We start from the raw sequence: 60,948 nt of genomic DNA on the forward strand, positions 1-60,948 counted from the left end.
GATACACTGGGCCTTGGAGGTGCACTGGCGGTCTCGAGCGCAGAGCTGGCCCCACCCATTCTGGCTGCCAGCTTCCACCCGGCAAATGCGGGACGCTGGCACCGAGCACTGGCCTGTGAATACTCGGCTGAGACACAGTGCGCATCACCCCATAGCACGGGGCCTGACCAATCCCATGCTCGCCACGGTAAGCACGGGGAGTGGGCTCAGTTCTCCAACCTGACTCTGCCCGTGTGCCCCCCAATTTTTGGGGGGCTGCCTCTCGGGCTTCCTTGCCAGCCGTGTTCCCTCAAATTGCTGGTTCCCTTTTCCTGCTGCCTCCGCTCTTCTGGCTGCTTCCACCTGTTCCCATGGGAGGCGATCCCTTCCAGCCAGGATCTCCTCCCATGTCCATTCCTCCTTTTTACCACGCTGCTTGGTCTGTTGGTTTGTGGGTAGTTCTGTAACAGCTGTTGGTGGAAGAAGGTGAGGACCAAGGTGCAGTGTGGTACGTGTCTATGATTTTTATTATAACCGAACACTAGAACAAAAATGATCAAAGCGGCACAAACGAAACAGTTCTATCTGGTGTAGACACACAAAACAGAAAACAACTACCCACAAAACCCATGTGGGAAAAAGCTACCTAAGTATGGTTGTCAATCAGAGACAACGATAGACAGCTGCCTCTGATTGAGAACCACACCCGGCCAAACAACAAAGAAATACAAAACATAGGAACTGAACATAGAATGTCCACCCTAGTCACACCCTGGCCTAACCAAAATAGAGAATAAAAGCATTGACATGAAACAGAGTCAATAACACCTGAGGAAAGAACCAAGGGGAGTGACAGATATAGGGAAGATAATCAAGGAGGTGATGGAGTCCAGGTGAGTGTCATGAGGCGCTTGACGATGGTGACAGGTGTGCGGGATAATCATCAGCCTGGTGGCCTAGAGGCCAGAGAGGGAGTATAGGTGACAGTACCCCTCCCAAACCCGGGGATCAGGAGCGGACTGCTCACCCCTGCTGAAGCGCGGGAACCTGTCACGCCAGCTGAGGCGTGGTAACTTGTCCAGCCGGTTGGGGCGCGGGAACCTGTCGAGCCCGGCTGAGGCATGAGAGTCTGCAGCTGCTCCTGGACCCAACGTCATGTATACTGACACACACACAACAAAGAAACACTCCCAGATGCTTCACTTAGGTAAGATGTTTTTCAATAACAATGTGCGCTGAGAGTCGGGAACCAAGTACAGGGAGTGAGTCTTTTAATAAATAAACAAAACCATAAACATGAAACACAAACAACACACTGACATGAAACAGTCAACACCCGAGGAAAGAACCAAGGGGAGTGACAGATATCGGGAAGATAATCAAGGAGGTGATGGAGTCCAGGTGAGTGTCATGAGGAGCTGATGCGCTTGTGGGGAAGTATCATAGATTTGAAGTACAGTTCTGCTTCCTCTGTAGTCAAACAATTTCGTATATATCGGGAATTAGCTAGGTTGAATTTGGTTATTTGAGTTACTTTTATCACCTTCTTTTTAAAAGAGAGGTTGGAATCAAGTATGATGAAATCGGATAAAAATCGGATACCAGCTGGAGCTTCTCCCCTGACACATACACATCTGGCTCAGTGGCATCAGTTGCCCTCTTTGTGAGGAGCATGTAGACTGGTTTATTAACATTGAGACACAAACATGAGTCACTGAGCCACTTTGTAACCTGGACCGTTACAGTAGTGAGTTCTTGTGCAGCTTGTTGTTTGCTCTTTGCATGCACATACACTACCGTTCAAAAGTTTGGGGTCAATTAGAAACACCAGGAAGCCCCTCCTGCCAGAACCTTGCTAGTTCCAGCCCAGAGGTTCTTGCAACCTCCAGGGGACAAGCCAGAAGTCACCCCTGATATCCCCCTGACCTAGTTGTCCAGTTCCCTTCCCTCCAGGTGGGGTCAGAGTTCCCTTCCTTCCAGGCGGGGTCAGAGTTCCCTTCCCTCCAGGCGGGGTCAGAGTTCCCTTCCCTCCAGGCGGGGTCAGAGTTCCCTTCCCTCCAGGCGGGGTCAGAGTTCCCTTCCCTCCAGGCGGGGTCAGAGTTCCCTTCCCTCCAGGCGGGGTCAGAGTTCCCTTCCCTCCAGGCAGGATTTAGAATTCCCTTCCTTCCAGGTGGGGTCAGAGTTAGCTGCCTTCCTGGTAGGTCCAGTCTACCCTGCTCCCTTGGTAGGTCCAGTCTACCCTGTCCCCTAGGTAGGTCCAGTCTACCCTGCCCCCTCGGTAGGTCCAGTCTACCCTGCCCCCTCGGTAGGTCAAGAGTATCCCGGCCCTTCAGCTGGTCAGATGGTTCCTGCTCCCCCAGTAGGCTCTTAGTTTCCATCTGTGCCTGCTCTTCAGTCTCTGGCCGTGGACTTAGGTTCCAGACTCTGGACTTAGTTTCCCGGACTTCTGCCATACTGCTAGGTCCCCAGGCCTCTGTCATTTATAGGTCCACAGTTCCTTGCATTAGTATCCCATAAATTTGCAGCTCTGCCAGACGCTAAGTATCATCCCCAGCTAGGACCCACATTTGCTTTGTCATCAGGTCTGCAGTATCCTGCCCTGCATGAACCGCAGACCCCCACACCTTATTGGGTATGCAGCATCCTAGCCTGCCAGGTTTAGAGTCCCCTGCCATGTTAGGCATTAAGTTAGCTGGTACGTTTGCAGGTCTGGAGTCTCCAGTCTTACTAGGCCCCAAGTTCCCTGTACTAGGCTTGCTGTCTCCAGACATAGTCAGCTTGCAGCACCCTCACCCGTCAGGCTTAGAGCCTCCTGCCCCGCTAGGTTTTCAGCCCTCTTTGGCCCTCCATTCCTAGCATTAGGTCCTCAGTCTCCAGCTGTACTAGATCTGATGTCTCCAGCTCTAGTCGTCCCTCATTCCCTAACCTAGGTGGGTCATCAGGCCCCTGCCTGGCTAGGCTCAGATTTACCTGTTTTTCTAGTAGACCTAGAGCTCTACCGCTCTCCTTGCTCTCAGTCAGTTTTCCTGTCTGGTCCAGAGTTGTTCTCGCTCTCAGGTTCAGAGTCGTTCAAGTTTCACTGTATCCAGCACTAGTCGGCCCTCAGCCCACTGTTACGTCAGGCTTTTGGTTCTCTGTCCCCACTAGGTCTGCAGAATCTGTCCTCAGTTGGTCTGCAGCCTCCAGCATAAGTTGGCAAGCAGTCAGCTCCCTCAGTGCTACAAGCCAAACCATCTTTCCTAGTTCTAGGCCATAGGTTTCCTGTCCTGTTATGCTCAGAGTTGTCTGCTTCTCTAGGTCTGCAGGACCTGTCCCTAGCCAGTTCGCAGCACCCAGCCACAGCCGGCAACAATTCACTTATACTCGCGCTAGGCTACAAGTTCCCTGCTCAGCTAGGTTCGCAGCCTCCCTCCATACCTGTGGGTCTAACATGTATTTACAATTTTGATACCTTCTGGAAACAAAGCTCGTATTATAAGGAGGATGGGATCCACCTAAATCATTTGGGTTCCTGGATCCTTTCACAGAATTTTAAGGCTGCGTTGAGACAGTGACTTATCAATGACCCAAGCCCAGCTCCGAGTTGTCATAATGCTATAGCAAATGTACATTATCCCTGGGGCATTGGAAGACACAATGTAAGAAACCTAATTCATGTCCCACTTTACTGCCCAGCATTAGTATGCAGTAAACATTTGCCAATGAACCAGAGTTATACTATTAGTGCCCAAGCAGGATGTCCACTGTGTGCAGCTCACCCTAATCTAACATAAATAACCTGTGCATGTCTACCTCTGCTAAACATCCAAGTAAAGCAAGAAAAACATTCAAGCATCCCAGAAAAGTGTTAAAAATAGCCCACGTTAACATATGTAGCATGAAACAAGGTTGAAACAAGGTTAATGAAATCAATAATTTGCTAGTAACAAATTACATTCATTTTCTGATCTCTGAAACTCACTTAGATAATATATTTGATACAGTGGTAGCAATACATGGCTATAAGATCTACAGAAAACACAGAAATTCCAAAGATGGAGGTGTGGCTGTTTATTTTCAGAACCACATTCCTGTAAAGATTAGAGAGGATCTCATGTGTTACGTTTTGCGGTTTCTGTGTTGTTGTGGGTTAGTATGTGTGTCTATTTCAGGAAATGGCTTCCTGGATTCCTAAAGCAGCTGATTGGTCGGCCCCATCGCTGATTGGAGCTCTGACCCCGCCTTCTCGTCAGGGGATACAGCTGTTTCTTCAACTACCAACTCCTTCTTCAGCTAGATAAAAGCCAGTGTTCCTTCATCAGAGAGGATAGCTTCTTTTTATGTCCTGTGTTGGTTAGTGAAAGTCGTTTAGATATTATTTTGTAGCCGCTCTTTTAAGGGGGAAGGGGAACGCACCTTGGGAGTGTTTAGGCAAGAGGCTTGTGGGCATACATAACCTGTAGTATTTAATCTGTCTATGCACACTAGGTAAGACCTGGGCGGACCACCCCCTGTATTTTGGTTAGTGCGCCAGGTGGTGCTAAAGGTTAGGTTAAAAGTGGGAAGGCACGTAAGGTAGGAGAGGGGATTCCTTAAATTTTACTTTCTTTGCTTTTTGGTTCCGTCCAGCTCCTTTCCCCCACATTACCGTGCGTTAGGAATAATAAATTCCATGTAAACTGTATTTTTCTCTGCTTCTGTCGTCCTTCCCCGCACCTACAATCACATACTTTTTTCACTCCACGGGGAGTTGAGATGTAGCAGGGTGTTGCGTTCCTTCCTCCAAGAGGCGTACGTAGCACATGTTAAATAGTGTTGAAGTAATATGGCTACAGGTTCATCTGCCTCACCTAAAGCCCATTCTGGTGGAAAGCTGCTATAGACCACCAAGTGCTAACAGTCAGTATCTGGATAACATGTGTGAAATGATTGATAATGTATGTGATATATGTATATATATATTCTGGGTGATTTAAGTATTGTCTAGCTTTCATCAGGCCGCCCACTCAAGAGAAAGCTTCAAATTGTTACTAGTGCCTGCAAGCTGGTTCAGGTTAACAATCAATCAGCCTACCAGGGTAGTTACAAACAGCACAGGAATGAAATCAACATGTATTGATCACATCTTTACTCATGCTGCAGAAATTAGTTTGAAAGCAGTATCCAAATCCATCGGATGTAGTGATCACAGTATAGTAGCCATATCTAGGCCTAATATAGTGTATACAAGGTCATACAATACATTTTGTAGCAATTCCGATGTTATTGATGTAAATAATATTTGTTGGTCCATGGTGTCTAATGAGGAGCAACCAGACGCTGCACTTTACACATTTATGAAATTACTCTTCCAAGTTACTAATAAGCACGCACCCATTAAGAAAATGACTGTAAAAACAGTTAAATCCATGTAGATTGATGAGGAATTGAAAAATTGTATGGTTGATAAGGATGATACAAAATAAATGGCAAATAGTACTGATTGGCAAATGTACTTCAAATTGAGAAATCATGTGACTAAACTGAATAAAAAGAAGAAACTACACTATGAAACAAAGATAAATGACAAAGAATGACAATTAACTTCTTGAAGATCAGTGGGATGCTAGCATCCCATTTCGACAACTTCCGGTGAAATTGCAGAGCGCCAAATTCAAATTAAATTACTATAAATATGAAACTTTCATGAAATCACAAGTGCAATACATCAAAATAAAGCTTAACTTGTTGTTTTACTCCAGCCGCCGTGTCAGATTTCATAAAGGCTTTACGCCGAAAGCAAACCATGCATTTATCTGAGGACAGTGCCCAACACACAAATGCATAAGAAATCATTTTTAACCAGGGAGTTGCGACACGAAAGTCAGAAATAGCGATATAATATATGCCTTACCTTTTGAAGATCTTCTTCTGTTGGCACTCCAAAACGTCCCAGTTACATTACAAATGGTCCCTTTGTTCGATAAAGTCCTTCTTTATATCCATAAAAACTCAGTTTAGCTGGCGCACTTCAGTCAATAATCCACTCGGTTTCCCTTCTTCAAAATGCATACAAAATGAATCGCAAACGTTACCAATAAACTTATCCAAACAAGTCAATCAACGTTTATAATCAAACCTTAGGTACCCTAATACGCAAATAAACTATCAAATTTAAGACGGATAATCGTTATTGTCTTTACCGGAGAAAAATACCAAAGAACGGATTCTCACTCACTCGCTTGGAAACACTACAGCCAAAATGGGAGCCACCCAGAAAAACTACAATTTCTGGTTCGTTTTTCCAAAAAACAGCCTGAAACTCTTTCTAAAGACTGTTGACATCTAGTGGACGCCCTTGGAACTGCAATCGGGCACGTTTTCGCCCTATTATAAAAGTGCCAGCCATTGAAATCAGTGGTAGGATGACATTTTTTGGGGGGGGATTGTCCTCGGGGTTTCGCCTGTCATTTCAGTTCTGTTATACTCACAGACATTATTCTAACAGTTTTAGAAACTTTAGAGTGTTCTATCCAGATCTACCAATTATATGCATATCCTAACTTCTGGGCTTGAGTAGTAGGCAGTTTACTTTGGGCACGCTTTTCATCTGGATGTGAAAATACCGCCCCCTATCCCAAAGAACTTAAAAGCTTTGGAGCACCTTAAATGAAATGTTTAATCAGATGGCTCATTCATCACAAAACCCACTGATATTGCCAACTACTATAATGATGTTTTTAAATGGCAAGATTAGCAAACTTAGGCATGACATGCCAGCAACAAACACTGACACTACACATCCAAGTATATGAAAGACAAGCATTGTCATTTTTAATTCCTTAAAGTAAGTGTAGAAGAGGTGAAACAATTATTGTTGTCTATCAACAATGACAAGCCACCGGGGTCTGACAACTTGGATGGAAAATGATTGAGGACAATAGTGGACGATATTGCCACTCCTATTTTCCATATCTTAAATTTAAGCCTACTAGAAAGTGTGTGCCCTCAGGCCTGGAGGGAAGCAAAATATATTCCCCTACCTAAGGATAGTAAAAAACCCTTTACTGGCTCAAATAGACGATCAATCAGCCTGTTACCAACCCTTTGGAAACTTTTGGAAAAAATTGTGTTTGACCAGATACAATGCTATTTTACAGTAAACAAATTGACAACAGACTTTCAAGAAGCTTATAGGGAAGGACATTCAACATGAACAGCACTTACACAAATTGATGATAAAGAGATCGTGAGGGACTGTTTTGTTAGACTTCAGTGCGGCTTTTGACATTATCTATCATAGTCTGCTGCTGGAAAATGTTATGTTGTGTTATGGCTTTACACCCCCTGCTATATTGTGGATACAGAATTACCTGTCTAACAGAACACAGAGTGTAGTTATAAGGACACCTCTCCAAGAAAATTCAGGTAGAATCAGGAATTCCCCTGGGCAGCTATCTAGGCCCCTTACTTTTTTCAATCTTCACTAATGACATGCCACTGAATTTGAATAAAACCAGTGTGTCTACGTATTTTTTTTAATTTCACCTTTATTTAACCTTTATTTAACCAGGTAGGCCAGTTGAGAACAAGTTCTCATTTGCAACTGCGACCTGGCCAAGATAAAGCATAGCAGTGTGAGCAGACAACTGTTAGAAATTAGATATGTAGACGGGCGAGTCGGTCAAGGATCGATTCAGACAAGGTGGTAAATTGTATGACAAGCGACAGTTTATTCAGAGTGAAGATATCTAGAACAGCGTAAATACGGCTCCTCCGCTGGTTCGTACGGAACTGCAGGCAAAGAGACCGTTACAATCAATACACCACTTATATATAGAACAGAAAGTAGGTTGATTCTGGAAGATCGGATCTTTGGATTGGTTCAGCTGGGGTGTAGTCTGTAGTCTTCCGCCATTGGCTCAGTTGTCTGTCCGTCATCGTAGAATCCTCTTCGGGCACACAATGTTCAGCTACAAAGGAGATTATGTGTGTGTGCGCTGGTTTTGGCAATTAGTGTAATGCGGGAGCTATCCTGTAGGGGACCCCATAAGCTTTACTTTGAGTTGTAGCCCTGTATTAACAATAGTTTGGTCACCTGTATAAGAAATAGCATTTCTCTACAAAACCCTCTCTTCACGTCTCACCAGAGACGTGACACAACCTAACTAGATTCAGACACAAAGAGAAACTTCTCCCAAGGGGACTATGAAATAAGGCATGTGACTTAAACTAGGCAAGTCAGGCGGAATGATCCACTTGCATAACACATACATACATCCCCATCAGGCAACAGCAGATATATGTAAACCTAATAGGCACTCTCCTCCTCATCCTCGAATTCAAGTGGGTCTTTATCCAGCAGAGGAAACATCTGGGAAGGGGAGGAAGGGTCAATGGCTCTAGAGATAACCCTAGTGGTAAGGGAACGGATGCATGGAATGCAACAGCATCCACAGAGAACTAAAATGGCAGCGAAAACCGAAATGGATACCAAAATGGAGGACACCAGGGTTTTATATTTACCAAACGCACTCATCCAGGAGTCCCACATCGAGGTATCTATCCCAGAATGAGATTTCATTTTACCATTAAGCGTCCGCAGACCTTTCAGAGCGACCGTCAAACTACCATCCGAGGCTGTGTTATTAGGGATGAAAGTACAACACTGGTCACCAAACATAGAGCAAACTCCGCCCTTCTCAGAGAGTAACATATCAATGGCAATACGATTTTGGAAAGCCATCAGGCTGGTTGCAGCCAGTTGACCATGTACTGCTTCAAAACCCTGCTGAGTCCAGTTGCCTAGTCTTTGGACGTTGTAATGTATATAATTAATACGATCAACATTCTTGTTAATTGTGCACCACCAACAGATGGATGATTCAAACCCTGCAGCTACCTGATCTATTAACTTATACTCATCAGGCACTCCCCTAGGGACTCCGATAGCGTCTATGTATGAGGGGTCTCCACTGGATGGGGTGGTGTCTCTCCTGGAACGTCCCCTATATCCGGGATTTACTCCCTGAATCCGCAGAACAAGGTCCTCGGCTCCTATAGGGTAGATAGAAACAGGCAACAAGAGAGTAACAAGTGCACAGCGTCCAGTACTGTTGGAGGGTAACTTATCAAACAGGACCGTGCTACCACACCACCACCACACATCTGCTCTGGATATTGACCTGAGGCTCCCCTTAATATTAACTGTATCCAGACACCAATCCGCAGGGATCCATCCCACCTCGGTTCCTCCTCCCGTCATATTGACACAAGTAAAATTTGCCCTTGCTACCTGGTTGGAAAACACTGGGTTCCTAGTGGTGAATTTAGTAACCGGATAGACCACATCCCAGGCAGTACAATTATCCCTGGGGTTATCTGTAGTCATAAGAGGAATTAGACATGCTAGAGTCACTACTGCTGGGACAATGCGGAGCAATGGACGAGCTCCCATGCATACCACACAACTCTGCCTGGTGGTATTTGCAGCTTCCTCGGTCAATAATAGCCAATTATTGGAAAAACCTGAGACTCCTGTGGCTGTTAAAATTACATCATCCGGACTTTTAAGCCTGGATATTGCCTCCACCGGGCCAAACAGTGGGGATGACGGGGACCCCTTTACGGGTGTGGTCATGTCATTCCTTACTGTAACCGAAGTTGGTTTAGGATTATTAGTCACGCAAATTCGCCACAACCAATATCTGACCCCGGAATTCCCTGGGGCCAGTATGAAATCATAACACCCTAAGGGCTGGCCCCCTGGCCTAACAGTAAGTTTCAGTCCCGTATTTGTCTTAGTTAAAGTCAGTCGCTTCCTCCATTTCACTGCCCCCTCGTCTGTTGTCCAGTCTTCCCACCCATTACCTGTCTCCCCCACCAAATTCCTCCAAGACCAATCGCCTACCTTTCCTAATGTCATATACCAGACGTGTCCGGCAAACCAGAGTGCACTGGTCCCCGCCTGTTCCCTCCCCTTTAGCCTAGAGTACCCTAAAGTCCCCCAAGGGATGTTAATGATATTAGTTGCGTTTGCGGGGACGCAAACGGTCGTGCTCCGTATGTCGTTGGCCTTACAATCAGTGTCAGGGGTGTTGGAATGCCTCTTGCACAAATGATTGGTCATTTCTATATGTGCCATGGATGTGGTCAGGTTGGATGACCCATTAGAGGGTCCTATATCTGCTTGTGAGGTAGGTGTATGATGCTCTAATACACACAGGAGAATCCCCATGGAAACTCCTGTGACTACAATAAAAATAACAAACACGGGGCCTGATATCCCCAATCTCGTCCAGGGATAGCCCCTATCTCTGGACGACACGTTAGTTGGTGTGCTGGGGAACTGCTCCCACATCCTCACCAACTAAGGGTTCTGTGGTTGTAATTAAATTTAGGTCGCTCAAATCGTCCCTGACTTCAGTCAGAGTTCTAGAAGGAGTCGGTGCTGGTGTACAATGAGTCAAGTGGTGCCAAGGTGCGCCCAATTTACCTTTGACCTGGACTGAGTGTGAAGTAACCTCCTTCACTTCGTACGGTCCAGTCCACCTGGGATCCGCCCACTTTCTTTTGTGGACCTTGATCCTTACCCAATCGCCGACCTTTACCCTCAGTTGTTCCGGATCTCCCGTCAGCTCCCCCTCATGGACTTTGTGTATCTGTTTGGAAAGAGCTGCAGACAGTTCCGTCAATTTTCTTACATAGTCAGTCATGCCTATCTGGTGTACATCAAGAGGGGGCATATGACCTCCCTCTCTTGGTGGACCTGGCATTACTCTTCCTGTCATTATTTTGTGGGGTGAGAGATGAGTCCCTGCCCCAGGTGATGACCTCATGGCCATCAACGCCAGTGGCAGGGCCTCCACCCATGTCAGTTTTGTACCAGCACACACTTTGGCTATCTTACACTTAAGAGATTGGTTGCAGCGCTCCACAAGGCCTTGGGCCTGCGGCTTATACACGGAACCAAACTTGTGTATAATGCCGAACCTCTCCTCCACCTGTCTCAGGTGTTTGTTTGCGAAGTGGGACCCATTGTCGCTTCGGATATGTCTAGGGACCCCATATCTAGGTATGAGTTCTGTCTGTAGCCACTTAATGACCGTTTCCCCATCCTCCTTAGCTGTTGGAATTGCTTCTACCCATCTAGAAAATCTATCTACCATTACTAGCAAATATCTCTTCCCGTTCTTTACATTGTCTTCTCCCATGTCTGTATAGTCTATACTGATGTCTTGGAAACATGCGTTTGGCACCGGGTAGGCCCCCATCGGGGTTTGGTAGGGCTTCTTTGGATTGTGGCTTCCACATATGTTGCATTCGTCACAGAATAAATCTGTCATGTCCTTCATGTGGGGGTGCCACCATATGTATGAAACCTTCTGTAAAGTTCTGAGTTTCCCTTCATGAGTGGGTCCATGGGCTTCCCTTATCAGTTCTGGACAGAGATTAGCCGGAGCCACCAGTCGGCCATCATGGCATCTCCATATTCCATCTGGTCCCTTAGAGCCTCCCTTCTGTGTCCAAACCGAATGTTCGTAAGGGCCTGCCTCTTCCTGTAGTTCTAGTATGTGTTGGCTTGTCAATTCAGTCCTTGTCGGTTCTATCCCGAGCACCATCTGTCGGGGGCTGTATCCCCCCTGCGGCCTTGGCTGCCAGATCTGCGGCATCATTTCCTTGATTGATTCTGCTGGTCAGTCTTTGGTGGCCTCGGCATTTCATTATGGCCACTGTCTTTGGTAAGGACACGGCATGCATCAAACGTTCCATTTGGGCTCGGTGCTTGATGGGTAGGTTACCTGTGGTGGTAAAGTTGCGCCTAACCCATTGTGGTCCATCTATGTGCACTGCTCCGTGTGCGTATGCCGAGTCCGTGTAAATGTTTACAGTTTTTCCTTCGGCTTTCTCTAGAGCTTGAGTCAAAGCCACAATTTCCGCAAGTTGTGCCGATGCTGGCTGGGGGATAATTCCTGATTCCAACGTGACATGTGTTTTGTCATGCAGCTGCTGTACGACCGCATAGGCAGCTACGTTTCCTGTGTCTCCCTTGTAGCAACATCCGTCTGTGTACAGCCATAGGTCTGGAGATGTCAGTGGTTCATTTTCCAGGTCTGGTCTCAGTTTGAGCTCTTGTGCTGCCCTCTCTTGGCAGGAGTGTGCTAGGCCATCTTCTGCGGTGAGTGCATCTGCCATGTTCTTGTCGGTGTTCACAAAAGTGATGTGTGACTGGGTGCATTTGTTCTGGATTTTGTTTTTTCTGTCTGCACTGAAGGTAAATTCTTTGCTGATGAGGTATGCTGCCACCCCGTGGTGGGTGTGTATTTGCATCTTGTGGCACATTACCAGATGGGCTGTCTTCTCAATCGCCTTGGCTACCGCCGCAACGTATCTGGAACAGGCGGTTTGGCCGGTTTCAATGTGGTCAAGTTTTGAAGAGTGGTACATGAGTACTCTTCTCTCCCCCTCATGTTTCTGAAAAAGGACGGCGGATGCAAAGCCTTCCTTTTCAGAAACATCCAGGTGAAATGTTTTACCGTAGTCTGGTGCCGTGAGAGCAGCAGCCACAGACAGGTCAGTCTTCAGGAGCCCAAACGCCATTGAAGCTTCAGGAGTCCATGTAAGTGGGGCCTGTAGGTTTCTTGGGCCAGCTTCTCGAACAATTTCTCTCAGAGGTTCAGTTCTTTCAGTATAGTCTGGGATGTGAGTACGGCTGTATCCCGTCAACCCCAGGAAAGAGAGCATTCCTGAAACAGTAATGGGCCTGGGATGATGTAGGATTGAGTCTCGGTGTGATTTTGAGAGTCCGGCCCCCTCGCTTGAGATTTCCCTTCCCAGGAACAGAACGTTTCGTCTGCATGATTGGACTTTTGACATCTTGACTTTGTAGCCTTTTACTGCCAGAAAGTCTAACAGGGTTTTAGTCATTTCTAGACAGAGGTCTGAGGTGGGAGCCCCCAGCAACAGGTCGTCTACTTATTGTATGAGTATCACTCCTTCTGGGATTTTCAGTTCTGCCAGGTGAGTCTTCAGAATATAATTGAAGATTCCCGGGAGGAAGTGTAACCTTGGGGAAGTACGGAATAGGTAAATTGCTGACTCTCGTAGGTAAAGGCAAAAAGTGGCTGGGAAGCCTCATCCAATGGGATGCTGAAAAGGCATTGGCCAAGTCCACTACGGTGAAATACCGATGTTTGGGTGACAGGTTGCTCAGTATGATGTGTGGGTCTGGAACCGGGAGGTCGATGGGTGTGGTAACTTCATTTACAGCCCGGAAATCCTGTACCATCCGGTATGTTTCTCCTCCTGCCTTCAGAACAGGAAGTATGGGGGTGTTCCAGAGTGATATAGTCCTGTATATGCATCCAGCTTCCAGTAGGCCTTCGATAGTGGGTCTTATCCCCTCTGTCTGTTCTTTCTTCAGTCGATATTGGGTTTGAAATATTGGTACTTGTGCGGATTGGTTAGGGTAATGCACACTGGTTGGACCTGTAACTTTCCCACGTCAAATGGTGTGGTTGTCCATATTGCCTTGTCTATGGAGTCCAAGACAGCAGGGGAGGAAGGGTGATCAGAATATGGTTTCCCGTGATGCCTGGGGAGAGTGAGGCTCTCAGGCTGGCACTGTTCTTCAGTGTCCACCATAGTCAGACGCCACATCTCTTCGGTGGTTGCCTTCAACAGGCCTGGTGCACTAGTCTCTACCCAAGTGAGTTTCGAGGCCCTTTTTATCATTGGACCCAAACTTCGGGCCTCATGTCCATTCCCTACTGCGAGGGTCACGTGTGGAGCAGAGTCGGGTCCCAGTTGATACCAAGGTTTAATATGGTGTGGGAGTATGACTGGGGCTGCCACCCCCTCAGGGCCGCACACGATGGTAAGGCAGCGTATGTTTGGAGTAAGATGCATCATGTTTTCATCCCAATCTTGTGTGTACGGCGTGTCTTCGTCGTCAGTGACGTTGAGAGTGCAGTGCAACTCAGCCTGTGGTGTCTTATAGGGATGGAAGGTATATATCAGCTTCCTCCATTGGTTGAATTGAAATTGGATGGCAGGAGTTCCAGGTCCAGATGGTAGGCATTTGAGCCAGTAAATCTCCTGTGTGGTGGATAGAGCAGGTGCGGGCAGAATTGGGAGCATCAGGATTCGGGCCCTTGGCGGTGGATCGAGCGCGACCTCCACACCTGACTCAGTGAGGTATATTGCGCATCCTAACTTGCAGAGTAGGTCTCGACCTAGTAGGTTGATTGGGCAATTTGGACAATATAGGAATTGGTGTTTCAAACTGGAAGGGCCCCACTGGAACAATAGTGGAGTAGTTTTGTATTGATCTTCAGGATTTCCTGAAACCCCCACCACCTTTACCTTGTCTGAAGAGAGGGGTTGATGAGAATTGATGGCGGAATATGTACATCCAGTGTCCACAAGGAACCTGTGGGTGACCCCTTGTACTACACATGTAATAGTGGGTTCCGTGTGGACAGAGAATTGTTGGCCATCTACCCCAACTGGTGGTGGTGGGCAGCCTCATTCCCATGGGGGTATCCTCTGACATCCCCTGGAAGGTGGGACCGGTAGGGGCGCTGGGTTGTACGCTGGTTGATATCCCTGGGTAGGGGCTGGTGGATATCCCTGGGCAGGGGCTGGTGGATATCCCTGGGCAGGGGCTGGGTACCTTGGGGCCCCTCTTCCCCGCTGTCCCCCTCTCCTCCCTCTGTAGGCCAAGTAGTACTGGCGGTGTTGTGAGAGGGGAGCGGGGCAGATCCTTGCATAATGCCCTTCTTGGTAGCAATTGTAGCAATGTCTTCTAGCTTGCGGCGGCCCCCCCCATGTCGGTCCAGATGGGTTAGAAAATCCAGGCTGGATGTAACCCTCATATCCGTAGTTGGCTCCTGGATTTGGAGGGGCGGCGTATACGACCGGTGCCTGTGGGGGGGTCGGTGGTGCTGGAGCGGCCACCAACATCTGGTTCATGGTCTGAATCTTGGCTATGTCAGTGGGTTCCTCCGCCATCATTTGCTTTTTTTGCTTTGCGGTCTTTTGGGCCTCATTCAATTGTAATTTGAGCAGTTGGAGTTGCAACGACTGAACTTGTGAATCAGCCGTGCCTTTGTCTTTGTTGTACTGAGAGATGTGGTGATGGACATGGGAGTTGAATTGGGCAGTGGGCAAGGCCATCAGCCCCACTGTTGCCCTAAGCTTGGTTTTCACTTCTATGGGTGTCCCATTCACCACCATCTCCTTCCACATGCTGAGAGTGGTTCCGCTCTGGTCATGGGGTTCAATGTGGACTGACCTCCAGGTGGTCTTGGCCCTATCTAGGTATTGAGCTGCCTGCTCCCCGTCTTCCATGGCAAAAGAGGTAAGGGTTGCATAATTTTTCTCGGTGGGATATGCTCTTCTGAGCTCATTCCACAGTGATACTCTGTATTTCTCAGGTTCTGTTGCTGACCCCAATTTTCCCAGTCCTGCTGTGTTTATTAGGGCATTCATGGTCGTGTAGTCGGTTGACCTAGCCAATAAGGCCTTCATGTCCCCCAAGGCAAGCCGGACCCCGGAAGTTAGGGACTGAAGCTGAAGCAGCCAGGCTGAGGCACCCCCATGTAAGCTCGGGAGCTGTTCCATCAGGGCCGTTAAATCTTGCATCTTCCAGGCAACGTATTCCTCTCTGTGCGTTGTGTCATCCATCCTGAGTGGCATTTGATACGGCCCATGTTGTCTTTGGGCTTCTTCTTCTTCTTCTCTCCTTTGTCTGGTTATGATGCGCCTCGACCGTCTTACTGCCGTTTCAACGGGGGTCGATTTTCCCTTAAAAACTCCTTGTATCAGGACTAATTCACCCGTTTCAGCTGCGCCTTCTTCCATGAGTTTCAGTTGGCTTTCTGCCTCCCATACACCTGCAGCCGTGAGGGGAACGTCTTCCTCGGTCTCCTCTTGTGGTTCCATATCATCTCCTTCCTGTTCTTCCGGTTCGTTGAAAGACATTAAATTTTCTTCTTGTCGGCGGACACTTGTGAAATACTCCTTACTAATATCGCTCCTTGGTTCCCCTCTATGTTCTCTGTACACACTGGATGTGCAGGAGGTGGGGGTTCCCCTTCCCTCTGACTTCAAGCTGCTCCCGTTGCCCCCTGTCTCATCTATGAATGGATTCTTCGTGTGGCCACTGGGGCGGAGCTGTTCTCGTATAGATCGAGGGGCATGCATGTCAGATGGCCCTGGTGTGCACCTTTGTGCACCGCCTGGTGTGGAGTAACCCTGTGAGCCAGGCTTTAATTCTTCACACTCCAGGTGGCCCCCTTTGATCAACGTATCCCCTTTAAGTACTCCTTCTTTCACAAGGAACACAGGGGCCTGTGTTGACGCCGGCCCGGCCCTTTTCCCCCTATCAGAATAAGGTGGAGGCAAATTTGATAGGACTGGGTAAAGGGGTCGGGTCGTTGAGGGCACATGTGTTGGCGGGGCAGAGGGAAATGTATTTGGCGCCATCTCCTGGTGGTGGTCCGTCTGCTCATCTTCCCCTTGTGAGGGAGTGGCCACCCCCATCATTTCCGTTTTTTTATTCAGTTGTGTTCTTAGCGTCTCTTCGATGGCCCAAGTTCCTATCTTCAGTTCCACTTCTGCCCTTTCTCTCCGTTTAGTCCCTTTTTTCTTAAATATGTGATTTTTGTTCTTTTCTACTTCCTTGTCTCTGGCCTCCTGCAACGTCCCTCTCAACTCACATTCCATCGTTGTCAGCTGGGCCCCTGTCGGCGGCCCCCTGCTAGATAACCTGCTTGTGTCCATCTTAACTTCAATCCCTCCCAAACTTTCTTTATATTCTTCCATTGTACTTCTCCCCCTGATCTATATTCTATTTTTTGTTCTAGGAACTCATTAAACCTCAGCTTTGGAGTATTGGGGGTCGCCATTGTGAATTTGCTTTAAACGTAATTTAATTTAATTCAATCGGAATTTAATCGTAGTTTTAATCGAAATTCTCTCCTTCCATCTGAATATAGTTAGCATATACTTCGCCCGACGTTGATTAATACCCACGATGTATTCGAAGACACTATTGCTCGTACTCTGCCTTATCTCAGAGCTTCTCCTTCGAATATTCAGGTTGAGAAAAAACGCATGGGTTGGTATTGCATTTGTGGAGCGCACAACCAAGGGATCTATTCGACTATTTAGTCTCAATATTTAAATATTATATTCAGATATTATTTCAATTATACATCAGTCATTTCGTTCCTGATTATACATTTATACATGTACCTATTAACATAGGTACATACAATATAGAAGTTTCGGATTTATCCAATACCCCTTATTATAATTCTCTCTCTCCCTCTATCTAACCACCAACAATCTTAATGGAAACAATTACAAGCACATTGCATTTTAACATAAACAGTTACAAATAGACAAAACAAGACAAAACAACACGTTATATCTCTGACCCCTGAAAGCCGATCCTTATCAGTGAACCTCTATCAGACTGGCCGTACCGGGTCACGGGTCCCAAAATTACAATTTGTCCCCTCGGCGCCAGATTTGATGAATAGTAATTAGCTATCCCCTACTGATCTCTATTCCTGATCCCTATCGAGCTGACCCCTATCAGAATTATCACACATGTCCGACCCCTATCGGTGAATCTCTATCAGACTGGCCGTACCGGGTCACGGGTCCCAAAATTACAATTTGTCCCCTCGGCGCCAGATTTGATGAATAGTAATTAGCTATCCCCTACTGATCTCTATTCCCGACCCCTATCGGAACTATCCAGGCCTTAAAAGTGATCACTCATCATTGAAAGCTAGCAGACTGTGCTGACCGGGTCACGGGTCCCAAAATTACAATTTGTCCCCTCGGCGCCAGATTTAATGAATAGTAATTAGCTATCCCCTTACTGATATCTCATCAATGATTTAAATCACACCGGCCGTCGCCGGTTCGTTACTACATATGTTCACATACACTGTTCTTTCGACTCGTCAGCAAATTATAAATTTACACAAGAATTCATACTTACTCGGAAAAAAAACTGATCAAAATTTGGACAGACTATACGACAATATGCAAAGTTTGATTTAACAGGCTTTGCCTACCTTTTTTATGGTGCACCTTGAGATCAGTTTTCCGAGTTGAGCAGAATTGTTGTCCTCCCCCGAAAGTCTTCACCCGTCCTCCGTGAACCGTCCTTTCACCAACTCGCCTTCTCACACCCAAATCAACTCACTTCGACTGGATCGTTAGTAAACCATCCTCTGCCTACCAAGTTCTGTTAGAAATTAGATATGTAGACGGGCGAGTCGGTCAAGGATCGATTCAGACAAGGTGGTAAATTGTATGACAAGCGACAGTTTATTCAGAGTGAAGATATCTAGAACAGCGTAAATACGGCTCCTCCGCTGGTTCGTACGGAACTGCAGGCAAAGAGACCGTTACAATCAATACACCACTTATATATAGAACAGAAAGTAGGTTGATTCTGGAAGATCGGATCTTTGGATTGGTTCAGCTGGGGTGTAGTCTGTAGTCTTCCGCCATTGGCTCAGTTGTCTGTCCGTCATCGTAGAATCCTCTTCGGGCACACAATGTTCAGCTACAAAGGAGATTATGTGTGTGTGCGCTGGTTTTGGCAATTAGTGTAATGCGGGAGCTATCCTGTAGGGGACCCCATAAGCTTTACTTTGAGTTGTAGCCCTGTATTAACAATAGTTTGGTCACCTGTATAAGAAATAGCATTTCTCTACGGTGGGCTATTTACCAATAGACTATGTACAGCAGCAGCGATCGGTTAGCTGCTCAGATAGCTGATGTTTGAAGTTGGTGAGGGAGATAAAAGTCTCCAACTTCAGCGATTTTTGCAATTCGTTCCAGTCACAGGCAGCAGAGTACTGGAACGAAAGGCGGCCAAATGAGGTGTTGGCTTTAGGGATGATCAGTGAGATACACCTGCTGGAGCGCGTGCTACGGATGGGTGTTGCCATCGTGACCAGTGAACTGAGATAAGGCGGAGCTTTACCTAGCATGGACTTGTAGATGACCTGGAGCCAGTGGGTCTGGCGTCGAATATGTAACGAGGGCCAGCCGACCAGAGCATACAGGTCGCAGTGGTGGGTGGTATAAGGTGCTTTAGTGACAAAACGGATGGCACTGTGATAGACTGCATCCAGTTTGCTGAGTAGAGTGTTGGAAGCCATTTTGTAGATGACATCGCCGAAGTCGAGGATCGGAAGGATAGTCAGTTTTACTAGGGTAAGCTTGGCGGCGTGAGTGAAGGAGGCTTTGTTGCGGAATAGAAAGCCGACTCTTGATTTGATTTTCGATTGGAGATGTTTGATATGAGTCTGGAAGGAGAGTTTGCAGTCTAGCCAGACACCTAGGTACTTATAGATGTCCACATATTCAAGGTCGGAACCATCCAGGGTGGTGATGCTAGTCGGGCATGCGGGTGCAGGCAGCGATCGGTTGAAAAGCATGCATTTGGTTTTACTAGCGTTTAAGAGCAGTTGGAGGCCACGGAAGGAGTGTTGTATGGCATTGAAGCTTGTTTGGAGGTTAGATAGCACAGATATCGTTTAGTACCTTGAGTGTTGCTGAGGTGCACCCGTGACCGGCTCGGAAACCAGATTGCACAGCGGAGAAGGTACGGTGGGATTCGAGATGGTCAGTGACCTGTTTGTTGACTTGGCTTTCGAAGACCTTAGATAGGCAGGGCAGGATGGATATAGGTCTGTAACAGTTTGGGTCCAGGGTGTCTCCACCTTTGAAGAGGGGGATGACTGCGGCAGCTTTCCAATCCTTGGGGATCTCAGACGATATGAAAGAGAGGTTGAACAGGCTGGTAATAGGGGTTGCGACAATGGCGGCGGAAAGTTTCAGAAATAGGGGGTCCAGATTGTCAAGCCCAGCTGATTTGTACGGGTCCAGGTTTTGCAGCTCTTTCAGAACATCTGCTATCTGGATTTGGGTAAAGGAGAACCTGGAGAGGCTTGAGCGAGGAGCTGCCGGGGGGCAGAGCTGTTGGCCGAGGTTGGAGTAGCCAGGCGGAAGGCATGGCCAGCCGTTGAGAAATGCTTATTGAAGTTTTCGATAATCATGGATTTATCGGTGGTGACCGTGTTACCTAGCCTCAGTGCAGTGGGCAGCTGGGAGGAGGTGCTCTTGTTCTCCATGGACTTCACAGTGTCCCAGAACTTTTTGGAGTTGGAGCTACAGGATGCAAACTTCTGCCTGAAGAAGCTGGCCTTAGCTTTCCTGACTGACTGCGTGTATTGGTTCCGGACTTCCTGAACAGTTGCATATCCCGGGGACTATTCGATGCTATTGCAGTCCGCCACAGGATGTTTTTGTGCTGGTCGAGGGCAGTCAGGTCTGGGGTGAACCAAGGACTGTATCTGTTCTTAGTTCTGCATTTTTTGAACGGAGCATGCTTATCTAAAATGGTAAGGAAGTTACTTTTAAAGAATGACCAGGCATCCTCAACTGACGGGATGAGGTCAATGTCCTTCCAGGATACCCGGGCCAGGTCGATTAGAAAGGCCTGCTCACAGAAGTGTTTTAGGGAGCGTTTGACAGTGATGAGGGGTGGTCGTTTGACTGCGGCTCCGTAGCGGATACAGGCAATGAGGCAGTGATCGCTGAGATCCTGGTTGAAGACAGCGGAGGTGTATTTGGAGGGCCAGTTAGTCAGGATGACGTCTATGAGGGTGCCCTTGTTTACAGAGTTAGGGTTGTACCTGGTGGGTTCCTTGATGATTTGTGTGAGATTGAGGGCATCTAGCTTAGATTGTAGGACTGGCGGGGTGTTAAGCATATCCCAGTTTAGGTCACCTAACAGAACAAACTCTGAGGCTAGATGGGGGGCGATCAATTCACAAATGGTGTCCAGGGCACAGCTGGGAGCTGAGGGGGGTCGGTAGCAGGCGGCAACAGTGAGAGACTTATTTCTGGAGAGAGTAATTTTCAAAATTAGTAGTTTGAACTGTTTGGGTATGGACCTGGAAAGTATGACATTACTTTGCAGGCTATCTCTGCAGTAGACTGCAACTCCTCCCCCTTTAGCAGTTCTATCTTGACGGAAGATGTTATAGTTGGGTATGGAAATCTCTGAATTTTTGGTGGCCTTCCTGAGCCAGGATTCAGACACAGCAAGGACATCAGGGTTAGCAGAGTGTGCTAGAGCAGTGAGTAAAACAAACTTAGGGAGGAGGCTTCTGATGTTGACATGCATGAAACCAAGGCTTTTTCGATCACAGAAGTCAACAAATGAGGGTGCCTGGGGACATGCAGGGCCTGGGTTTACCTCCACATCACCCGCGGAACAGAGAAGGAGTAGTATGAGGGTGCGGCTAAAGGCTATCAAAACTGGTCGCCTAGAGCGTTGGGGACAGAGAATAAGAGGAGCAGGTTTCTGGGCATGGTAGAATATATTCAGGGCATAGTGCGCAGACAGGGGTATGGTGGGGTGCGGGTACAGCGGGGGTAAGCCCAGGCACTGGGTGATGATGAGAGAGGTTGTGTCTCTGGATATGCTGGTTGTAATGGGTGAGGTCACTGCATGTGTGGGAGGTGGGACAAAGGAGTTATCAGGGGTATGAAGAGTAGAACTAGGGGCTCCATTGTGAACTAGAACAATGATAACTAACCTGAGCAACAGTATACAAGGCATATTGACATTTGAGAGAGACATACAGCGAGGCATACAGTAATCACAGGTGTTGAATTGGGAAAGCTAGCTTAAACAGTAGGTGAGACAACAGCTAATCAGCTAGCACAACAACAGCAGGTAAAATGGCGTTGACTAGGCAACGGGGCCGACAGATAAAACATAAACAAGCAGAATGGAGTACCGTGATTAATGGACAGTCCAGAGTGCATCAGCTATGTAGCCAAGAGATTAGTGTCCAGGGGGCAGCGGTGGATGGGGCAGGGAAGCTGGACTGGCGAGTGTTATCCAGGTTGAAAAAAAGTTAACAATGACTAAATAGCTTGTAGCTAGTTAGCTTCTGGAGGTTCTTGAGTGTGTTCTAAAAATTAAAAATAATAGCGATTCCGTATCACATTGGGTGAGGCAGGTTTCCGGAAAGGTATAAACAGATTAAAAATCAAGAAGAGATAGAAAGTAAATATGGGTCCGGTGAGTGTTTGGGACGCGGCGATTCAGACGGTTAGCAGGCCTGTGCTAACAAGCTAACAGTTCGTAGGCCCGGGCTAGACAAGCTAGCAGTTAGCAGGCCTGTTATACAATGTGGCAGTTAGCAGGCCGAGTTTAGCCCTCAGGGAGATAGCGAGGGCAGAGATGGAAGTGGATCAACCGACTCAAAACTGAAACTGTTTACCCTAACCCTAACCCGAACCCTAACCGGTCTAACCCTAACCCTAACCCTAACCCTAACCTAACCCCTAACCCTAACCCTAACCCTAACCTAACCCCTAACCCTAACCCTGGAAACCTAACCAACCCTAACCCTATCCAGGCATTCTAATATTAAATCCCACTAGTGGAAGATCCAGCTGGGGAAAATTCACAAGAGGTCGCCAAAAGGTACATCTATGGAGGATTCTAAAATTGTTGTGAAAATTGACTAAGTCCAAACTTTTCAAAAATAACACTATGTTTCATGTGCAACTGGTGATTGAAAATAGGCACCTGGTAACCCAAAAATATAATTACGGTTCTAAATACATTTACCTGGACTCCTAATATTACAGCCCACCTATGGAGCCCCACTACTGGGGAAAATTCACAAGAGGTCGCCAAAGGTACATCTATGGAGGATTCTAAAATTGTTGTGAAAGTCCAAACTTTTCAAAAATAACACTATGTTTCATGTGCAACTGGTGATTGAAAATAGGCACCTGGTAACCCAAAATGAAACACATTTTTAATCATTTTAATGCATAATGACACAAATACAAGGGTGAATTTCAAACAAATATGCTTTATTTAATCAGTTAATCATGGATTGATTTGTCCACATGAGAGTACACATACAGGCCTAAAGGCCCTCACTCCCTATCCGGGAACAGGCATCTCTCTCTGGGCATGAGAGTACACATAAATCCCTAAAGGCCCTAACTCCCTATCCAGGAACAGGCCTCTCTCTCCTGGCATGAGAGTACACATACAGGCCTCTCTCTCCTGGCATGAGAGTACACATACAGGCCTAAAGGCCCTCACTTCCAGTTCTCTTCTGCCAATGACTGGAACGAATTGCAAAAATCGCTGAAGCTGGAGACATATTTCCCTCACTAACTTTCGTTGTTGCCAACTTAGCGACTTAGTCGCCGTATTTAGCAAGTATTCAGACCCCTCAGCCCAGTCCTCGCGCAGCAGTCCCTCCCAGCTGCAGTCAGAGCAGAAGATGTTCCACCCCTGCCCGTCCAGACTGCAAATTAATCGCACATGCGAGAAGCCGCCGCTGGCTGATCCCGCCCTGGTTTACATAAAAATAAAAATAAATTAACTGAATTAGAGTCAGACTAGTTACCGTAATTTTCTCACATTGTCATTGACAGTTTTTTCTATTGTCTCTTTTTAGTCCATTTAGATTGTTAATGTAGATTGTATACCATTTCTTTTTTTTTAAATGTTAAGGTTAAAAATGTTTAATGTTTTACTGTGACTTGTAAGCTCCTAAGTTGATCATAAAGTGAAAAATCAAACCAAATTAAGAAAACTAAACTGAAAAATACAAAACCAAGAATAAAATAAAAAATGTAATGAAAAACTAAGTAGCTCCGCCAGGTATCTCTTTTGGGTCACTTTTTCTGGTCCCAAGCCCGCCGGATAAAGGAGGTGGGTTGGAATTGTGACATAAAAAAACAAGAATCGACAGAAGAAAGTTCATTTGTAGTTCTAAACATATTTAGGGTGTTTTTACTCACTTTTTGTCTCTTCCACGATGTTATTCCTCACTCCTACAGTGTCCATCACAATTACATGCACATGGATAATTATGCAAATTAGGTGATGGCATCATTTAGCAACTTCTAGCGACTTTTAGGACAGCCAATAGCTACTTTCCTTACTGAGGTGTTGGCAACACTGCTAACTTTAAACATCGGCTATCTGAGAAGCTAACTGATCGCTGCAGCTGTACAAAGCCCATCTGTAAATAGCCCACCCAATCTACCTACCTCATCCCCATATTGTTTTAATTCACTTTCTGCTCTTTGCACACCAGTATTTGTACTTGCACATCATTATCTGCTCATCTATCACTCCAGTGTTAATGTGCTAAATTGTAATTACTTCGCTACTATGGCCTATTTATTGCCTTACCTCCATTTGCACGCACTGTATAGACTTTCTTTTTTTTCTTCTATTGTGTTATTGACTGTACGCTTGTTTATTCCATCTGTAACTCTGTGTTGTTGTTTGTGTTGCGCTGCTTCGCTTTATCTTGGCCAGGTCGCAGTTGTAAATGAAAACTTGTTCTCAACTAGCTTACCTGGTTAAATAAAGGTGAAATTTAAAAAATAAGAAACATATTTTCCATTCCCAGAAAGGGTATGTAGCTCAGTGGTAGAGCGCATGCTTTGCATGTATGAGTTCCTGGGTTCAATCCCCAGCTTCTCCATTAAAACTTTTGCAATGACCCATCTCCAACTTTCCAGAATGTTGAAATTCTCAGCAGGAAACAGAGATGTGCTGAATCTTTTGCTCTTGTAATCTGAAGAACGTGTTCAATCCCTGTTCGTACATTTATAGAACAGAAGTGGCATGGTTGCCAACTTCAATTGCATCATTTTCATGATGGGTTTGATGACTGTCCATACTTGTATTAAAAATTGCTGCTATCATTTCATTGTAGTTTGAATGGAGTGGTGTATATAAAAAGTACATTGTATTAATATAGCATTTTATCTGCAAATAAAATGGAATCGAAGCTCAAAGGGGGAGTGCATGCTATTTATGTATGAGGTCCATGGTTCAATCCCAGACCAGCTAGATCTACTGTCTCTATTATATTATGACAGACCAGCTCGATCGACTGTTTCTATTATATTATGACAGACCAGCTAGATCTACTGTCTCTATTATTTTATGACAGACCAGCTAGATTTACTGTCTGTGTAAGGGATTTCTTCCATTGACGGAGAGGCTGACCAAAGCGCAGCGTGGTTATTTTGATTCATGTTTTAATAAATCACTTCACATGAACAAACCAAACTAAGTATGATTCTCAATCAGAGACAACTAATGACACCTGCCTCTGATTGAGAACCATACTAGACTGCCCACCCCAACTCACACCCTGACCATACTAAATAATGACAAAACAAAGGAAATAAAGGTCAGAACGTGACAGTCTCTATTATACACTGCTCAAAAAATAAAGGGAACACTAAAATAACACATCCTAGAACTGAATGAATGAAATATTCTTATTAAATACTTTTTTCTTTACACAGTTGAATGTGCGGAAAACAAAATCACACAAAAATGATCAATGGAAATGTTATTTATCAACCCATGGAGGTCTGGATTTGGAGTCACACTCAAAATTAAAGTGGAAAACCACACTACAGGCTGATCCAACTTTAATGTAATGTCCTTAAAACAAGTCAAAATGAGGCTCAGTAGTGTGTGTGGCCTCCACGTGCCTGTATGACCTCCCTACAACGCCTGGGCATGCTCCTGATGAGGTGGGGATGGTCTCCTGAGGGATCTCCTCCCAGACCTGGACTAAAGCATCCGCCAACTCCTGGACAGTCTGTGGTGCAACGTGGCGTTGGTGGATGGAGCGAGACATGATGTCCCAGATGTGCTCAATTGGATTCAGGTCTGGGGAAGGGGCGGGCCAGTCCATAGCATCAATGCCTTCCTCTTGCAGGAACTGCTGACACACTCCAGCCACATGAGGTCTAGCATTGTCTTGCATTAGGAGGAACCCAGGACCAACCGCACCAGCATATGGTCTCACAAGGGGTCTGAGGATCTCATCTCAGTACCTAATGGCAGTCAGGCTACCTCTGGCGAGCACATGGAGGGCTGTGTGGCCCCCCAAAGAAATGCCACCCCACACCATGACTGACCCACCGCCAAACCGGTCATGCTGGAGGATGTTGCAGGCAGCAGAACGTTCTCCACGGCGTCTCTAGACTCTGTCACGTCTGTCACATGTGCTCAGTGTGAACCTGCCTTCATCTGTGAAGAGCACAGGGCGCCAGTGGCGAATTTGCCAATCTTGGTGTTCTCTGGCAAATGCCAAACGTCCTGCACGGTGTTGGGCTGTAAGCACAACCCCCACCTGTGGACGTCAGGCCCTCATACCACCCTCAAGGAGTCTGTTTCTGACCGTTTGAGCAGACACATGCACATTTGTGGCCTGCTGGTGGTCATTTTGCAGGGCTCTGGCAGTGCTCCTCCTGCTCCTCCTTGCACAAAGGCGGAGGTAGCGGTCCTGCTGCTGGGTTGTTGCCCTCCTACTGCCTCCTCCACATCTCCTGATGGACTGGCCTGTCTCCTGGTAGTGCCTCCATGCTCTGGACACTACGCTGACAGACACAGCAAACCTTCTTGCCACAGCTCGCATTGATGTACCGTCCTGGATGAGCTGCACTACCTGAGCCACTTGTGTGGGTTGTAGACTCCGTCTCATGCTACCACTAGAGTGAAAGCACCGCCAGCATTCAAAAGTGACCAAAACATCAGCCAGGAAGCATAGGAACTGAGAAGTGGTCTGTGGTCACCACCTGCAGAACCACTCCTTTATTGGGGGTGTCTTGCTAATTGCCTATAATTTCCACCTGTTGTCTATTCCATTTGCACAACAGCATGTGAAATTGATTGTCAATCAGTGTTGCTTCCTAAGTGGACAGTTTGATTTCACAGAAGTGTGATTGACTTGGAGTTACATTGTGTTGATAAATGTTCACTTTATTTTTTTGAGCAGTGTATATAAAAATGGTATGGTGTAGAATGTATAGAATGCAAACCCATACATCTCAACACAGCCAGCATGCTTCCTCCAATCAGTCTACATTAGAGGGAGCATGGTCTACCAGCTGCTGCTCTACCCCACCCCCACATGAAATAGCCTATTTGAGGCAGGCCCACAAGTGAAATGGAACAGCACTTTATGTTCGCTGTACTCTATATATATGTTTATTATACCTGTTTTTACATTTTATTTGCAATATATAAAGATGTAATGGGTAAAGTACACATTAGTTAGTCATTGAAGGTCTGTTTGTTTGTATGAGAACAACCATAGCCTATTAGAGTGTATATATATTTTTATTTCATTTAACTAGGCACGTCAGTTAAGAGCAAGTTCTTATTTTCAATGACATCCTAGGAACAGTGGGTTAACTGCCTGTTCAGGGGCAGAAAAAGAGATTTGTACCTTGTCAGCTCGGGGATATGAACTTTCAACCTTTCGGTTACTAGCCCAATGCTCTAACAACTAGGCTACCCTGCCGTCCCGAACATCTATATAAATATAGATATAGATATATACAGTGGGGCAAAAAAGTATTTTGTCAGCCACCAATTGTGCAAGTTCTCCCACTTAAAAAGATGAGAGAGGCCTGTAATTTTCATCATAGGTACACTTCAACGATGACAGACAAAATGAGAAAGAAAAAAATCCAGAAAATCACATTGTAGGATTTTTTATGAATTTATTTGCAAATTATGGTGGAAAATAAGTATTTGGTCACCTACAAACAAGCAAGATTTCTGGCTCTCACAGACCTGTAACTTCTTCTTTAAGAGGCTCCTCTGTCCTCCACTCGTTACCTGTATTAATGGCACCTGTTTGAACTTGTTATCAGTATAAAATACACCTGTCCACAACCTCAAACAGTCACACTCCAAACTCCACTATGGCCAAGACCAAAGAGCTGTCAAAGGACACCAGAAACAAAATGGTAGACCTGCACCAGGCTGGGAAGACTGCATCTGCAATAGGTAAGCAGCTTGGTTTGAAGAAATCAACTGTGGGAGCAATTATTAGGAAATGGAAGACATACAAGACCACTGATAATCTCCCTCGATCTGGGGCTCCACGCAAGATCTCACCCCGTGGGGTCAAAATGATCACAAGAACGGTGAGCAAAAATCCCAAAACCACACGGGGGGACCTAGTGAATGACCTGCAGAGAGCTGGGACCAAAGTAACAAAGCCTACCATCAGTAACACACTACGCCGCCAGGGACTCAAATCCTGCAGTGCCAGATGTGTCCCCCTGCTTAAGCCAGTACATGTCCAGGCCCGTCTGAAGTTTGCTAGAGAGCATTTGGATGATCCAGAAGAATATTGGGAGAATGTCATATGGTCAGATGAAACCAAAATAGAACTTTTTGGTAAAAACTCAACTTGTCGTGTTTGGAGGACAAAGAATGCTGAGTTGCATCCAAAGAACATCATACCTACTGTGAAGCATGGGGGTGGAAACATCATGCTTTGGGGCTGTTTTTCTACAAAGGGACCAGGACGACTGATCCGTGTAAAGGAAATAATGAATGGGGCCATGTATTGTGAGATTTTGAGTGAAAACCTCCTTCCTTCAGCAAGGGCATTGAAGATGAAACGTGGCTGGGTCTTTCAGCATGACAATGATCCCAAACACACCGCCCGGGCAACGAAGGAGTGGCTTCGTAAGAAGCATTTCAAGGTCCTGGAGTGGTCTAGCCAGTCTCCAGATCTCAACCCCATAGAAAATCTTTGGAGGGTGTTGAAAGTCCGTTTTGCCCAGCAACAGCCCCAAAACAACACTGCTCTAGAGGAGATCTGCATGGAGGAATGGGCCAAAATACCAGCAACAGTCTGTGAAAACCTTGTGAAGACTTACAGAAAACGATTGCCCTCTGTCATTGCCAACAAAGGGTATATAACAAAGTATTGAGATAAACTTTTGTTATTGACCAAATACTTATTTTCCACCATAATTTGCAAATAAATTCATTAAAAATCCTACAATGTGATTTTCTGGATTTTTGAATTTTTTTTGTCTGTCATAGCTGAAGTGTACCTATGATGAAAACTACAGGCCTCTCTCATCTTTTTAAGTAGGAGAACTTGCACAATTGGTGGCTGACTAAATACTTTTTTGCCCCACTGTATGGTTTGATACATTTAGAGGAATAGACTTTATTACCCAAAAACATTAAGGACATCATAGCCACTATCAAGGTTCAGGTAATTTTCCAAAAGTTTGAAGGAGTGTTACATCGCCCTATACACTGCTTCTCTGTCTGTTGCTTTATAGCAAATTAATAGAACAGAACGAATGTGTGGACGCACGTATGTATGCGTCTGTGACCAATGCACAACACATTCCAGTGTAATATTTAACTATCCACTGATAAGGTTAATGCCAGAGGGAAGATATAATGACTGATATCATGCACTTAAAGACACGTCTGACAGACAGTAAGGCCTCTTTCTCACACTACTAACAGGACACAATTCTGAAGAATAGCCCTGCCACTATGACACACTATCTACAGAGTGCATGAGGAGACCTACAGGAAGACTACAGCAGGTAAGTACCATAGATTGACTTTATTGATGGCTCAGCCACTCCCAGGTGAGGTAAAAGATTATATCTAGTCAATCATTCACTAGGACTATAGTTTAACAGGTATTTAACAGGATATCATGCACTTAAAGACACATCTGACAGACAGTAAGGCCTCTTTCTCACACTACTAACAGGACACAATTCTGAAGAATTGACTGGCTCAGCCACTCCCAGGTGAGGTAAAAGATTATATCTAGTCAATCATTCACTAGGACTATAGTTTAACAGGTATTTAACAGGTCTGACTGGGGTTGACAGTGATTGAACAGCAGCAGTGAAGCGTTTCATCTGTGGTCATTTGATCCAGGAGCTGCAGGAGGCCTAGTGTTTCTTACTGCAGACTTATATCACCTGTGTGAGTTTTAGTTTTTATTTACATTTGAGGTACAATACAGTAAATAGCTATCATATCAATGTTTAACTCAGTCATTAAACGCAGACTGAGAAAATGATTCTGTCAGCAATTGTTGTCAGTTGTAGTTTAGTGAATGTTTTCCACTCAATTATACACTGAACTGAACAACAATATAAATGCAACAATTTCAAGGATTTTACTGAGGTACACTTTAAGGAAATCAGTCAATTTAAAAATATTCATTAGGATCAAATCTATGGATTTCACATGACTGGGAATACAGACATGCATCTATTGGTCACAGATACCGTAAAAAAAAGGTAGGGATGTGGATCAGAAAACCAGTCAGTATCTGGTGTGACCACTATTTGCCTCATGCAGAGCGACACATCTCCTTCGCATAGAGTTGATCAGGCTGTTGATTGTGACCTGTGGAATGTTGTCCCACTCCGCTTCAAAACCAATGCGAAGCTGCTGGATATTGGCAGGAACTGAAACACACTGGTGTACACATCTATCCAAAGCGTTCCAAACATGCTAAATGGGTGACATGTCTGGTGAGTATGCAAGCCATGGAAGAACTGGGACATCTTCAGCTTCCAAGAAATTATGTACAGATCCTTGCGACATGGGGCCATGCATTATCATGCTGAAACATGAGGTGACGGAGGAAGATAAATGACATGACAATAGGCCTTAGGATATCGCCCATACCATAACCCCACCGCCACCATGGGGCACTCTGTTAACAACATTGACATCAGCAAACTGCTCAATGATGCTGAACTGCAGTCATGTCAAGATCCGGATGAGGACGCCGAGCACGCAGATGAGCTTCCGTGAGACGAAGATGAAGAAGCCGGATGTGGAGGACCTGAGCTGGCATGGTTACATGTGGTTGGCTGGGGCGGCAGGTAGCCTAGAAGTTAGTGTTGGGCCAGTAACCCAAAGTTTGCTAGATTGAATCCCCGAGCTGACAAGGTAAAAATCTGTCGTTCTGCCCCTGAACAAGGCAGTTAACCCACTGTTCCTAGGTCATCATTGTAAATAAAACATTTGCCTGGTTAAAGGTTATATAAATAAAAATGTTGTGAGGGCCAGTTGGACGTACTGCCGAGTTCTCTAAAACAACATTGGAAGCGGTTTATGGTAAATAAATGAACATTCAATTCTCTGGCAACCAATTCTCTGGTGGACATTTCTGCAGTCAGAATGCCATTTGCACTCTCGCTCAACTTTAGACATCTGTGGCATTGTGCTATGTAACAAAACTGCACATTTTAGTGGCCTTTTATTGTCCCCGGGACAAGGTGCACCTGTGTAGTGACCATGCTGTTTTATCAGCTTCTTGATATGCAACACCTGTCAGGTGGATGGATTATCTTGATAAAGGAGAAATATTCACTAACAGGGAGGTAAACATTTGTGCACAAATCAAAAGAAGCTTTTTGTGCATATGGAACATTCCTGGGATTTTTTATTCTAGCTCATGTTGCGTTTATCTTTGTTCATATAATGAGTAGTTGAATCAGCTGACTACTGTTGATGTTGACAGATAAATGTTATCCTGCAGAGCTCAAAGAGCATGGACCTGTTAAAGTGCAGAGGGTTTCTGTTTGGCAGGCAGTACTGTGTTATCTCTAGTATCTCATGGAGCCTCTAGTTTTTAATCGGTCTTTTAAGTTGTCTCTGTTTATTAGAATTCATCATAGAAAGACATTCATATGTGGAAAGGCAACCGTATTCAATGTACAACTCATCTTAATGTATATTATTGTCTGTTGTACCATCCTTCTATGGGGGAATTCAGATGCATAAATGGAACTTAATACCCTTTTTATCCCCCTTTCTCTATTCTGACCTTGAACTGAAGCATGGGGCAACGCATGTGCGAGCCAGCTAACAGTTTGGGGTGGATATCACAGAAATTGAGGTGTGGCATAAGTGTGTCTATTCTGACCTTCACTTTTTCTCAATCAAGTACAAGCATTTTTTTTAACAATGTTGTCAATTTTCAAAACAGACTTCACAAAGCACCGAACTCTGACCTTTTGAAAAAAGAACAGTAAATGTGTTTTCAAAATGTAAATACATTCATCAAAACTACAGTGCCTTCAGAAACTATTGAGAGGGATGAGGCAAAAGGTATGGCAATTAAGTCTGGCAGCCCAACTGATTGGCAAATGTACTGCAAATTAAGATATCATGTGAATAATCTAAATAAAAAGAGAAACTATGCTATGAAACAAAGAAATTATATAAATAATGCTACTAAAAAGCCAACTCGGCTCCATCATTCGTTGAATCAGATGGCTCATTCATCACAAAGTCCACTGATATTGCCAACTACTTTAATGACTTTTTCATGGGCAAGATAAGCAAACTTGGGGATGACATGCCAGCAACAAATGCTGACACTACACACCCAAGTATATCGGACCAAATTATGAAGGACAAGAATTGTACATTTCAGTAAAGTCAGTGTGGAAGAGGTGAAAAATGTATTGTTGTCTATCAACAATGACCAGCCACCAGGGTCTGACAATCCGGGTGGAAAATGACTGAGTATAATAGCGGATGATATTGCCACTCCTATTTGACATATCTTCAATTTAATCCTACTAGAGAGTGTGTGCCCTCAGATCTTGAAGGAAGCTAAAATCATTCCCCTACCCAAGAAAAGTAAAACCCCCTTTACTGGCTCAAATAGCCGACCAATCAGCCTGTTACCAACCATTCATACACTTCTGGAAAACTTGGTGTTTGACCAGATACAATGCTATTTCACAATAAACAAATTGACAACAGACTTTCAGCTTGCTTATAGGGAAGGACACTCAACAAGCACAGCACTTACACAGATGACTGATGATTGGCTGAGAGAAATTGATGATAAAATGATTGTGGAGGCTGTCTTGTTGGACTTCATTGCAGCTTTTGACATTATCGATCATAGTCTGCTGCTGGAAAAACGTATGTGTTATGGGTTTACAGCCCCTGCTATGATGTGGATAAAGAGTTACTTGTCTAACATCAGGAATTCCTCAGGGTTTCTGTTTAGCCCTCTTGCTTTTTAAAATGTTTACTAATGAAGTGCCACAGCCTGAGTGTCTATGTATGCGGATGACTCAACACTATACACGTCAGCTACTACAGCGACTGAAATGACTGCAACACTCAACATCAGTTAGTTTCAGAGTGGGTGGCAAGGAATAAAACTAAAAGCATTGTATTTGGAACAAAACACTCACTAAACCCTAAAGCTCAACTAAATCTTGTAGTAAATTATGTGGAAATTGAGCAAGTTGAGATGACTAAACGGCTTGGAGTAACCCTAGATTGTAAACTGTCATGGTCAAAACATTTTGATGCAGTAGTAGCTAAGATTGGGAGACGTGTGTCTATAATAAAGTGCTGCTCTGCCTTCTTAAGTTTGCACTCCAACAGACGCTGGGACACATTCACCTTTCAGCAGGACAATAAACTAAAAGACAAGGCCAAATATCCTCTGGAGTTGCTTACCATGACAACATTGAATGTTAGTGAGTGGCTTAGTTATAGTTTTGACTTAAAATGGGCATGAAAATCTGTGGAAAGACTTAAATGGCTGTCCAGCAATGATAAACAACAAACTTGACAGAGTTTCTAAATTATTTTTTAAATAATAATTTTCAAATATTGTACAATCCAGGTGAGAAAAGTTCTTCAAATGAAGATTTATTCGTACAACACATTCCAGACATGAAATGTAGCACAACGTGCTTCACTGGAAAATACAAAAAATAAAATAAAAACTGAAATATTTACTACACAACAAACATAAGAGGATAAAAAACAAAAGAGTGACAATAACTGAATGACTAAAAATCACCCTAAGGAAAAGAAAAGATAAAAATGTTTTTTTAAATGTCCACAGTTTCGGCCCCTCTCAGGTTCTCTGGCAGGCTATTCCAGAGGCTGGGGGCATAGTAACTAAAGGCTGCCTCTCCATGCCTCTTGGTGCTAGGCTATGGGAGAGTTAAAAGGCCACTGCCAGAGGACCTGAGGGACCTACTGGGTACATAACTTAACGCATGTCTGACATGTATTTGGGTGCACAATTGTGGATTGATTTAAAAACCAATAGAAGGATCTTAAAATTAATTCTAAAGCTCACAGTGCAAAGACCTTAGAAACGTACCTAGAAAGACTCACAGCTGTAATCGCTGCCAAAGGTGATTCTAACATATAGACTCAGGGGTGTGAATAGTTATGTAAATTAGATCTGTAAATCTGTACTTCATTATCAATTATCAATTTGCAAAAGTTTCTAAACATGTTTTTACTCTGTCATCATGGGGTTTTGTGTGTAGATAGATGGGTGAGATTTTTCTTTCATTTTGAGTTTTTGTATTAATATAAATTAACCTTTATTTTACCAGGTAAGTTGACTGAGAACACATTCTCATTTACAGCAATGACCTGGGGAATAGTTACAGAGGAGAGGTGATGAATGAGCCAATTGTAAACTGGGGATGATTAGCTGACTGTGATGGTATGAGGGCCAGATTGGGAATTTAGCCAGGACACCGGGGTTAACACCACAATAAGTGCCATGGGATCTTTAGTGACCACAGAGAGTCAGGACACCCTTTTAACGTCCCATCCGAAAGACGGCACCCTACACAGGGCAATGTCCCCAAAAACTGCCATGGGGCGTTGGGACATTTTTGTATATATATATATGGATCAGAGGAAAGGGTGCCTCTCACTGGCTCTCCAACACCACTTCCATCAGAATTTGGTCTCCCATCCAGGACCAACCCTGCTTAGCTTCAGAAGCAAGCCAGCATTGGGATGCAGGGTGGTACACTGCTGGCTGTAACACAACAAAATGTGGAATGAGTCAAGGTGTATGAATACTTTCTGAAGGCACTGTATATTACACTGTCAAAATTGCAAATGGATTCAACAAAAGAACACGACTGCCTACAAAATGATTAACACAACGATACTTATCTCTTAAGTCCAAGCAGACAAAACTTTTGTTTTTTTGCATACAATAAATCTCAGTATTAAAATGTTTTGTTTTATACAGTCATTATGTCTCGTTTTTATCAACGGTGTCAATAATTCCAGACTGTACAGGCAGGCCTCAATTCACACCAAAGCTCTATAATGTGAGGTCACAATGTCGAAGATGATCACTTAAGAGTAACCCAGAGTTACTTAGAAGTAACCCAGCATTCTCTGCATGTCTGCAATATTGTAAAAAAAACTCTCACAACACCCCTGAGGCCCTTCTCTTTTCCCACAAGTCAGTGGGACTTTGCTGATAAACACTTTGTTCAGGGAAAATGTACTTGATACGATTGTGATGTGTTGTCTCAACTAGCCATCTTAAGGTGAATGCACTAATTGCAAGTTGCTCTGGGTAAGAGCCTCTGCTAAATGACAAACATGTTAAATGTAATAAATCTATTAAAAAGGTCGGGCACCTGTCAATTCCTAGTGGAAGATTATTTATAACACTGTTAGTGTGTTACCTGAATTGTCAGGCGTAATCTCTTGTATTCACATGTTCTTCAACTTTGATCACAATTAAAGCTGCAAGTAACAATGCCAGGGCTCAAGCTAGGCACTGTTGTTCATTGTTGGTAAATGTTGGAGTTGAGCAGTTGTTATAAGATGGCAAAAGTGTTAGTAGTTCCTGAAAAGGTGCATGAGGAGTATTGATAGTATTTCACAATAAAACATTTCACATTCTGTACATAAACACAATTATATTATAGTATTCCAATCTTGTTTAGGATTATTTGGCTGAAATATGGCACAATGCCACAATTTGAATCAGTTTGCATCAGTTTGACTAAGGGAATTTTATTTTGAAGGCAAACCGTAAAACCAACTATTGTGGCTGGCTAATCATTATTGTGGCTAGCTTCACATAGGTCAGTTCTCAGTATAACAACATGCTGACAGCAGTCTCTGTTATCTCACTGTAAATGTTATGTGTAATCTGAACCTTAGTTTCTAAACGAACTGTACCTTCGTTTCTAAACCTCAATTTGATTAGCACCCTATGCCTACATTAAGTTTGGTGGTCTGTTGCAAATACACTTAAAACAGGCTGTAGGCCTAAGTAACATGAAGTAATGTTAGGCAGACTTATGTCTAAACATAGTTAGCTAGCCAGCTAATATTAAATTAGCTAGCTACCACCTAACCAATGGAGCTCAAGTTGTCAAAGTCTCAGACACTTGGAGAATTCAATTAACTTAGGTAAAACCACTTGCAAAAACACCAAACAATTTAGCTAGGGAAGGGAACTCGTGCACATGCGCAGATACGGTGTGTGACTGTGAGCGCTGAGTTTTGCATCTCGTTCATCGCAATATCTGTTGTGCTGCTTGTGTAGCGTCACATCGCTGAGAATAGTTGTACAACACTGGTACTTAGCTAGCTAGTTGGCTAGCTAGGTTGCTAACGTAGCTATTTAGGTACTAACTATAGGATCAGTGGCTAATGCTTTCTAAGTTTACGGCCTCTGACCAGGTGCGCAACTTTGGTTTTAGAAGTGGGGGGACATATATACGTATAAACTCAGCAAAAAAAGAAACGTCCTCTCACTGTCAACTGCTTTTATTTTCAGAAAACTTAACATGTGTAAATATTTGTATGAACATAAGGTTCAACAACTGAGGCATAACTGAACAAGTTCCACAGACATGTGACTAACAGAAATAGAATAATGTGTCCCTGAACAAAGGGGGGGTCAAAATCAAAAGTAACACTCAGTATCTGGTGTGGCCACCAGCTGCATTAAGTACTGCAGTGAATCTCCTCCTTATGGACAGCACCAGATTTGTCCGTTCTTGCTGTGAGATGTTACCCCACTCTTCCACCAAGGCACCTGCAAGTTTCTGGACATTTCTGGGGGGAATGGTCCTAGCCCCTTTATAATAACTCTCCCTACATGTATATATTACCTCAATTACCTCGACACCGGTACCCCCTGTAAATAGCCTCGCTATTGTTATTTCCTGCTGCTCTTTGATTATTTGTTATTCTTATCTCTTACTGTTTTTTTTGGGGGGGGAATTTTCTTAGAACTGCATTGTTGGTTAAGGGCTTGTGAGTAAGCATTTCACTGTGCATGTGACAAATACAATTTGATTTGGTAAGTGTGTGAATTGGACAATTTTCCTGTCAAAATGTATTTTGGGGTGTCAGGGGAAATGTATGGAGAAAAAAGTACATTCTTTTCTTTCGGAATGTAGTGAGGTAAAAGTTGCCAAAAATATAAATAGTAAAGTAATGTACAGATACTCCCCCAAAATACTTAAGTAGTACTTTAAAGTAGTTTTACTTAAGTACTTTTGACCACTGCCCAAATGCCTTCACACAACTATATTAGCGTACTTTATATACTGTTACACACGCACTTAGTATTCCATACATAAGTTAAGGCCATGCAACCAGAGTTGAAACCTGAGTGAGGTGCACATGTACAGTTGTCACGTTCTGACCATCGTTTGTATGTGTTTTCCTTGTTTTAGTGTTGGTCAGGACGTGAGCTGGGTGGGCATTCTATGTCGTGTGTCTGGTTTGTATATTTCTATGTTTGGCCTGATATGGTTCTCAATCAGAGGCAGGTGTTAGTCATTGTCTCTGATTGGGGATCATATTTAGGTAGCCTGTTTTGTGTTGGGTTTTGTGGGTGATTGTTCCTGTCTCTGTGTTTGCACCAGATAGGGCTGTTTAGGTTTTCACAGGTTTATTGTTTTTGTTGGTTTATTCATGTATAGTGTCTTTATAAATTAAACATGAATAACCACCACGCTGCATTTTGGTCCGCCTCTACTTCACCTAAAGAAAACCGTTACAACAGTACATAAACAGATGCAAGCATCATATATTTATGTGGTGGACACTTGATAAAGTCACATGATATTGTTGTCACAAAATCATGTTACGACCACACATCAATATACATTTTATATATCAAATCAAATCAAACTGTATTTCACATGCACCAAATACAAGTGGAGACCTTACTGTGAAATGCTTACTTACAAGCCCTTAACCAACAGTGCAGTTCAAGAAGAGTTAGAAAATATTTACCAAATAAACTAAAGTAAAAAGTAACACAATAACATAACAATAACGAGGCTATATACAGGGGGTACCGGTACCGAGTCAGTGTGTTGAGGTACAGGTTAGAGATAATTTGTACACGTAGGTAGGGGTGAAGTGACTATGCATAGATAATAAACAACGAGTAGAAGCAGTGTACAAAACAAATTGAGGGGATCAATGTAATAGCCTGGTGTCAATTTCATTAACTGTTCAGCAGTCTTATGGCTTGGGGGTAGAACCTGTTAAGGAGCCTTTTGGTTCCAAACTTGACGCTCGGTACCGCTTGCCGTGTTGTAGCAGAGAAAACAGTCTATACCTTGGGTGACTGGAGTATCTGACTATTTTATGAGCTTTCCTCTGACACCGCCTATTGTATAAGTCCTGGATGGCAGGAAGCTTGGCCCCAGTGATGTTACTGGGCCGTTCGCACTACTCTGTAGCGCCTTATGGTCAGATGCCGAGCAATTGCCATACCAATTGCCATATCATACCAATTGCCATACCAGTCAGGATGATCTCGATGGTGCAGCTGTAGAACCTTTTGAGGATCTGGGGACCCATGCCAAATCTTTTCATTCTCTTGACGGGGAAAAGGTTTTGTTGTGCCCTCTTCCCAACTGTCTTGGTATGTTTGGACCACGATAGTTTGTTGGTGATGTGGACACCAAGGAACTTGAAACTCTCGACCCGCTCCACTACAGCCCTGTAGATGTTAACGAGGGCCTGTTCGGCCTGCCTTTTCCTGTAGTCCACGATCAGCTCCTTTGTCTTGCTCATATTGAGGGAGAGGTTGTTGTCCTGGCAGCACACTGCCATTTCTCTGACCACCTCCCTATAGGCCGTCTCAACGTTGTCAGTGATCAGGCCTACCACTGATGTGTTGCCAGCAAACTGAATGATCGTGTTGGAGTTGTGTTTGGCCACGCAGTCATGGGTGGATAGGGAATACAGGAGGGGACTAAGTACACACCCTTGAGGGGCCACAGTGTTAAGGATCAGTGTGGTAGACTGGGGGAGTCCCATCAGGAAGTCCAGGATCCAGTTGCAGAGGGAGGTGTTTAGTCCCAGAGTCCTTAGCTTAGTGATGAGCATTGTGGGCACTATGGTGTTGAACGCTGAGCTGTAGCCAATTAACAGCATTCTGAAATAGGTGTTCCTTTTGTCCAGTTGAGAAAGGGCAGTGTGGAGTGTGATTGAGATTGCGTCATCTGTGGATCTGTTGGGGCGGTATGCGAATTGGAGTGGGTCTAGGGTATCCAGCAGAATGCTGCTGATGTGAGCCATGACCAGCCTTTCAAAGCACTTCATGGCTACCGACGCGAGTGCCACAGGGCGGTAATCATTTAGGCAGGTTACCTTCGCTTCCTTGGGCACAGGGACTATGGTGGTCTGCTTGAAACATGTTGGTATTACAGACTCGGTCAGGGAGACACTTGACAGTTGGTCCACGCATGCTTTGAATACACGTCCTGGTAATCCGTCTGGCCCAGCGGCTTTGTGAATGTTGACCTGTTTAATGGTTTTGTTCACATTGGCTACCGAGAGCGTTATCACACAGTCATCCATAACAGCTGGTGCTCTCGTGCATGCTTCAGTATCGCTTGCCTCGAAGCGAGCATAAAAGGCATTTAGCTCATCTGTTAGTCTCGCATCACTGGGTAGCTCGGCGTCTGTGTTTCCCTTTGTAATCCGTAATACTCTTACAGATCATCCTCCCATAAATAAATGTCCTCATTTCCATAAAAACTAGTGACATTCTCCCAAATAGGCAAAGTACAAAACATACCCGTACTAAGTCATAACAGAGCCTGTCTAATTAAGACGGGACACTCTTTTTTCAAAACAAGGGCCTCAAAAAGGGCTGACAGGGGAGGGGCAGGGGTTTGAAGTGAGCTGAGGAAAATAGAGTGGTCACTCATCAGTTAATTTAGTGGAGCGGGGCTGTAACACTGGATCAGGAAGGTCAATGAATTTACATTCAACCAACGTGGAATAGACATTGAATTGACATCTGTGCCCAGTGGGAACTACATAAAGTTCCCTGTTAAATGTAGACCATTTGCTCTTTGCTACATTGAGTGTGTGACTGGCATAAGATATCACATGTTCCAAAGGAGGCCAACTTCAACCACAAGGCAAATAAACTGAGTCCGCAACTTGTATGTAAGAGGAAGCATTGTGAATTTCCCTTTGAGATGGTTTCTGTCCATCGGTTAGCCACTCTGTAGATTAGGATCTATCTGTTGTGCTTCCTGTAGGCCCCAGTCATCAGCTTGGATATGGAGGTTTGGGGTAATCAGTGGTGTACGCTCCTCTACAGCAGAGTTGCCATAGGTGTTGGAGGAGCCCTTGGCAGGATTGGCCATTAATGTAGCTTCTCTGTGTTGGAACGGTTAGGTTGCCCCATCTTTGGAGACAAGGTGTCCCAAGAAAATGACAAAGGCTTTAGTCAGGTGGCATTAGGAAGGTTTCAACCTCAATCCAGCTGCTCTGAACCAATTCCAACACTGACCTGAGATGTTGAAAATGCTGCTCAAAGTCTGCACTCTAAACAATGATGTCATCCATGTATAATGCTGATACTCCAATGCAATCCACGGAAAGCCAGTTCCATCACTCTCTGAAAGCTTGGAGGGGCATTGGTGATGCTCATTGCAATAGTTCCCCACCTGTTGGATCATTGTTACTCTAACTTCCGCGACGCATATAAGGCCCTGCCCCGCCCCCCTTTCGGAAAAGCTGACCACGACTCCATTTTGTTGATCCCTGCCTAAAGACAGAAACTAAAACAAGAGGCTCCCACGCTGAGGTCTGTCCAACGCTGGTCCGACCAAGCTGACCCAACACTCCAAGACTGCTTCCATCACGTGGACTGGGAGATGTTTCGTACTGCGTCAGACAACAACATTGACGAATACGCTGATTCGGTGTGCGAGTTCATTAGAACGTGCGTTGAAGATGTCGTTCCCATAGCAACGATTAAAACATTCCCTAACCAGAAACCGTGGATTGATGGCAGCATTCGTGTGAAACTGAAGGCGCGAACCACTGCTTTTAATCAGGGCAAGGTGTCTGGTAACATGACTGAATACAAACAGTGCAGCTATTCCCTCCGCAAGGCTATCAAACAAGCTAAGCGCCAGTACAGAGACAAAGTAGAATCTCAATTCAACGGCTCAGACACAAGAGGCATGTGGCAGGGTCTACAGTCAATCACGGACTACAGGAAGAAACCCAGCCCAGTCACGGACCAGGATGTCTTGCTCCCAGGCAGACTAAATAACTTTTTTGCCCGCTTTGAGGACAATACAGTGCCACTGACACGGCCTGCAACGAAAACATGCAGTCTCTCCTTCACTGCAGCCGAAGTGAGTAAGACATTTAAACGTGTTAACCCTCGCAAGGCTGCAGGCCCAGACGGCATCCCCAGCCGCGCCCTCAGAGCATGCGCAGACCAGCTGGCCGGTGTGTTTACGGACATATTCAATCAATCCCTATACCAGTCTGCTGTTCCCACATGCTTCAAGAGGGCCACCATTGTTCCTGTTCCCAAGAAAGCTAAGGTAACTGAGCTAAACGACTACCGCCCGTAGCACTCACATCCGTCATCATGAAGTGCTTTGAGAGACTAGTCAAGGACCATATCACCTCCACCCTACCTGACACCCTAGACCCACTCCAATTTGCTTACCGCCCAAATAGGTCCACAGACGATGCAATCTCAACCACACTGCACACTGCCCTAACCCATCTGGACAAGAGGAATACCTATGTGAGAATGCTGTTCATCGACTACAGCTCGGCATTCAACACCATAGTACCCTCCAAGCTCGTCATCAAGCTCGAGACCCTGTGTCTCGACCCCGCCCTGTGCAACTGGGTACTGGACTTCCTGACGGGCCGCCCCCAGGTGGTGAGGGTAGGCAACAACATCTCCTCCCCGCTGATCCCCAACACTGGGGCCCCACAAGGGTGCGTTCTGAGCCCTCTCCTGTACTCCCTGTTCACCCACGACTGCGTGGCCACGCACGCCTCCAACTCAATCATCAAGTTTGCGGACGACACAACAGTGGTAGGCTTGATTACCAACAACGACGAGACGGCCTACAGGGAGGAGGTGAGGGCCCTCGGAGTGTGGTGTCAGGAAAATAACCTCACACTCAACGTCAACAAAACTAAGGAGATGATTGTGGACTTCAGGAAACAGCAGAGGGAACACCCCCATCCACATCGATGGAACAGTAGTGGAGAGGGTAGCAAGTTTTAAGTTCCTCGGCATACACATCACAGACAAACTGAATTGGTCCACTCACACAGACAGCATCGTGAGGAAGGCGCAGCAGCGCCTCTTCAACCTCAGGAGGCTGAAGAAATTTGGCTTGTCACCAAAAGCACTCACAAACTTCTACAGATGCACAATCGAGAGCATCCTGGCGGGCTGTATCACCGCCTGGTATGGCAACTGCACCGCCCTCAACCATAAGGCTCTCCAGAGGGTAGTGAGGTCTGCACAACGCATCACCGGGGGCAAACTACCTGCCCTCCAGGACACCTACACCACCCGATGCTACAGGAAGGCCATAAAGATCATCAAGGACATCAACCACCCGAGCCACTGCCTGTTCACCCCGCTGTCATCCAGAAGGCGAGGTCAGTACAGGTGCATCAAAGCTGGGACCGAGAGACTGAAAAACAGCTTCTATCTCAAGGCCATCAGACTGTTAAACAGCCACCACTAACATTGAGTGGCTACTGCCAACATACTGTCAATGACACTGACTCTACTCCAGCCACTTTAATAATGGGAATTGACTAACCATGCTAACCATGTGTATGTGACAAATAAAATTTGATTTGATTTGATTTGTTAACCAGTTCCTGTTGAGAACACAGGTTTTTTTTGGCGTCTAGATGGAGGGGAATCTGCCAGAAGTGGGGTCGAGCATGCTGATTTTTTATACATCAGATAGTCTGTGCAACGTGTCATCCACCCTGAGTAAAGGATAGTCCTTGATTATGACAGCCTTAAAAACTTATTGAGAGCCGGGGGCAGTATTCGGAAATTTGGATGACTGACGTGCCCAAAGTAAACTGCCTGTTACTCAGACCCAGACGCTAGGATATGCATATAATTGGTAGTATTGGGTATAAAAATTCTGAAGTTTCTAAAACTGTTCAAATAATGCCTGTGAGTATAACAGAACTGATATGGCAGGCAAAAACCTGAGGTGAATCCATCCGGAATTTTTATTTTTTGAGGTGTCTGCCATTTCAAATCCTTGTTATTGGGAAAATCAAAGGAATACCTCCCAGATTGCAGTTCCTAGGTCTTCCACTGGATGTCAGTGTTTAGAAAGAGTTTTAGGCTTCTTTTTTGAAAAATAGAATTTGTAGTTTTTCTAGGTAACTCCCATTTTGACTGTAGTATTGTGGCGCCCGTGGATGAGGACGCTCACTTCATTATTCATCTCCGGTAATGAACATACTATTCTCCGTCTTACATTTTATCGTTTATTTACATATTAGGGTACCTGAGGATTGATTAGAAATGTTGTTTGACTTGTTTGGACAAAGTTTATTGGTAACTTTTGGGATTCCTTTGTATGCATTTTGAACAAGGGAAACAGGTGGATTACTGAATCAAGCTCGCCAACTAAACGTACTTTTTGGGGATATAAAGGAGGACTTTATCGAACAAAAGGACCATTTGATGTGTAGTTGGGACCCTTGGGATTGCAAACGGAGGAAGATCTTCAAAGGTAAGTGATTTATTTTATTGCTATTTCTTTCTTTCATGATGCCTCTGCTTGTTTGGAAAATGTTTGTAATGCTTTTGTATGCGGGGCGCTGTCCTCAGATAATTGCATGGTATGCTTTCGCCGTAAAGCCTTTTTGAAATATGACAAAGCAGCTGGATTAATAAGAGGTTAAGCTTTTAAACGATGTAAGACACTTGTATTTTCATGAATGTTGAATATTACGAATTTGTATTTTGAATTTGCCACGCTCCAATTTCACCGGAAGTTGACGAATTTGATCCCGTTTTAACGGGATTTCCGCACTAAGAGGTTATTAAGGCATCTTTAATCCACACAGAAACGGTAGGTTTCATCCTCTTTCTTCACTAATACCATAGGCATTGACACTTGGACTATGGGATTTCTCAATCACATCCTGTTTTAGTAGCTTGCCACATTCTGTTAGCAAGATGACCTGCCTAGCTGGGGAGGTGTGGTGTCACCTGTTTTTGATGCGGTGTTCCACCGATGTTGTTTTACTCATGTGAATGGGGAATGAAAATGTCACTATACTCAGAAGACTGTCACTATATTCAGTTAGTAGACTTTCACTATACTCAACAGACGTTCACTATAATCAGTGGGGGACTAAGAGGGGAACTGAGGGGACTTGAGGGTCCGAGTGGGACAGGGGCCTAGAAGGATTAGGGGGCCTAGGAGGACTAGGAGCACTGGGGGGCGAGAACGCAAGCTGAAATAGACTGTCTGAAATGATCTGGAATAGAGGTACCTGAGCCTGTGTCAAGTAAGGCATTAACTGCTGTTACTTCCATTATCACATGAATCAACACACTGCATGGGTTTTTTCTTGTTGTCATCAGGAGAGGATTGGACCTATTGTGCTAAAAGAGCTCCCAAATGTCAGCTACTGTCCGTTTCCTGATACTGTGCATTACGGTCCTGCTGTCCAAGTGCAGTCTGTGTGATGGGGAAGAGTAGCGTGAGCTTTGAGACTCCTGCTTGTAAGAGCACCTGGAGGGACTTGGCGAGTGCTTACCCAGTCGTGGGTAAGGTGAGGAGGCACACCCTCTGTGTGGTAAGTCACCATAAGTAATTTACATGTAAATGGAGCCATGAGCACTAACACTTGAAGTTCATAGACCAGGAGCACGTCAAATGAAAGTCTATATTTTGGGAAAATTAAAGCATAAAACCATTTTTCAACAATTTTCCATCTAAAACATTTGGTGTAAGTAATGGCTTTGATTGTTGGTCAAATAGATGAAAAGCTGTTTAAAAAAACCATCTACCTGAAAAAAAGTCTTAAACCGTATTTCACTCTTAGAAGAAAGGGTTGCCAAAGGGTTCTTTGGCTGTCCCCATAGGAAAACTATTTTTGGTTCCTGATAAAACCATTTCCCTGTGGAAAGCGTACAACATGGAACCCGGCGGGGTTCTACTTGGAGCAAAAGGGGCTCTACCTTGAACCAAAAATGGTTCTTCAAAGGGTTCTCCTAATAAATCGAATCAAATCAAATGTTATTGGTTAGCAGATGTTATTGCGAGTGCAGGGAAATGCTTGTGCTTCGAGTTACGACAGTTCAGAAATATCTAACAATTCCACAACAACTACCTAATACACACAAATCTAAGTAAAGAAATGGAATAAGAATATATACATATTTGTGAGTTTTATATTTCACCTTTATTTAACCTGGTAGGCCAGTTGAGAACCAGTTCTCATTTACAACTGCGACCTGGCCAAGATAAAGCAAAGCAGTGCGACAAAAACAACACAGTGTTACACATGGGATAAACAGTCAATAACACAATAGAAAAATCTGTATACAGTGTGTGCAAATGAAGTAAGGAGGTAGGCAATAAATAGGCCAATAGTGGCGAGATAATTGCAATTTACATTGGAATGATAGATGTACAGATGAGGATGTGCAAGTAGAAATACTGGTGTGCAAAAGAGCAGAAAAACATTAAACAAATATGGGGATGAGGTAGGTAGGTGGTTGGTTGGATGGGCTATTTACAGATGGGCTGTGTACAGCTGCAGCGATTGGTAAGCTGCTCTGACAGCTGACGCTTAGAGTCAGTGAGAGAGATATAAGTCTCCAACAGCAGAGAACTGGAAGGAAAGGCGGCCAAAGGAGGTGTTGGCTTTGGGAATGACCAGTGAAATATACATGCTGGAGCGTGTGCTACGGGTGGGTGTTGCTATGGTGACCAGTGAGCTGAGATAAGGCGGAGCTTTACCTAGCATAGAATTATAGATGACCTGGAGCCAGTGGGTTTGGCGATGAATATGTAGAGGACCAGCCAACGAGAGCATATAGGTCTCGTGGTGGGTAGTATATGGGGCTTTGGTGACAAAACGGATGGCACGGTGATAGACTGCATCTAATTTGCTGAGTAGAGTGTTGGAGGCTATTTTGTAAATGACATCGCAGAAGTCAAGGATCGGTAGGATAGTCAGTTTTATGAGGTTATGTTTGGCAGCATGAGTGAAGGAGGCTTTGTTGCGAAATAGTAAGCCGATTCTAGATTTAACTTTGGATTGGAGATGCTTAATGTCAGTCTGGAAGGAGAGTTTACAGTATAGCTAGACACCAATGTATTTATAGGTGTCCATATTCTAAGTCGGAACCGTCCAGAGTGGTGATGCTAGTCGGGCGGGCAGCGAACGGTTGAAGAGCATTAATATAGTTTTACTAGCATTTAAGAGCAGTTGGAGGCCACAGAAGGAGTGTTGTATGGCATTGAAGCTCATTTGGAGGTTTGCCAAAGAAGGGCCAGATGTATACAGAATGGTGTTGCCTGCATAGAGGTGGATTAAAGAATCACCCGCAGCAAGAGCGACATCATTGACATATACAGAGAAAAGAGTCAGCCCGAGAATTGAACACTGTGGCACCCCCATAGAGACTGCCAGAGGTCCGGACAACAGGCCCTCTGATTTGACACACTGAACTCTATCTGAGAAGTAGTTAGTGAACCAGGCGAGGCAGTCATTAGAGAAACCAAGGCTGTTGAGTCTGCCGATAAGAATACGGTGATTCACAGAGTTGAAAGTCTTGGCCAGGTCAATGAAGACGGCTGCACAGTACTGTCTTTTATCGATGGCAGTTATGATGTTGTTTAAGACCGTGAGCGTGGCTGAGGTGACCAGCTCGGAAACCAGATCTTATAGCGGAGAAGGTTGTGTGGGATTCGAAATGGTCGGTGATCTGTTTGTTCACTTGGCTTTCGAAGCCTTTTGAAAAGCAGGGCAGGATGGATATAGGTCTATCAAATCAAATCAAATTAAATGTATTTATATAGCCCTTCGTACATCAGCTGATATCTCAAAGTGCTGTACAGAAACCCAGCCTAAAACCCCAAACAGCAAGCAATGCAGGTGTAGAAGCACGGTGGCTAGGAAAAACTCCCTAGAAAGGCCAAAACCTAGGAAGAAACCTAGAGAGGAACCAGGCTATGTGGGGTGGCCAGTCCTCTTCTGGCTGTGCCGGGTGGAGATTATAACAGAACATGGCCAAGATGTTCAAATGTTCATAAATGACCAGCATGGTCAAATAATAATAAGGCAGAACAGTTGAAACTGGAGCAGCAGCACAGTCAGGTGGAAGTTGAAACTGGAGCAGCAGCATGGCCAGGTGGACTGGGGACAGCAAGGAGTCATCATGTCAGGTGTCCTGGGGCATGGTCCTAGGGCTCAGGTCAGTTGAAACTGGAACAGCAGCATGGCCAGGTGGACTGGGGACAGCAAGGAGTCATCATGTCAGGTAGTCCTGGGGCATGGTCCTAGGGCTCAGGTCCTCCGAGAGAGAGAAAGAAAGAGAGAAGGAGAGAATTAGAGAACGCACACTTAGATTCACACAGGACACCGAATAGGACAGGAGAAGTACTCCAGATATAACAAACTGACCCCAGCCCCCGACACATAAACTACTGCAGCATAAATACTGGAGGCTGAGACAGGAGGGGTCAGGAGACACTGTGGCCCCATCCGAGGACACCCCGGACAGGGCCAAACAGGAAGGATATAACCCCACCCACTTTGCCAAAGCACAGCCCCCACACCACTAGAGGGATATCTTCAACCACCAACTTACCATCCTGAGACAAGGCTGAGTATAGCCCACAAAGATCTCCGCCACGGCACAACCCAAGGGGGGCGCCAACCCAGACAGGATGACCACAACAGTGAATCAACCCACTCAGGTGACGCACCCCCTCCAGGGACGGCATGAGAGAGCCCCAGTAAGCCAGTGACCCAGCCCCTGTAATAGGGTTAGAGGCAGAGAATCCCAGTGGAAAGAGGGGAACCGGCCAGGCAGAGACAGCAAGGGCGGTTCGTTGCTCCAGAGCCTTTCCGTTCACCTTCCCACTCCTGGGCCAGACTACACTCAATCATATGACCCACTGAAGAGATGAGTCTTCAGTAAAGACTTAAAGGTTGAGACCGAGTTTGCGTCTCTGACATGGGTAGGCAGACCGTTCCATAAAAATGGAGCTCTATAGGAGAAAGCCCTGCCTCCAGCTGTTTGCTTAGAAATTCTAGGGACAATTAGGAGGCCTGCGTCTTGTGACCGTAGCGTACGTGTAGGTATGTACGGCAGGACCAAATCAGAGAGATAGGCAGGAGCAAGCCCATGTAATGCTTTGTAGGTTAGCAGTAAAACCTTGAAATCAGCCCTTGCTTTGACAGGAAGCCAGTGTAGAGAGGCTAGCACTGGAGTAATATGATCAAATTTTTTGGTTCTAGTCAGGATTCTAGCAGCCGTATTTAGCACTAACTGAAGTTTATTTAGTGCTTTATCCGGGTAGCCGGAAAATAGAGCATTGCAGTAGTCTAACCTAGAAGTGACAAAACAGTCTATAACAGTTTGGGTCTAGAGTGTCTCTCCCTTTGAAGAGGGAGATGACAGTGGCCACTTTCCAATTTTTAGAAATCTTTGATGATACGAAAGAGAGGTTGAACAGACTAGAAATAGGGGTTGCAACAATTGAGGTGGATAATTTTAGGAAGAGAGGGTCCAGATTGTCTAGCCCAGCTGATTTATAGGGATCCAGATTTTGCAGCTGAGAAGCGAGAGGGGGGCAGTTGCTGCGGGGGGTGCAGAGCTGTTGGCCGGGGTTGGGGTAGCCAGGTGGAAAGCATGGCCAGCCATAGAAAAATGCTTATTGAAATTCTCAATTATCGTGGATTTATCAGTGTGACAGTGTTTCCTAGTCTCAGTGCAGTGGGCACCTGGGAGGAGGTCATTTTATTCTCCATGGACTTTACTGTGTTCCAAAACATTTTGGAATTAGTGCTGCAGGATGCAAATTTCTGTTTGAAAAGGCTAGCCAATGCTTTCCTAACTGACTGTGTGTATTGGTTCCTGACTTCCCTGAAAAGTATATCCCGGCTCCCGAACCTGGTCGCGTCTGGAGAGGAGGAATGTAATGTGACGGAAAAGTCCATCACTGGCCGCGGGCAGTGTTTGGTACACTGACGCACACAAACATTCATTGTGCATCCCTGCTCTGCGTGGGCCGACACCCAAGTTAACTTCTCTATCTTAGTACATACATTTCACACTTACCTTCCGTCAGCAACAGGTTATTGTAAAAGGAATATACAGACAAGGGTTCCTTTTTTATTTGAACTTCTTATGGCTGAAATCCCGCTACCGGGATCAAATCAAATCAAATCAAATTTTATTTGTCACATACACATGGTTAGCAGATGTTAATGCGAGTGTAGCGAAATGCTTGTGCTTCTAGTTCCGACAATGCAGTAATAACGAACAAGTAATCTAACTAACAATTCCCCCCCCCCAAAAAACTACTGTCTTATACACAGTGTAAGGGGGATAAAGAATATGTACATAAGGATATATGAATGAGTGATGGTACAGAGCAGCATAGGCAAGATACGGTAGATGATATCGAGTACAGTATATACATATGAGATGAGTATGTAAACCAAGTGGCATAGTTAAAGTGGCTAGTGATACATGTATTACATAAGGATGCAGTCGATGATATAGAGTACAGTATCTATGTATGCATATGAGATGAATAATGTAGGGTAAGTAACATTATATAAGGTAGCATTGTTTAAAGTGGCTAGTGATATATTTACATCATTTCCCATCAATTCCCATTATTAAAGTGGCTGGAGTTGAGTCAGTGTGATTGACAGTGTGTTGGCAGCAGCCACTCAATGTTAGTGGTGGCTGTTTAACAGTCTGATGGCCTTGAGATAGAAGCTGTTTTTCAGTCTCTCGGTCCCAGCTTTGATGCACCTGTACTGACCTCGCCTTCTGGATGACAGCGGGGTGAACAGGCAGTGGCTCGGGTGGTTGATGTCCTTGATGATCTTTATGGCCTTCCTGTAGCATCGGGTGGTGTAGGTGTCCTGGAGGGCAGGTAGTTTGCCCCGGTGATGCGTTGTGCAGACCTCACTACCCTCTGGAGAGCCTTACGGTTGAGGGCGGTGCAGTTGCCATACCAGGCGGTGATACAGCCCGCCAGGATGCTCTCGATTGTGCATCTGTAGAAGTTTGTGAGTGCTTTTGGTGACAAGCCAAATTTCTTCAGCCTCCTGAGGTTGAAGAGGCGCTGCTGCGCCTTCTTCACGATGCTGTCTGTGTGAGTGGACCAATTCAGTTTGTCTGTGATGTGTATGCCGAGGAACTTAAAACTTGCTACCCTCTCCACTACTGTTCCATCGATGTGGATGGGGGTGTTCCCTCTGCTGTTTCCTGAAGTCCACAATCATCTCCTTAGTTTTGTTGACGTTGAGTGTGAGGTTATTTTCCTGACACCACACTCCGAGGGCCCTCACCTCCTCCCTGTAGGCCGTCTCGTCGTTGTTGGTAATCAAGCCTACCACTGTTGTGTCGTCCGCAAACTTGATGATTGAGTTGGAGGCGTGCGTGGCCACGCAGTCGTGGGTGAACAGGGAGTACAGGAGAGGGCTCAGAACACACCCTTGTGGGGCCCCAGTGTTGAGGATCAGCGGGGAGGAGATGTTGTTGCCTACCCTCACCACCTGGGGCGGCCCGTCAGGAAGTCCAGTACCCAGTTGCACAGGGCGGGTCGAGACCCAGGGTCTCGAGCTTGATGACGAGCTTGGAGGGTACTATGGTGTTGAATGCCGAGCTGTAGTCGATGAACAGCATTCTCACATAGGTATTCCTCTTGTCCAGATGGGTTAGGGCAGTGTGCAGTGTGGTTGAGATTGCATCGTCTGTGGACCTATTTGGGCGGTAAGCAAATTGGAGTGGGTCTAGGGTGTCAGGTAGGGTGGAGGTGATATGGTCCTTGACTAGTCTCTCAAAGCACTTCATGATGACGGATGTGAGTGCTACGGGGCGGTAGTCGTTTAGCTCAGTTACCTTAGCTTTCTTGGGAACAGGAACAATGGTGGCCCTCTTGAAGCATGTGGGAACAGCAGACTGGTATAGGGATTGATTGAATATGTCCGTAAACACACCGGCCAGCTGGTCTGCGCATGCTCTGAGGGTGCGGCTGGGGATGCCGTCTGGGCCTGCAGCCTTGCGAGGGTTAACACGTTTAAATGTCTTACTCACCTCGGCTGCAGTGATGCACTCCCAGGAATCCCAGTTCCACAATAAATGTTTGTTTTGTTCGATAAAGTCCATCATTTATGTCCAAATACCTCCTTTTGTTAGCGTATTTAGTAAACAAATTCAAACTCACTAGGTGCGTGCAAGTCCAGTCGAAAGTTCAGACAAAGTTCAAAACGTTATATTACAGTTCGTAGAAACACGTCAAACGATGTATAGAATCAATCTTTAGGATGTTGTTAACATAAATCTTCAATAATGTTCCAAGCGGAGAATTCCTTTGTCTTTAGAATTGCAATGGAACGCAGGTCGCTCTCACGTGAAGGCGTGATCAGCTCATGCACTCTGGCAGACCCCTTACTCAAACAACTCTCATTCACCCTGTATATTTGATAGGCAATGACTTGAAAAACTACAAACCTCAGATTTCCCACTTCCTGGTTGGATTTTTTCTCAGGTTTTTGCCTGCCATATGAGTTCTGTTATACTCACATACATCATTCAAACAGTTTTTGAAACTTCAGAGTGTTTTCTATCCTATAATAATAATATGCATATAGTAGCAACTGGGCCTGAGTAGCAGGCAGTTTACTCTGGGCACATTATTCATCCAAGCTACTCAATACAGCCCCCAGCCATAAGAAGTGTTAAGCAACATTTATTACACTTATCAATGTTATGGATGAGCGCGTTGTTTGTTTGGTTCTGTTCCTCTCTCCAGTGCTGTAGCTTCTGGGTATGCTGGATAAGGACCCGAGCTAAGGGAATCGGGCTGACTTTGTAGTGCCTGTCCCGAATGGCTCGATAATGTAAATGACATATTGAAAGACACTATGTCAGTAGTGATGTGATTTTGTAAATGCTATATTGGTCTATTTTGTCTTGAAAAAACATGTTGCAGTGAATATAATTAATTATGTTTAGCTGAATGGAAAATGTAGGCTTTGAATAGGTAATTGCTTGATTAATTAGTGTTAATTATGTTCTGATGGGAGGGGCTTCCCTTACAAAAGGAGCCTCTGTTTCAGTTCAAAGGAAAGGCATTTTGGATTGAGCTGTGGATTGGGCAGCATTGTTTTAAGCTGTCCCCATAAGGTATACTTTTGATGGCAGTACTGTTGTTTACCTTCCAGGAATCACTATGTAAATTAACACTCTTGCACAGAAGAACTTTTGCAGCTCGCCATCTTTTTATTTGATAAGAGGTTAGGTTTTTCAGTTTAGCCTTCTGGCCTACTCTACGTGACAGGCATGTTTATTTTAGATGGTGAGGAAAGCACTTTTAAAGAACAACCAGGTATCCTATACGGATGGGATCGATTAGAAAGACCTGCTCGCAGAATTGTTTTAGGAAGCATTTAACAGTGATGAGGGGTGGTCGTTAGATCGCGGACCCATAATGGATGCAGGCAATGAGGCGGTGATTGCTGAGATCCTGGTTGAAAACAGCAGAGGTGTATTTCGAGGGAAAGTTGGTCAGGATGATATTTATGAGGGTGCCCATGTTTACGGATTTGGGGTTGTACCTGGTAGGTTCCTTGATAATTTAAGCATATCCCAATTTAGATCACCTAGCAGTACAGACTCTGACGATAGATGGGGGGCAGTCAATTCATATAAGGTGTCCAGGGCACAGCTGGGAGCTGAGGGGGGTCTATTAGAAGCTGCAACAGTGAGGGACTTATTTCTGGGGAGATGGATCTTTAAAAGTATAAGCTCAAACTGTTTGGGCACAGACCTGGATAGTATGACAGAACTCTGCAGGCTATCTCTACAGTAGATTGCAATTCCGCATCCTTTTAGCAGTTTTTGGTGCCCGGATTCAGACGTAGCTAGCACATCAGGGTTGGCAGAGTGTGCTAAAGCAGTGAATAAAGCAAACTTAGGGAGGAGGCTTCTGATGTTAACATGCATGAAACCAAGGCTATTACGGTTGCAAAAGTCAACAATGAGAGCACCTGGGGACACACAGGGTCTTGGTTAACCTCTACATTCCCAGTGGAACAGAGGAGAAGTATAGCTGTACCATATTTGCATTGCTACTAATTAAAACTCCAATTGGTCCCCACTATTCCACCCGCTAAAAGCCCTCCTCATCCCGAGTTGGGTTGTCATCCCAATGCCCGGCAGACCACCCCCCACTGGGATCCATCCTTCGAAAAGAGCACACAGTGTCATTTACAGAACAGAAATAGATCAACCGCCAAATGCATTTCTATCGCCCTCACCTCGATTTGTATTATAAATAGCCATCAAAAAATGTATATATATTTTTTAAATCCTGTTTCTTATTTTCCATAATTTGCTATTAATATTTGTAGTAATGTAGGCAATTTATGCAAAGCATTTTACCTCTCACCAGTCTCGCTATTACCATTACATTATACAAGGATTTATTATCCTATTAGTCCCTAACATCTTTTACTCGCAACAGTTGTGGGATACACACATATACCCATACACACATACACCCTTACACCCACACACTCATACACACTCAACCCTCTTCCCCCCAAACAACCATAGGCTCACGTTCTCAACAATTGCACCAACCCAGAGCCCAACTCAAGAAAGGTCCTGATTTACGAATGCATATACAGTTGCAGCTGTATGAGAAGGCCTGCAAGATTGTGCAAGAAAAATGGGCAGAAATTGAGAGATTTTATTAACCATTGTCATGTCCTAGATGATGGAGGTCAAATGTACCCCTTTTCCCTGAAACACCCACAACACAGTCCCCCGTATCGAGCATATTCCCAAGCATCTCCATGCAGTCAGACTTTTGATTTTGTGCCACCAGGGTCACAATAATATACCCCCTCTCTGAATGTCCGAGTGTGACCCCCTCCCTATGGGTTACTGCAGCTCGTGTTGCCATCACTGCTACTGCCAGGTGGGGGCACCCCACCGGAATCCCCACTGGCTAGGTACAAGGTCATCAAGGTTCTCATTAGCAGCTTTGAGAATGTCCTTGTATAGTATGCTCTCCCTTTAGGGGGCTATGGCTTTGCAGGACCAACCCTGCCAAGCAGGCTCAGAATCTTGAGGGGGCAGTGCTGTTCTAGGTCTCTGACCACATTTTGGCTGCATACAAACCGCTTACAGCAGACCCATAAAACAGTTAGGGACTTCTCCTTAGTATCTGGATCATTCAGGTGCGTTTCTAGGGTATAGGATTGTGGACCGTTCTGTCAATATAGGATCATAAATAAATAAATTAGATATATAATTTATTTTAAAAATGTAGTTCCCTATGAAAGGACAATAAATAAATTAAATGTATAATTTATTTTAAAACACTATTCCACCATGATAGGACAATAAATAAATAAATAAATAAGACGTATAATTCATTATAAAAAGTATATCCATCATCTGAACAACATTGAAAGCCCTCTCACAGCAATACATTGGTTCTGGGATATGTAACCATTTCCTTTCTCACTCAACGCCACACTTTCCCAAACATAAAATACACACACATACACCACACCATCCACACATACTGTGCCTTCTGTTTACTGTGTTTTTATCTTCACCATGTTGAATTAGTGATTTTATGTTCCAATTAGTTATATGTGAAGATATATAGAAAAGCTGTATTTTTTGTTGTATTATTACAATCCATAACCGGGCTAGAATTGTGTTTCATTATTTTTGTCTATAAGAACTTTGTAATTTTTTAAATAGCCATGGAATAGTCTTTGAGAGAAGCCTTACTTGACATTCAATCTGAATATGTCCGTAAACACACCAGCCAGATGGTCTGCACATGGGTTAACACGTTTAAATGTCTTACTCACGTTGGCCACGGAGAAGGAGAGCCCACAGTCCTTGTTAGCGGGTTGCATCGGTGGCACTGTGTTATCGTCAGTCTGCTGTCCTCACATGCGCCAAGATGGCCACCATTTTTCCCATAACCAAGAAGGCAAAGGTAACTGAACTAAATGACAATTGCCCTGTAGCACTCATATCTGTCATCATGACGTGCTTTAAAAAGACTAGTCAAGGATTCATATCACCTCTGGGTCTGGGTGACGGGTAAGGTGGAGGTGATATGAATCCTTGACTAGTCTTTCAAAGCACGTCATATCTTTGGCAAAAAACGTGCAGTATAAGCAGAAGCATTCACTGTGAAAGTTGATACATGTAGGCCCTTCATATATAGGCTAAGCCCAGCACTTTTTTAAAGCATTCATTTATGAAGTCAGTTATTGTTTTTTTTGCTCAAATGAACCCAATCACAAAAATTATATTCCATGTCGAGTGCAGAAGCTAGCAGCTAACAGCTAGCAGCTAACAGCTAGCAGCTAACAGCTAGCAGCTAACAGCTAACAGCTAACAGCTAACAGCTAGCAGCTAGCAGCAACAGCTAGCAGCTAACAGCTAGCAGCTAACAGCTAGCAGCTAACAGCTAGCAGCTAACAGCTAGCAGCTAACAGCTAACAGCTAACAGCTAACAGCTAGCAGCTAGCCAGACCGATAACTACAACACTTGAATTTGGAACTATATTTCCTGTCTTAATCCATTAGCTCTTTCTCTCCACTAGGTGGCAGTATTTACCCTTACAAATCTACTATTCCCGATAGAAATAACACCATTCTTCATTGTAATGTATAAATTGATAAGAGCTAGGTAAATGAGTCATCTGTTTGGAAAAAGGAATTGTAAATACAAATATAGTAATTGTTTTAGATGATCTTTCCTTATGATTACTGAAGACGAATGTCAAACCAGTCATGTGGAAGGAAACTGAAAATCATATCTATATGACATATATTGCCTCCACAGTGAAGTACAGTAGGCTATAAATGGCGGGGATTACATCTGATGACCCTAGCTATAGGCTTCTCTAGTGCTGAACCAACCGAGTTGATGTATGCTCTCTAGAATGTTTTAATTATATGCCCAGGCTTTCTGTAGTTTCAAAAAATAATTTGTATAATGTTAAATATTAGGATAAGGGTAGATTTATTGGACTATTGTTCAACCCCTATTGTACACTTTTTTCACCTTCAAATATTTAATAGATTGAACTTCAATAACTTTCAGGATGAATCACACCACTGTATTTTTTTATTCATCAATATATTTTGTGCATAAAGGCTTAGAAATATAAATCTATAAATCTGTTTAGGGTTTGTAAATACTTTCCTCACCCTAAATAATCTACAATCTATTCTAAATCTACCAGTTGGTGTGGAAACTAAGACAAATATGCATATATTTACAATAGATTGCTTTCTTTCTTTGATTCCTAATATTCAAAACCAGTTCTGTCGATATATTCTAGTGTGTCTGTAGACAAAATTATGATTAAAGGTACAGCATATTAAAAGGGTTAGGGTTATGTCTTAAGATAAATGTACTGAAAACCTATTGAATGAAAACTTCACAAGAAAATATGTTGGCCAGCAAATAGGAGGGTTTTCAGAGGTTGAATGAAATGTATTCATTGTGTGCAAGGGAGCACCACCTGCAGAGCGTGTTACGCTCTGGTAAGTCTGAATACAAACTACTGAGAAGTGTGTAGGACACATTTCCTAAGACTGAATCGGCCCCTTTGGTGATATACTGTGGGAAATGCTGTACACTACATGTGGATCTAATATGTTTCTCTCATCAGGTTTCATGGGACCAGAGAAGCTGCAGAACTCTGCAGTGGTTTTTGAGTTGACCGACTGTGGGCAGGAGGACTGAGTCAGGAGTCCATCTTAAACCCAGATCATTGACGTAACCAACCCTCTGACAGAGTCATGGTGTACCTGGCCCACACGGTTCACTGGCAGTTCCTGGGCCTAGTGATTGGCTGTGTAGGCTGGATCCTGACCATGGCCACCGCGGGCCACAACGAGTGGAGGCTGTGGTACGTAGAGGACGTCTCCGTGGTAACCTCTGGCGTGGCCTGGGTGGGCGTGTGGCGGGTGTGTTTCTACAGCCACACTCTACCCGACTCAGAGTTCTGCCAGTCAATCAGCATTGCCGACCTGTTTGTTCCCGTGGAGATCTCCGTGGCACAGGTGGTCATCATGGTAGCAGTGATAACTGGACTCTTGGGAAACATCCTTGGTGCGTACGCAGTGAGGAACATCTATTTTGGTCAGAAGACTCATGAATTTATCAGACTGACGTTCTCAGGGGCCGGGGGGCTTTTTGTCCTGACAGGGGTCAGCTTTCTGGTCCCTCTAGTCTGGAACGTGAAATCTGTCCTGACTAATCAGACTGTAGCATTCCCCCCAGAGTTCCACCTCCCTCCTGCCCCCCTCAGACAGGAAGTGGGCGGAGCTATCTGGATGGGGGTCGGTGCTTCGATCTTCCTTATCTTTGGCGGTCTCCTATTCCTCTGCTACAGGTATGTTATCAGGGCTAAGCCAGTCAGTGGAGAGAACGACAAGGACCCTCTACATGGGCCACCCATAAGACTAAAGTCTATATTAGAGAATGGAGACAAGGAGACCAGAGACAACCCTGCCTTCCAGGCTGATGAAGACTTTTAGGGCAGAGGGCAGACAAACAGGCACTTGTAAAACTCCCCGTCGTGGATTTAAAAGCATAGAATTGGTTTAAGCATTGGCTGGAGAGAGTTTCTGCCATTGTTTAATACATGCAAGAAAGTGTGGAAGTACACACTTTGGGAGAAGGGTGGGGAATCCGAATTCAACCATAAAACACTGGAAAACAGAACCATAGAACCCCTTCTCTCTGTGAAATTATAATTTTAGCATGATTGTTGAAGTTTAGAGTACAGCTTTGACAAGTGCATAGACGCAGTGATCAATATTTTGGTCTCTAATAAATGTGACTAATGAAAACTGCAATTGTTTTGATTGATTGTATATATTTGCAACCTAATTTATTTTAAATGTTGTAACTGTAATTTTGTAGTGATCATGCTTGAACTGTTGTTCTCGAGGCACCATTACAAATGAGACCCTGATCTCAATGGATTCCGCAGTTAAACAAAGGCTAATAATAAAATAAAATTAACATGACAAAGTTCATGAAATCCTTGGAATGTCATCATGTGTAAAATAACTTTTTTTTTAATGTAAGTGAAAAGAATGTGGCAGCTGTACTGTATTGTTACTGCATATAATTTCATAATAAATAGATTTTTATATTGAAATCACTTCCTGCTATGTTGCTCCTGTTGTTGGACCCCTGCCGTGAATGATATTAACTTTACAGCACCTCTCAGTGTGGTGCCAAAACTTCATACCCAGCTCTCTGGGTCTGCGTCTCTATTCCCTATGGCACCCTATTCCCAATATAGCGCACAACATTTGACCAGAGCTCTATGTAAAAAGTAGTGCACTATAAAGCGATTAGTGTGGAATTTGAGGCACACAGTGATACTCCTTTATACTGCAGCAGTCAAATTGTAATCTGTTGAGAATGGAATACTGGTTGTGACAAATCTCAGTGGGAGTTAGTTATGTGATTCTTCTTAAAAAATGAGTTAATCCAGGGAAATTAATTTTTTAATTAGATTAGATTTTATTTCTCAGCTGGAGTTTAGGTATTCTGAATTAACTTAGTCCAAGGAGGGCTCTCTCTCTCAATTTCAATTTAATGGGCTTTATTGGTATGGGAAACATATGTTTACATTGCCAAAGCAAGTTTTCTTTAATTATTATTATTTTTTTATATATTTTTTATTGTATTTCTCTTAGAACTACATTGTTGGTTAAGGCTTGCCAGTCAGCATTTCACTGTAAGGTCTACACCTGTTATATTTGGCGCATGTGTCAAATATAATTTGATTTTAAATAGATAATAAACAAAAGTGTAATAAACAATAAAAAATTAACAGTAAACATTACCCTCACAATTGTTCCAAAATAATAAAGACATTTCAAATGTCATATTATGTCTACATACAGTGTTGTAATGATGTGCAAATTGTTAAATTACAAAAGGGAAAATTAACATAAATATAGGTTGTATTTACAAAGGTGTTTGTTCTTCACTGGTTGCCCTTTTCTTGTGGCAACAGGTCCAATCAAATCTAATTTTATTTGTCACATACAACAACCTTACAGTGAAATGCTGACTGACAAGCCCTAAATCAACAATGCAGTTCAAGGTCACAAATCTTGCTGCTGTGATGGCACGCTGTGGTATTTCACTCAATAGATATGGGAGTTTATCAAAATTGTATTTGTTTTGGAATTCTTTGTGGATCTGTGTAATCTGAGGGAGATATGTGTCTCTAATATGGTCGTACATTTGGCAGGAGGTTAGGAAATGCAGCTCAGTTTCCACCTCATTGTGTGGGCAGTGTCCACATAGCCTGTCTTCTCTTGAGAGCCAGGTCTGCCAACGGCAGCCTCTCTCAATAGCAAGGCTATGCTCACTGTACATAGTCAAAGCTTTACTTAAGTTTGGGTCAGTTACAGTGGTCAGGAATTATGCCACTGTGTACTCACTGTTTAGGGCCAAATAGTCTTCTAGTAAAAAATGTCCAATGTGTCAAGAAATTATCTTTTTGTTTTGTCATGATTTGGTTGGGTCTAATTGTGTTGCTGTCCTGGGGCTCTGTGGGGTGTGTTTGTGAACAGAGCCCCAGGACCAGCTTGCTTTACTCTTATCCAGGTTCATCTCTCTGAAGGTGATGGCTTTCTTATGGAAGGTTTGGGAGTTGGTGGCTATAGAATTTATTGTCTCTTTTCTGGATTTAGATAATTAGTGGCCTAATCTTGCTCTGAATGCATAATTTGGCTATTTACGTTCTACACTGCGGAAATTTTTGCAGAATTCTGCATGTAGAGTGACAATTTGGTGTTTGTCCCATTTTGTGAGTTCTTGGTTTGTGAGCGGACCCCAGACCTCACAATGATAAAGGGCAATGGGTTTTATAACTGATTCAAGAATTTATAGCCAGATCCTAATTGGTATTCTTTTATGTTCCTTTTGATGGAGTAGAAGGAAGGCCCTTCTTGCCTTGTCTCTCAGATCGTTCACAGCTTTGTGGAAGTTACCTGTGGCGCTGATCTTTAGTGTCCTCTAGCGCAACGGTGTCTAGATGGAATTTGTATTGGTGGTCCTGGCAACAGGACTTTTTTTGAATCCTTTATACTCCATCTATCGGTGTCCCTTCATCTATAAGCCCACAGACTGAATACTTCATACTCCATCTGTATCCCCTCATCTATAAGCCCACAGACTGAATCCTTTATACTCAATCTATCTGTATCCCCTCATCTATAAGCCCACGGACTGAATACTTTAGACTCCATCTATCTGTATCCCGTCATCTATAAGCCCACAGACTGAATACTTTATACTCCATCTATCTGTATCCCCTCCTCTATAAGCCCACAGACTGAATACTTTATACTCCATCTATCTGTGTCCCTTCATCTATAATCCCACAGACTGAATACTTTATACTCCATCTATCTGTATCCCCTCATCTATAAGCCCACAGACTGAATACTTTATACTCCATCTATCTGAATCCCCTCATCTATAAGCCCACAGACTGAATACTTTATACTCCATCTATCTGTATCCCCTCATCTATAAGCCCACAGACGGAATACTTTATACTCCATCTATTTGTGTCCCCTCATCTATAAGACCACAGACTGAATCGTTTATACTCCATCTATCTGTGTCCGCTCATCTATCAGCCCACAGACTGAATACTTTATACTCCATCAATCTGTATCCCGT

General features: G+C 44.4%; 2 protein-coding genes across 4 annotated transcripts; one reads left to right on the forward strand and one right to left on the reverse strand.

Annotated features, from left to right (window-relative positions):
- Positions 1-14,463: 14,463 nt before the first annotated feature.
- LOC121846702 lies at positions 14,464-18,331 on the reverse strand. The gene is made up of 2 exons (XM_042323673.1): positions 16,778-18,331; positions 14,464-16,067 (listed from the first exon to the last, which is right to left on the reverse strand). Exons 1-2 carry the CDS (start codon positions 16,845-16,847, stop codon positions 14,464-14,466), a joined length of 1,674 nt encoding a protein of 557 aa, XP_042179607.1. The 5' UTR covers positions 16,848-18,331.
- A 10,983-nt stretch (positions 18,332-29,314) lies between these two features.
- On the forward strand, positions 29,315-58,400 carry LOC112235877 (claudin-34-like). Of its 3 annotated transcripts, XM_024404431.1 has the most exons (3): positions 29,725-29,824; positions 44,562-44,776; positions 56,897-58,400. In XM_024404431.1, exon 3 carries the CDS (start codon positions 57,027-57,029, stop codon positions 57,765-57,767), a length of 741 nt encoding a protein of 246 aa, XP_024260199.1. In that variant the 5' UTR covers positions 29,725-29,824; positions 44,562-44,776; positions 56,897-57,026; the 3' UTR covers positions 57,768-58,400. The 3 variants fall into 3 exon arrangements, with proteins under 3 accessions (XP_042178715.1, XP_024260199.1, XP_024260198.1); XM_042322781.1 differs by lacking the exons at positions 29,725-29,824; positions 44,562-44,776 and adding an exon at positions 29,315-29,430; XM_024404430.1 differs by lacking the exon at positions 44,562-44,776.
- Positions 58,401-60,948: the final 2,548 nt, after the last annotated feature.

Source organism: Oncorhynchus tshawytscha, linkage group LG06 (assembly GCF_018296145.1).
Source record: "Oncorhynchus tshawytscha isolate Ot180627B linkage group LG06, Otsh_v2.0, whole genome shotgun sequence".
NCBI classification, from domain to species: Eukaryota; Metazoa; Chordata; class Actinopteri; order Salmoniformes; family Salmonidae; genus Oncorhynchus; species Oncorhynchus tshawytscha.

Coding starts and splice junctions, on each gene's coding strand:
- LOC121846702 (XM_042323673.1), bottom strand. CDS start 16,847: ATGGCGACCCCCAATACTCCAAAGCTGAGGTTTAATGAGTTCCTAGAA. Junction 16,068..16,777: donor AAAAATAGAATATAGATCAG/GGGGAGAAGTAC, acceptor TAGATGAGACAG/GGGGCAACGGGAGCAGCTTG.
- LOC112235877 (XM_042322781.1), top strand. CDS start 57,027: ATGGTGTACCTGGCCCACACGGTTCACTGGCAGTTCCTGGGCCTAGTG.